This window comes from Sinocyclocheilus grahami, unplaced genomic scaffold (genome assembly GCF_001515645.1).
Source record: "Sinocyclocheilus grahami isolate Dianchi unplaced genomic scaffold, SAMN03320097.WGS_v1.1 scaffold81.1, whole genome shotgun sequence".
NCBI lineage: Eukaryota > Metazoa > Chordata > Actinopteri > Cypriniformes > Cyprinidae > Sinocyclocheilus > Sinocyclocheilus grahami.
The window spans coordinates 785,030-854,608 of NW_015505260.1; the positions used below are offsets into that span (position 1 = coordinate 785,030).

At 38.6% G+C, this 69,579-nt stretch overlaps 3 protein-coding genes across 7 annotated transcripts in view; all 3 read right to left on the bottom strand.

Moving 5' to 3' along the window:
- Positions 1-19,123: 19,123 nt before the first annotated feature.
- LOC107586395 (muellerian-inhibiting factor-like) lies at positions 19,124-24,092 on the bottom strand. Of its 2 annotated transcripts, none has more exons than XM_016273736.1 (7): positions 23,950-24,092; positions 21,737-22,036; positions 21,447-21,616; positions 21,037-21,148; positions 20,815-20,950; positions 19,941-20,371; positions 19,124-19,779 (listed from the first exon to the last, which is right to left on the bottom strand). In XM_016273736.1, the coding sequence occupies exons 1-7, from the start codon at positions 24,065-24,067 to the stop codon at positions 19,358-19,360; spliced, it is 1,689 nt and encodes a 562-aa protein (XP_016129222.1). In that variant the 5' UTR covers positions 24,068-24,092; the 3' UTR covers positions 19,124-19,357. The 2 variants fall into 2 exon arrangements, with proteins under 2 accessions (XP_016129222.1, XP_016129221.1); XM_016273735.1 differs by having other exon boundaries at positions 21,447-21,619.
- A 6,559-nt stretch (positions 24,093-30,651) lies between these two features.
- LOC107586394 (histone-lysine N-methyltransferase, H3 lysine-79 specific-like) lies at positions 30,652-55,928 on the bottom strand. 4 transcript variants are annotated; one of them, XM_016273731.1, is made up of 29 exons: positions 55,809-55,928; positions 55,634-55,728; positions 49,508-49,551; positions 49,311-49,385; positions 48,238-48,301; positions 47,919-48,147; positions 46,629-46,723; positions 46,459-46,521; positions 46,291-46,346; positions 46,065-46,144; positions 45,682-45,750; positions 45,045-45,151; positions 44,784-44,825; positions 44,602-44,685; positions 43,839-44,076; positions 41,186-41,299; positions 40,946-41,037; positions 40,101-40,202; positions 39,859-39,996; positions 39,600-39,725; positions 38,279-38,727; positions 37,959-38,205; positions 37,800-37,872; positions 36,801-37,366; positions 36,504-36,712; positions 36,335-36,399; positions 35,650-36,252; positions 31,607-32,235; positions 30,652-31,526 (listed from the first exon to the last, which is right to left on the bottom strand). In XM_016273731.1, the coding sequence occupies exons 2-28, from the start codon at positions 55,712-55,714 to the stop codon at positions 31,718-31,720; spliced, it is 4,629 nt and encodes a 1,542-aa protein (XP_016129217.1). In that variant the 5' UTR covers positions 55,715-55,728; positions 55,809-55,928; the 3' UTR covers positions 30,652-31,526; positions 31,607-31,717. The 4 variants fall into 4 exon arrangements, with proteins under 4 accessions (XP_016129217.1, XP_016129218.1, XP_016129219.1 ...); XM_016273732.1 differs by having other exon boundaries at positions 43,839-44,073; positions 55,634-55,928; XM_016273733.1 differs by lacking the exon at positions 31,607-32,235 and having other exon boundaries at positions 55,634-55,928.
- Positions 55,929-59,582: 3,654 nt separating this feature from the next.
- Positions 59,583-69,579, bottom strand: part of LOC107586435 (RNA polymerase II elongation factor ELL-like) — a 65,466-nt gene continuing 55,469 nt past the window's right edge. The window contains exons 4-11 of the mRNA XM_016273803.1: positions 69,396-69,573; positions 68,855-68,979; positions 66,448-66,538; positions 65,471-66,023; positions 63,004-63,070; positions 62,669-62,840; positions 61,829-61,873; positions 59,583-61,736 (exon numbers count right to left, since the gene is read on the bottom strand). Coding sequence (XP_016129289.1) covers positions 61,620-61,736; positions 61,829-61,873; positions 62,669-62,840; positions 63,004-63,070; positions 65,471-66,023; positions 66,448-66,538; positions 68,855-68,979; positions 69,396-69,573 — 1,348 coding nt within the window. The 3' untranslated portion in view covers positions 59,583-61,619. The remainder of the gene's footprint in view (positions 61,737-61,828; positions 61,874-62,668; positions 62,841-63,003; positions 63,071-65,470; positions 66,024-66,447; positions 66,539-68,854; positions 68,980-69,395; positions 69,574-69,579) is intronic.

A 69,579-nucleotide genomic window follows, 5' to 3' on the forward strand; every position in this document is an offset into this window, starting at 1 on the left:
CATTTCTATTTTAATGTACTTAAAGTTTAAATCACATTAAAAGCTTAATTTGTACATGAATGAATGATGGATTTATATACCGTCACTCACAGCCGCTCGCACGTGTTTTGTGCATGAGCGCACACAGCCCAAAATTAAACTGCTTAATCAACCATCGATAGCATCTCTTATCGACAATTAATCGATCATCGATTAATTGTTGGCATCCCCAATACAGACTTCATCTGCAGCCAGCACTAACTCCGCCAACAATTAAGACTTTATCAAAGAATTTGCTGATTTTCTATCGATTTTAATATCCATGTAGATAATGCAAAAGATGCATTGGTATCAGCATTTATAGACATTTTAAACTCTATTGGGGCTAGACAACACGTGTCAGGACCTACTCATTGTCAAAATCATACTTTAGATTTAATAATGTCACATGGAATTGATGTCGATGGCATTGAAATTCTGCAGCAGAGCAATGATATCTCAGATCATTATCTAGTCTTGCGTATACTCCATATAGCTAAAGCTGCAAATTCAACTTGTTACAAATATGGTATAACCATCACTTCTACAACAAAAGACTGCTTTGTAATTGAACTTCCTGACTGGTCTCAATTCCTTAGTAGTCATGAAATCAAAAATAACCCTACTTTTTAGTGCACATTACTAGTCTTGTGGTGAACAATTGAACCATGCAAGTCAATACACTGGAAAAATTTAATTGTCTGCCGTCGTAATCTTTAATCAAAAACTGAAAATTGGCTTCCGCTCTGGAAGCCAATTTTCCGAAGCTCAGTTTCGTTCTTGCTCTGACGACGTCAGTTTGACGGCTTGGGGAGAATCCTCTTGTTAAGTCATGATGCAAGGACTGCTGATACCAGGTGCATGCCTCTACTTATTTCACTTGAGAATACCATCTCAACAGCCATTTATAAGCATTTTTTAATTAAAACAAATTTAATATAAGCATTTCAAAATTTGCTGTGCACACTACAGTCTCCGTGCTCAGTGTCTCAGACACTATTTTAGCTGAATCTGGGATTTCAGTATGGAGATAAAGGTTAGGGTTATACTTTTTCAGTATTACATGACATCGTGAGTGTGTATATGCAGTTTGTTGTTCTGCATCTGGCAGAGCGTTAGGACCCAGAAGCAGTGAAGCGTGATGTCATACGTAACAAGCAGATATTCTTAACCACTAACCATGATTCTGCTAGGAGCAAGAGGTGGAGTGGAGGTGCACCACAATAAAACCCCACCCTTTATTCAATATACCGTTTGGAAATACGTCACAACACTGAAGTAAGTTGCAACTTCCGGTTCACGAGTACTTCGATATTGATATTTTTCAAGGTATTGACATTAGAAATTCCTGCATGACCACTAATTCACATACTTTGAACATAACCCACTTATCTTATTGACAAAGTAGCTATTATCCACAGATCTTTGATATGAATATTTTTTTGGTAATTCATTAAATAAATCGCAGACTAAAAAGTAACTAGTAATTAGTACGCAGAGTAGTTTGAGTAGTGTGTATATGCAGTTTGTTGTTCTGCATCTGGCAGAGCGTTAGGACCCAGAAGCAGTGAAGCGTGATGTCATACGTAACAAGCAGATATTCTTAACCACTAACCATGATTCTGCTAGGAGCAAGAGGTGGAGTGGAGGTGCACCACAATAAAACCCCACCCTTTATTCAATATACCGTTTGGAAATACGTCACAACACTGAAGTAAGTTGCAACTTCCGGTTCACGAGTACTTCGATATTGATATTTTTCAAGGTATTGACATTAGAAATTCCTGCATGACCACTAATTCACATACTTTGAACATAACCCACTTATCTTATTGACAAAGTAGCTATTATCCACAGATCTTTGATATGAATATTTTTTTGGTAATTCATTAAATAAATCGCAGACTAAAAAGTAACTAGTAATTAGTACGCAGAGTAGTTTGAGTACTTTGTACTTTTACTTAAGTACTGTTTTGACACCAGTATTTTTACTTGTAATCGAGTATTATTTCAGCAATGTAACAGTACTTGTACTCAAGTACAAAATTCAGTACTCTTTCCACTACTGACCATTACTATTAGAGGTCGACCGATAGTGGATTTTGCCGATACCGATAGCTAGGTTGGACCCCACTGGCCGATACAGATTAATTAACCGATAGTTTTAAAATTGATACTGAACAAACTAAAAGTGCTTAATTAACAAAAACAGTCCTGAACCATACTAGTAAAAATAAATAAATAATAATAGTAAATGTTGAAATTAACACTAAGAAGGAACAATACTTACACAGCTTTCATTAAAATAAGAGTCCATTTGTAGCATTAAGATTAAAGTGTTACCATTTCATTTCAACTGTCATGCTTAAAGATGCGCATCTTTAAATATATACACAAAGGCTATAGCATTAAAATTATATATATATGGATATTGTATGTATACTCTCACTCTTTAACTGCTTCCATTCTTGAACACTTGATTATCTAATCAAAATAAAAGCGCAGCGCTGTCCACTACTGACCATTACTATTAGAGGTCGACCGATAGTGGATTTTGCCGATACCGATAGCTAGGTTGGACCCCACTGGCCGATACAGATTAATTAACCGATAGTTTTAAAATTGATACTGAACAAACTAAAAGTGCTTAATTAACAAAAACCGTACTGAACCATACTAGTAAAAATAAATAAATAATAATAGTAAATGTTGAAATTAACACTAAGGAACAATACTTACACAGCTTTCATTAATCTTAATGCTACAAATGGACTCTTATTTTAAAGTGTTACCATTTCATTTCAACTGTCATGCTTAAAGATGCGCATCTTTAAATATATACACAAAGGCTATAGCATTAAAATTATATATATATGGATATTGTATGTATACTCTCACTCTTTAACTGCTTCCATTCTTGAACACTTGATTATCTAATCAAAATAAAAGCGCAGCGCTGAGTCTAGGAGAACTCACCGGTATAACCACACACTCCGGACACGTCGCATTCAATTCGAGCAGCGGTCTAAAACAGTTTATTTAAAAATCACCAAACAGACAAGTTTACCTCATGAACAATTTGGCATGGATGAGTTAAAGTTGTTTAAAAAAATAAATAAATAAATAAAAATAACAAGTAAACGGAAAGAAAGCACGACCTATATTATAGCTCTATAAATGAAGCACAGACTTTATTAGAGCCACAGAAAGACAAACGTTTTGCTGAAAATACACAATACATTAAGTACATTAACAACGATTCGGGACCAATATAATGTAATTTAAAGGAAAACTATGTGAATGGCGCAGCATGATTTTCTGTCGGCTGCATTTAAATCCGCGTCTGAAGTTTCCCACTCCGTTCAGCGTGCAGTATCACGTGTCTAAACAAATAGCATGTGCAGTCAGTGATTTCAACCACTAGAGGCCGCTTTTGCACAGTGTAATGACAGCAGACCCTTCTCAGCCGCTCCAGCAATGGACGCAACCCGGAAAACTATCGGCATGGATTTTTGTCGATAACCGATAGTTCCAGCAATCAACTATCGGTGCAGATTAATCAGCAAAACAGATACATCGGTCGACCTCTGATAACTATGTCAGCATCACTTGGCTACTGAGTGTAGTTTGGGCTCCTCCTCAATGCATCCTATAAAAGGTTGCTATATGTCCTGCACACATCCAGTCAGTTTTTCTTCATTAGTAACATGCAATTATAGGTGTTGAATTTTACCTTTAGCTCCTTGCATTTTTTCTTACGTCAACAGGTTAAGTAAAAATATGAATATGCAATAGTGCATACATTTTGCAAAATGCTACTATTTTTTTCTGGCTGACTAATGAGCTTATGGACGCCGAATGGTTATTCTGAGGTAAATGTATCGTTACGTGGCATTGTTCACAAGCTTTACGCGTTTTCCACAGTTTGAAATGCTGAATGAGCGATTACATTAGACATTTCAGTAAGATGTACTGGATCTTATAATAAACCTTTTGATGTCCATTCATGTTTATTTCGTGCTATACTAGTAAAAAGAGAAAGATATGATGGGTTCACGTGCCGCTTGAACTGAAGTGCTAAGCGATCGCTCATGTCATGCTGCATTAGAGCACCAAAACGGTATTCGTTTGAATTTCGTAATGAATTTGGCAGAATTTTAAAGCTGATACTTTGTTTATTAAAATGTAACCAAGCACAAAGCTTATTGTGATTACTGGATGGCAAGTGCCCTACAAATATGAAGTTCACACATTAACAGAACACAGCATTTAGACTAAAGTTCTTGATAACAAGAAGCCATATAGTACCGATTATAAACAAATTGTTAAGGTCCACACAGCTGACAGTTTTACCTGTTGTAGTTTATTGAAGTTATGCACGAAATATACCCTGCTTTCCTGCTCTTTTACTTCACGGGTCTCCACTCTCATGCTGCACAACTGGAGCTGCTTTCAGCAGATGTGCCGTCAGCGCTGCTGTTCGGCAGAGATGAGGACTGAGTGAAAGGCTTTTGTTTTTTTTCCCCCCTTCACTAAAACTTTGATGCACTTCGTCTAAGTTTATTACATCATCGTAACAAAAGATGTGAACGCAAAACAATCAGAAAAAAAGTCATTACATGCAACATTTTTAAATGTAAATTTCTCTAGTCGCCAGTGGAGACCTCAGCAAATACTTCACTCGTAAATGAATATTTTGTCACAAATGTGACCGTTTTAGTCGCAGTCTGGAGCCCTGCACTAAATGAAGATTTATAGATTACATTGTTACGCCAGTAAAAGGGGCTGTTAAAATGTATTTGTCTTTGAATTATACAAGAGATTCGCTCAAGAACGCGGATTCATCCAGTAATGAAACAAGTACATCTTGAGGGAGTCATTTAATCATTAATTAATAAATTACATGTGATTTTTAGTTGTCTAATATTTTTTCAGAATCATGAGAACCACAACTTCCATTGGGGAGGGGAAATTATTATTATTTTTATTTATCCAGCATCATGCAGTTCTATTTTATAATAATAATAATAATAATAACAAAATCACTTGAAGATCATGTGATCTTCGGTTAGGAGATCTTGATGCTTTTTAAAGCAAAGTTGGGGTTGATTTCGAGTTCACATACAAACAAATAGAATAGGCTAATTAAATTTGTCTATTTTAATGTAAGACAACATTTTTCGTCAGTGATAGAAATATGATTTAAGACGGTAGTGTAAGCAAGTTTAGTTTGAAAATGTTTAATAGTAAATAAGACAATATTTGACTAAAATGATAATAAAATTTGCAACAACTGATGAAGTACTGAAAGCTGCACGCACGCGCAGCATTGTCAAGGTAACATTTGGTCAGTCATTCCCTTCGCCAAGGGAGTTTCAGACGCTTATACAAGACAGTAATGCCCTGCACCCTTCAAGGGCTCTGCCCTTCGTAGGGCATAGGGATGCTCACTTCTGTCTGGAATTCGCCACATGTCTCTTGTATCACCGCAGAGGCGGCTCTCTCGTTTCATTCAAATGCAGCTTGCGTCTCAGTTTTTGATTGTATTGAAAATGAAATCAGAGGAATTTAGTATTAATAGTACTATAATTTTGCTGTAGTGATCATATTGTCCTGACGATTGTTTTGTACACTGTTCATAATGGATTTATAAACCGGTAAGATTTCGAAACATTAATCTCAATTCAATATTTCATGTCCCCAATATTTCGTATTTATATATTTTAGGTAAACAAAAAAAAAATCCATGTAATAAGTTAACTATGAATATACAATACATTATCCCTTAAATGTCAACCTGATAGTTTGAACGTTCGTTCGTCTTGGCTCAAAGCCACTTGCTGAGAACTTTTTCGCGGAAGCTTTGCATTAAACAAGTGAGATAACGAAATATTTAATCTCTAATCAATATTTTGTGTCCAATTATTTGCCCAGTTAGTTTTAGTATTGGAGGTAAAAGTTACCATGGATTCACTATATAACAGTGGGTGCTGGTCATGAAGATGACGGAGCAAATTTGATGCGTTTCCCCCTTTTGCAGCAACTTTCTTCTTGCAAGATCGGCAGACAGGGTGACCGTCCTCGATTAAATTGCCTTCAGGACTCTTGTAAAAGCCAAAATACAACCAGACCACCGATTTGGTCCTCTTAGATGGCTGAAAAATCTCCCGAGCGCTGTCACTGCCTTCCGCCATTTCGTCTCGTGCAACAAAAAAACAACAACACTGCATGCTGCTTCTGCGTCAGACTGATGCTGGCTGGACAGGATTTACCGCGAGTTTTCAAAAGCGCGATAATCAAACACGGTTTTGATGATAATTAAATTTTAAACAGTAATACTAACTATCAGGGCATTTTATCGTGATACCGGTAATCGTTACATCCCTATTCAGCTCCAATAAATGGTTTGCAAAAAAAGACAGGATAAATGTTTGATATTATTTAGGCATAATCACATTGGAATCAAAGAATCGGAACCGATAAGCAGAATCGGAATCAATCAAATTAAAAGATACCCAACCCTATGGAGTACCACAAGGTTTAGTACTAGGAAAGTTGCTTTTCACGGTTTACATGCTTCCTTTGGGAGATAGCTTGCACTGATGACACCAACTCTATATTTCGTCGCAGCCCAACGAAACATACCAATTCACAAAACTAACAGAATGCATAGCTTATATAAAAAACTGGATGACTCGCAATTTCCTACTGCTAAATTCTGAAAAAAAATTTGTTAATTATCGGACCAAAAACTTTTGCATGTAATGATCTCGAACGCTGTATAACACTTGATGGCTGTGCTAGCAATTGTTCATCATCAGTTAGGAACCCATGCGTGCTATTTGATTGCAATCTTTCCTTCGAAAGTCATGTTTCTAGCATTTGTAAAACCGCATTTTTCCATCTTAAAAAAAACCTAAACTACGACCTATGCTTTTAATGTCAAATTGCAGAAATATTTTAATTGATGCGTGCATGACCTCAAGGTTAGTTTATTGTAATGCTTTATTGGGTGGTTGCTCTGTGTGCTTAGACAAACTCCAGTTGGTCCGAAATGCAGCAGCTAGAGTTCTTACTAGAACCAGGAATTGACCAGATTAGCCCAGTTCTGTCAACACTGCACAAAATCCTTAAACAATGTTAACATTTTAAAATATTGATAATTACTTATAAAGCCCTCAATGGTTCAGCCCCTCAGTACTTGAGCAAGCTCTTATTGCATTATAGTAGGGGTGGGCGCTACACCGGTATGAAAGAAACACCGGTATTATGTTGTTGCATGATATGGATTTTGCTATACCGTGGATACGGTTATATATTCATGAATTCAAATTTTGCATTTATATACCGTATTGACCATAATATAAGATGTTTTTTTTTCTTGGAAATGCATCTGAAAAAACACGGGCGTCTTATATTCAGGGTCTAGACTGTCAATAATACACCCACAATAGGTGGCACCAAATACACATTAAACAAGTGTGCCATGAAATACGTAAATGCGTGTTGTAAAGATCGCGACCAAACTCCCCTTGTGATTTTAAAACGTAAGACAGTACCCAGATTTGAATCCTACAGTAAGATTTAACTTCTGTTAATAAGATTTTGGTAGGCTACTATTAGATGGATAACCTAAATGTTCTAATTCAGATGGGCTACCTATTTTTTTTTTTTTTTTTTTAAATGGTATATCAAAAAGTGCATATTTTTTTAAATGTGATTGTTGGTACAGTTTACACCATACTTTCAAAACAAATTAAAATAGGAAAAATATGCATTATGAAAATAATTGAAGACAAAATGGGTTTCTGAGAAAAAACAAGATTTGGTTTTTAAAAAGCCTTTTCCCAAAAGGTACATCTGGAAAAAGGGGGGTCATCTTATATTCGGGCCAATACGGTAGTTGTTCAATTTGGTATGCTTTGCAAATTTGAACACAAATGACGATAAAGAATCGAACGCTTTTGTCCTCTGTGTGCAACACCGTACTACACAGGCATTAGTAAATCAAACGGAGCATCGTAACAGACCAAATTAAGAGCACAAATCGCCTACTCCAGTGGTTCCCAAACTGAGGGATAGTGTACAGTCAGCAGATTATTTTGCAAAAGAAACCTCTGCAGGGTGATAAAGACTACACTACCTAATTTTCCCGCTTATGCGGCTACTTGTCTGATAAGTACACGATTGAGCGAAAAATATTAATTTGACATTTTAATTACCTCAACATGGCTAGCAGTACCCGCTTGAGCGCTCCATTATCAGTTGTAGCAGTTGTGGTTGTATCAATAACAGACCACTAGATGGCGCAACTGAAGAATCAGTTGTATTCAGTGCAGGGAGCCATGTAGAAAAATATAAATGTATGGTTCTGCTCCAAGCATAAAGTTACAAGTTTGTGAAATTACTTCCAGTGCCAGGTAAATGTAAAGCAAATGATGAATATACTTAAGATTCACAAATACCAAAACAACGTCTCTACGCGGCATGACAAAGCCATGACTGTAAACTGATGCCCCATTATATTTCTGACCAACTCCAGCTCTGATACAAAGGATCATTTCAAATATTCATAAGAAAATCGTGAAGTCAAGAAATAAAAAAAATAAATAAAAAAGGTTTCCTCATTAAGCAGCACAAATGTTTACAACATTGATAATCAAATGGTTACGGAGCAGCAAATCAGCATATTAGAATTATTTCTGAAGGATCATGTGACACTGAATACTGGAGTAATGATGCTGAAAATTCAGCTTTGATCACAGGAACACCATATACATGTTAAAACATTCAAATATATCATTTAAATTGACAATATTACGGTGTTTACTGTTTTTAATAGGGCTGGGAAAAAAAAAAATCAATATCTCTATTAATAGATTCTCTTTTTTTACCGAACGATAGATTCTTAAATCCCAAGAATCGATTAGTCTAGCCCGTTTTCAGTTAATGGACGGAACATTGAAGGGCACTCCCTATCCAATAAATCGCAATAAGACTTTTCAGGTCCATGTCCAATCCCTCAGTTTGTGTTATACAAGGTTAAAATATTTGGACCATTTTTTTTCTCATGTCGCAATATAATATCAATATTGCCTGGACAGTGTAAAATATCGTGATATGAATTTTAGCTCATATCACCCACCCCTACATTATAGTCCTTCACATCTGCTGCGATCTAAAAAGCAAAACAAAAACTACCTAGAATATCAACATCAACTGTGGGCAGCAGATCCTTTTCCTATTTAGCACCCAAACTCTGGAACAATCTACCTAGCATTGTTCGGGAGGCAGACACACTGTCAGTTTAAGCCTAGTTTAAATACCCATCTCTTTAACCTGGCATTCACATAACACACGATTCACTTTTCTATAATTATATTTTCTATAATTCAAAAAGGATTGTTTGGCAGCATTTATTACATCAACCGGAGCCAGCAACACTTCCCAGAATATACTAGTTACATCATAAGAATGGTGGCATCTACAATAATATTAGTCTGATTTATTCTTATTCCAAGGACACCGTAGCCACTCCGATCCAGTCCATATCCAGATCAGATGGTCACTGCAGTCAGCTGTATCCAGTCCAGATGGTGGATCAGCACCAAGAGACAACCTCTACAGCCATGAATGACAGCGAAGACCATGTCAATTAGATGAACCCTAGAGACAGATCCCCTGTAAAGACCTTGTCGGCCATCGGCACAAGGCCACAAGAACCAGACGAGTCCTTTACTCAATCAGATACGTGTTGCAGCCTGGAATTAAACCACACCTTGATGGCTTCATCTGGGCAGAGGAGAACTGGCCCCCCAACTGAGCCTGGTTTCTTCCAAGGTTCTCTCCATTTCGGTCACAGATGGCGTTTTGGTTCCTTGCAAGTTGCCACTCTCACCATTGGCTTGCTTATTTGGGGACACAATTTCTGGCAACATTGTTGACTTGACTGCACAGACACTATTGGAAGAGAACTGAACTGAGCTGGACGATGACATCACTGAATCAACAATGAACATACTCTGATAAACTGATTGTTTTCTATTGTCCTCTTACGTTTTCAGCACACGCTTTGTAAAACGTAAAGCTGCTTTGACAATCTATATTGTAAAAAGTGCTAGGCCTATATAAATAAATGTGACTTGAGTGAGGTTGTGCACCTTTGAGCGAAAAATCATTTGTGGATAATATTGGCAATGTTCACAATCACTCAAACACCTGTGCTAATTGAATTGCAAGTTGAAACCAATATTTAATAGCATAATGAGAGATTTACGAAGACATTTGTAGGCTGGTTGTTTTTGACTGGAACACCACAAGTGTAACAAGGTAGGGGAAAAAAATAAATAAATAAAAAACTTACAAAAAAAATCTGATATATATAGCTATAATGCTCTTATTTTTAGTCTTTTTCTAACCCCTAGTTAAGAAAAGATCTTAAATGGTTTGAATAAATTGTGCAATGTGCATCTGCTGAACACATTTGAAATGGGGGGGGGGGGCAGGACAACAGAACTTTGTAAAATACAGAACAGGCCTAAACGTGCCTTTGCAAATCTTTAACCTGAACAAAAATGAATGAATGCATCTTGCAAACCAGCGCAACCTCATTTCACTTCAGCAAAGCAATGTGAGGGCAGCGACAAGAACCTTTGAAGAACTTTAGTTTGCCCCATCGAAAACTGCCTAATCCCTGAAGTCCGACTAACTTCGCTCTCCGTTCACAAGGGACACAGTGAGCCTGTTACAGATACTGGGATCACATGGGAAGGGATGAACGGTAGTTACACAACAGCCTGTAGCAGGTGAATGAACAGACATCATTCAAACCTGATGAGTACAAAGGGTTACTACAAGACCAGAAAACCTCTGATGAAAGTGTAGGCAAAGTACAGGAAGCTAAAACATCCACCCATATTTTTAAGATTTGTGACACATCACTGCATGAAAGACAAATAATCTGGTGGGCAACTTCCTACCAAAAAGGAGACAAGAGGTAACTGGTGTTACTTGCCACGCATTTGCCCACATACAAGTTGAGACATGACTACATCTAAACAAATAATAATAAAAAATAAAACATGTACTAACCGAAATTTCCCTTTTAAACCTGCTATTCTCGGAGGAGAATGCATCAAAATAGACTTCCCTCAGATTATATTTTGAGACCGTTTGAATTTGAGCGGTTAACTTTTCTTTCTTCGATACAGATAAAACGGTTTAAGAAATTAATATCTTAAACCCAACACAATCATGGTACTCCATACAGTACAGCAATGGCGCATGCTTGAGGAACAAACAGAGGGGGGGGGGATGGGCGAGGCGACGTTCAGCCATTAGCACATTACAACGAATAGCACATTAACTTCAAACCGGTTTTAACAGCCATTAGTGGGGAATTACTATTTTATATGACGGTTAGTTATTCCTACAAGGTATCATTAATAACACAATCTTAACAGACACAAAAGCAATATAGCCAACTGTTCTGGCTTTATCCAGTTAGCATTAAACGTTAGCCACCTCGCAAACACGAACGTCAATCACTTGTTGAGCTGTGCGACACCTGAATAAACCCTTTAAGCATTTGTAAAACTATAAGATGATAATATCATATAATGAATAACGCCATGATAAGATGCTACATAATTTATTTAAATCATCTCATATTAGCTCAAAAGACAGACTACACAGACTTCTAAATACAGTTAAACAGACGTTGGCAATAATGACAGTTTGAATTGATTATTTTTCGAAGTGTCTAGAACGATAAGCGAACCCGACAAAACCTGTTACCTGGCAACAGGCCTGTCAATCATTCTAATCCGCGACTGATTGACAACACGGTCCCACCTGAACAGCGTGAGATTTAGCATAATTCATTCAGAAATATCTTTATTTAAGGAACTCTGACAGACGGATAGATTTAAATCTCATTTCGCAAGCTAGAAACATTAAATCGAATATACATTACGCTGCATTTCGTCATAAAATGTATAGCTCGCTAGGCTGTTCAGCTAAAACAAGGCCGCGCGCGAGCAATCTACATCAAAGTCCCACATTACCTTTCACTCTCGGGTTTATTACGGCTCATTTCGATCACTGGCATCTTGGATATATTACTCTCTTTTTCTCTGACAAAACAGTGGCTATTCAGGATCGTCTGGAGGTTGGATTTAACCATCCGGCCAGCGTCAAGGCCCGATTCTTCTCTGTCCGAGCGCCGACTGAAAGTGTTAACGGCTGCAGGCCCGCTGTATTTATACTCTGAAACACGAGTGGGCGTGGCTTCGGCGTTACGTCACGCGCTCTAGCAAACAAATAAGCCCTGAGTGGAAATAATCGAATTAAAATTGATCGTAGTCACAAAATCCGTAATGATAAGCCTAACGTTTGGTTTATTTACGAATGCTTATTTGTGCAGCACGCAAAAACTAAAACAGGATGGATTATAATTTATATCTAATAGAGTTACAAAATCTGTTAATAATTAATTATACTTCTCATTGTTACAGTATTCAACATGGTAAGCAGTGCAAGATGTAGACTACTATATCTAAGATTCATTATAATTAATGTATTTAAATTATTAACTTAAAAATAACAATATTAACTGGAAAACATCAAAAAATTACTTCTTCGTATGTATATGAACATACATAGGCTAATACCAACATTCAATTCAAGACTGCAAATCGGCCATGTAAAATCACAAGTGCTTGTATTTGTAATAATAAAGTCGCAGCTGTTGCTGTCCATCATGGCTCTGAAGAACTTGAGACTCCTCCTTGCACACAGTTTTTGCCTGACCACTCCGGCTTTGCCTGGTAAGAAGTGCTCGTTTGACTACTAACTACCACTAATGCAGTTGTTTTTGTTTGTTTATACTCAGAATTATATGCATTACATTTATCAGCCCTGTTACTCAGTAGCCAGCTCTCGTAATTTTGTACTGTTTGCAGCTGAAGCTAGACTAGATGTTTTCTGTTATATTTTTAGGAATTTTTGACACAAGTTTAAATAGGTTTAAGTTAGCATTTCAACATTAGCCACCTCGAGAACATCACTTGTTGAGCTGTGCGACACCCACATAAATGCAACAGACTCGTGTGAATCTATAAAATAAGATCATATAATAAATAACAACATGTTATAAGGGTATATTTAAGTTGAAAATGCCCTTTAATATACAAATTTAAGTGTAAGATATTTGCAAGATATTTACTTTGTTTTAATCTTCAATTCCACAGAAACTTCCAGAAAGGATCATCAGAACAAGTATGTATCTCTGACCCGTGATCTACATATGTAACACTTAAATATTTTAACTTCTCTATGTAGATAACATTTGGATTTGAGCAGTTAACGTTTCATTCTATTACAAAAACTTAGTTTAAGAAATTAATTTCCGAAAACCAAGAAAATCATCATGGTCCTCCATACAGTACAGCAATGACGCATGACAGGAACAAACAAGGGGGGGATGGGCGAGCATTAGCACATTACAATTCGCGTCACACCGGTTTTAACCACCATTTTGTGTATAATTACTCATTTATATGACAGTTCATTATTCTTACTCGACGTATTATTCATAACACAATTTTAGCAGTGACTCAAGTGCAATTTACCCAACGGTTTTCGCTTTATCCAGTTAGCATTTAAACGTTAGCCACCTCGCGAACACCCATCCGTCAATCAATTGTTGAGCTGTGCGACACCTCAATATCCACGCTAAACATTTTTAAAAATATAAAATATGATATGTAGATAACATTTGGATTTGAGCAGTTAACGTTTCATTCTATTACAAATAAACTTAGTTTAAGAAATTAATTTCCGAAAACCAAGAAAATCATCATGGTCCTCCATACAGTACAGCAATGACGCATGACAGAGGAACAAACAAGGGGGGGATGGGCGAGCATTAGCACATTACAATTCGCGTCACACCGGTTTTAACCACCATTTTGAGGATAATTACTCATTTATATGACAGTTCATTATTCTTACTCGACGTATTATTCATAACACAATTTTAGCAGTGACTCAAGTGCAATTTACCCAACGGTTTTCGCTTTATCCAGTTAGCATTTAAACGTTAGCCACCTCGCGAACACCCATCCGTCAATCAATTGTTGAGCTGTGCGACACCTCAATATCCACGCTAAACATTTTTAAAAATATAAAATATGATATAACGAATAACACGTTATGATGCTACATAACGACGTTCAAATCATCTGGTATTAGCTCAAAAGCCAAGTAGAGACTACATAGATTTCTAAAGACATTTAAACTGACGATGGCAATGACAGTTTGAATGGGTGGTTTGTAAGTTTCTCGAATGTTCAGCGAACTCCGGTTACCTGGCAACAGGCCTGTCAATCATTCTAATCCGTGCCTGATTGACAACACGATCCCAACTGAACACAGGCTTTCTCGCGTGATTTTAACATAATTCATTCAGAAATGCCTTTATTAAAGAGTTCTGACAAGTGAGTAGATTTAAATCTCATTATGTAAGCAAAGGGAAAATAAAACATGAAACCGAACATAAATTAAATTGTATTTCGTCATACAATTTATATAGCTCGCTAGGCTGAACTGCTAAAACAAGGCCGCGAGCGAACTATCTACATAAAAGTCCCACATTACCTTTCACTCTCGGGTTTATTACGGGTCATTTCGATCACTGGCATCTTGGATATATTACTCTCTTTTTCTCTGACAAAACAGTGGCTATTCAGGATCGTCTGGAGGTTGGATTTAACCATCCGGCCAACGTCAAGGCCCGATTCTTCTCTGTCCGTGCTCCGACTGAAAGTGTTAACGGTCGTAGGCCCGCTGTATTTATACTCGGAACACGAGTAGGCGTGGCTTCTGCGTGACGTCATGCGCTTTAACACAAAATTAGTGATGATAAGCCTAATGTCTGATTTATGAATGCATAATTGTGTAGTATGCAAAAACTAGAATAGGATAGATTATAATTTATATCTAATATTTAGGTGTTACTGTTAACAATAAACCATATTTCTCATTGTTACATCATTAGCGGTGCAAGATGTAGCCTACTATATCTAAGATTCATTGTAAGTAATGCATTTAAACAAATTATTAACTGTAAAATAGTAATATTAACAGGAAAATATCTATACAATGACTGCTTGACGCGATTGTATGTTTATTAGTATAAATAATACCAATAGTCCAGGTGATATGTGAAAATAATGTTCACTTTTTCATAAAAGCATGAAACTTGGTACACTTGTATAGTTTGCGGCCCTAAACATTTTCAGAAATGGAGCCATCGCAAAAACGCCTCGTGGTTGCCATGGCGACCATTTTACTTTCCAACATAACCAAATTATGTATTTTGTGTCATAGCTCCTGAACCAAACATGATAACACAGAAAAGGTGATGTCTACCCCTATATTTTGATGGTCAAGGATTACAATGATACCATATTCAGCAACATAAACGGTTCAGGTGAAGAGTTAATGGTGAAATCAGCTATGTGAGAATGAAATCACAGTATCTGAGTATCACAGTATCACAGCATTAATAGTACATATTACGGCTATTCATTTTTTATCTTTGATAATTAACTAATATTTTATTTAACAATACATTAAAAGATTGATATAAATTGATAGATTTCAGAGATATAAAAAAATCCTCTCAGGTAAGTGTATTTTTCCTTACCTCTGACCTTACGCAGAGTCAGGTAGGCGGTAGTGTGTTTCCAGTACATTCTTGTTCTCTCTCAACAATGCTCTAACATCACACGCAGACAGCAACGCGATCAGGTGAACAGTTAATGGTTAATTCAGTGACTTTATGAGAAGGATTACAATGAAATTTCAAACATATTTCATGTAAACTTAATTTACAATCACTCTCTGGGGTCAGAGTTGTCTATCATGTTGTCCACAGGGGGGAAGCCAGAGTCCTGCATGCGGACGGGTACATGCAGGTGAATCGCTAATATTTGATGTAATGGGTGGAATAATATTTATGTGTAGGGTGTGATGCGGGTACGGGCCGGATGGTGACAAGAACGGGCAGGTTGGGAGTCCAATAACCAAGACTATTTTGACTCGGTCCTGTACACACTGAGAAATGTAGCCAATCGCGCTGCAACTGATTGACAGCTGTAGTGATTATAATAGATTATATTTGATTATATAGCACTATATAGATGAGAAATGGGTGGGTGAGGGAAGAGAGGCTGACACTACAGAGGAAAGATGGAAGGGTGAAAGGGACCGTAGGTTTTGCCTAAAAGTAACTGGTAGAGGAATTGGTGGCACACAGGTAGTAATATGTAGGTTAAATGTAATAAAGAAATGATCAGAGATGTCTAGAGGTTTTACCAAATGTTGTCTGTGATACAATTGCATGTGTAAATTAAGTCAAACTGGTTGCCTGATTTGTTGTTGAGATTGAATGGAGCTAGGAGTGGAAGTAGAAGTCTGCAGTGTAAGGCTTCTCCAGATGGATTTCGAAGTTACCAAAGACTACAAGTGGACTGCCATCAACAGAGAATGAAGACAGCAGCCCATACAGCTCATCTATAAAGGTGCCCAGTTGACCAGGAAGGCTATAAATCATTACAATATGGAGTTTAACAGGAGCTGAGTATTTCCAATTATTAGAAATGAGAAGACCAGTACCCTTCCAACCTGACAGGGGTGTGAGAGAAAGGAAAGTTGTTAGAGAGAACAGCAGGGGTTGCGGTGTCTTCTGGACGAATCCATTCAGGTGTGTTTGATTAGGGTTGGAGTTGAACTCTGCAGGACTGCGGCTCTCTAGGACCGAACTTGCCTACCCCTGTGTTAGAGCATTGTTGAGAGAGAACAAGAATGTATTGGAAACATACTACTGCCAACCCGACTCTGCCTGAGAGGTAAGGAAAAATACACTAACTTGAGATGATATTTTTTTATATCTCTGATTGTATTCTTGAAAACAATCTTTTATTGTACTATTGAATAAAGTATTAGTTAAGCTGGTGTGTGGTGGGCGGTCTGGCACAATGTGGCTGCTGTCACATCATCCAGGTGGATGCTGCACATTGGTGGTTGCGGAAATTCCCCCTTCCATGTAAAGCGCTTTGAGTTCCCAGAAAAGCTCTATATAAATGTAACAAATTAATAATTAATTAATTAAAACAATCTTTTATTGTACTATTGAATAAAATATTAGTTAATTATCAAAGAAAGAAAAAATTAAGGGGTTAGTTCGCCCAAAAAGGAAAATTAGCCTGTGTTTTACTCACCCTCAAAGCATTCTAGGTGTATGTGACTTTCTTCTTTCAGACGAATACAATTGGAGTTATATTAAGAATTGTCCTGGTCCCTCCAAGCCTTACAATGGGGGTAAGCACGTGTTGGTTGTCAACAGTTCAGAAGACGTGAAATAAAGTGCGCACATCCATAATAAAACGTCCCTCACATGGCTCCGAGGGGTGAATAAAGGCCTCCTGTAGCGAATCCATGCATTTTTGTAAGATAAATATCCACATTTCAAACGTAATAAACACTTTTTTCTCACTTGTACAACCAGTCAATTATTATCGCAAAATAAACCCTGACATTGTACACTATAAAAAAAAGTCCAGTAAAAAATGGTAAATGACTGGCAGCTACGGCTGCTAAACAAAAAACGTAAAATTAAAGTAAAATATCATAATTGAAACAAGGAAAAATCTGTAAAACATATATATATTTTTTTTTTTACGGCCGTAGCTGGCAGTCATTTACGAGTTTATTTTTTTTTACAGTGTAAGGGCCTGAGGCGTCTTGTATCATCCTGAAGGGATTTATTTTGCTTACCAAATACAATATACTGCTGTTCAAATGTTTTGGGTCAATTAATATATTTATTTAGCAAGGACTTTTCATCATTAAACTGATCAAAATTTCCACAACTGAACAATCTGAATCAGTATTTATGGTGTTTTCATGTGTAACAGAGACAATAGAGCCATTGAAGCGACAGAAGATGAACCTGGATCACAGCTTCAGCTTGGTGAAGCAGAGGTAAGGCTCATTTGAATCTGCTTGAACAGTTTTCAGCTAGTTCATTGTTTCTGAATTGTCTGTTTTTGCTGTAGCCTGATTCATGGTGGGACACCTTTGCATTTTGGAACTGGGGATCTGAGGATAAACTCAAAGAGTTTAAAAAAAATAGAGAAGCGAGGCCAAAGCAGGATGGAGAGAAGGTTGGACCACGGAAGATCCGTAACAAAGATATGGCTAAATGATTACTCAGGGAGAGGGAATAGTCTGTTTTATTCCTAAAAGTGTTATTAAGATGAAATTAATGTTATATAAAAGTATACACTACCAATCAAAAATTACAGTAAAACAGAAATATTCCAAAATATTTTTTACAGTTTAAAATGTTTCCTATTTTAATATAATTTAAAGTGTAATTTATTCCTGTGATGTCAAAGCTGATTTTTTTATCACATGATCCTTCAGAAATCATTATAATATGCTGATTTGCTGCTCAAGAAACATGTCTTATCAATGTTGAAAACAGTTGAGCTGTTCAATATTTTAGTAGAAACTGTGATATACTACCATTTAAAAGTAAATATTAAGTCAGATTTGGAATTAATTAATGATATTATTCAGCAAGGAAACATTAAATCAATCAAAACTGACAATAAAGACATTCACAATGTTACAAAATATGTCCATTTCAAATAAATGCTGTTCATTGAACTTTCTATTCATTGAAGAATTCTGAAAAAAATGTATCAATGTTTCCACAAAAATATTATTCAGCCAAAACTCTTTTCAACATTTAGAATAACAACCATTTTTAATAATTGAGAATCAAATCAGCATATTAGAATGATTTCTGAAGGATAAGACTTTTCAAAAACATAAAATATCTTAATTATTCCAAACTTTTGACTGTTAGTGTAAGCAAATATAATCCTCATCTGAAATGGTTTATATAAACCACCTGTAACATTTAGAGAATTTAGCAAATTGTGTTATGGAATTATACAAATACGAATACAAAGAGAAAACATGCTTTATGAATATTTACTTTATTGTAACAGCAAAATAATTTTAATGCGCTCAGCACTGATGCAAATCTATGTTAACAGGACAACTAATTAATACAGCTAAAAGTGGTCTAAAATGTTGTTTATATTATTGAATATGCAAATGTCCCCACTAATTACCCAATTTACACTTCAAATGACAGCTTATGTTGCATGTCAGTTTGAGAATAAATGCAGATGTATGAGAGATTTTATTCATATTGCTATACGCGCATGCATAAGCGCATTTCAAAGAGCAAAGGAGGCCATCAGCGACATTCACACTTGGTCGCTACCACGTTGGTCTTGAAGAAGATGTTGGTGCCCTCGCTCTCCAGCTCAATCACACACAGGTCGTCAAAGTCGACTGGTACGCAGCAGAGAGAGCGATTAACGGGTTGGCCGTTCTGAATGTGGCTGTTCAGGAGGATGGCATGGTTGTTGGCGTTGGTCAGGGGGAATCCACACACTCCCTCACAGTTGTTGATGTTGGCTGTAGAGGGCTCAAGAAGAAACTTCCTCAAGGACACGGTCAAGCTCTGAAGCCGACACTGACTGGGCACTGATGAGCCATCTTCATCTGCTCTGGCTGCTCTCTGAGCTCTTTCCACCTCCCAGGTAAGGAGTACCACCTGCAGGGCCTTCAGCAGCAAAATGGACCGGTACTGGGCCTCTTTGCGGTCCTTATCCACTATAAATGAATCATAGCTTAAATTAATTATAGTATTTTAGATGTAATTCAATGGTAACATAGGGCAGGGTTTTGTTTGGAATATTGGTGCTTAAAAAAAAAATCATAATTATTCCAAACTTTTGACAGGTAGTGTATATGAAAAAATATTTACTGCTCACCTGCTTCATCATCCTCTCCATCTGGAGAAAGGGCACTTAGTTCACTCAGTTTCTGAAGCCTGTCAATCACCTTTTGCCCCGCCTCCTGCTGTTTCACCTGAGCCATGGCTTCATCCAGTCTCATTCTGAGCACAGACAGCAGAGGAGAATCAAGGGTCACCTCCACTCGTTGAGTCTGCAGGCCTTGCTGCCTCTCAGGGAAAACAAATACAGTCGGCGTGGAGGAATTCACCAGTCCTGATAGCAGGGACACTGTGGATGACACTCCAAGGCTGAGAGGTGGAAGGGAATGCAGCGCATCCAAAGAGACAGCGTTTGCATCTCTCTGAGGTGCCGGCCCCTCTTTCCGAGGAAGGATGTCACTCAAGAACTTCTGCAGCTCACAGAGGAAAAGATAAGTTCTGGATGGGGGTTTCTCATCGAGTGGATTTCTGAGAAAAAAAGATGTCCTGATTCATGTCCTGAATGGAATATTAGCTGACTGAAATACCATACTACGTACAAAGCACATTAAACAGTGAGGTCATGTGACAGGAAGTGGTGTCCAATTAAATGACTAATTCACATTTTTACATTTTGTGAAAATATTCTTTAATATATGTCAGATAAACAAGGATGAGAAAAGTGAAATGTAACGGCTGATATTCCAATTCAATTGTCGGAAAATGCATTGTGGGACATAGAACTACATGCAGTTTTATATGCACTGTATACTGCTGAAAGAGATGTATTGTAGTATGCTATTCCATTTTCATTTTAACAGTAAGGCGGCACAGATTTAAATGGGTCATGGCTTAACATCTGGGTCATTATCTAATAACATAACGCAGGATTAAATTGAGCAGTTTAAACCTTTAGCAAGGGAATCATTTACCTGTGATATTTTAAGTGTGGTGTTCTTTGCTCATCACGGTCAGAAAGGAAAACCAAGATCGGCCTCATTGACATATTGCTGCCATCTACCTTTCTCATCAACACTTCCTGAAGCTCAGACACACTGGGTTTCGGCTCTAAGATGTAACAGAAAGAGTTCAAATTTGCAGTGTGAATGGATTCTTTAGAGAAGTCTGTTTTTGAAGGGAAAAAACTGTCTCACCGTTTTCATCCTTCCATGTCTCAATTGTTACACTCAGCTTAAGGTGAACGTGGGCATGGCTTTGTCCTCCCGTAAGGATCAGGAACCGTGTGGCCTCAGAAAAGCAAACTGTCTGAGAGGCAAATAAACAGAAAAAAAACATATCATGGAAACTTAAAATGTGCATAAAAATCTAACTGGAGCCATGCTGTATTGGTTGGCAGCGAAGGAATGATGTCAGTATACATTATAAACCTCATTATCATGAATATGAATTAGTTAAGACTACGCAACGTAGGTGGTTGCTACACCCCTGCTTTGATATGCCAGCAATATGACATTTCACAGTCCCGTTGCCCCCTTTTCACCCCATCATTTCATGTTCTCAATAAAAGTCAATAAAGTGTCAAAAATATACAATCATTATCAACCTGTGTATTTGGATGGATGGAATGACTCTTGAATTTCACTCTCAAACCATCTCCTTTAATGGAATCGACACTGAACAGGAGCGTCACAGAGGCTGGGCTGGTCAGTTGAGAATGCCTTGGGAATGTGAGGGTTAAAGTCATCTCTCCTTCCTTCTCAGCATCCCAAATATCTACTAAAAATAACCACAACTCAATGTTGTCGACTAGTCGACAAAGATAAACATCCATCTAAAACCAGAGTTTAGCTGGAAATCCAATTACAGAAGCCAAAAAAATATATAATAATTTACCTTTTGTGGCATGTACACCCTTGAGACCACTTCGTTTTTGGTCCAAATTCTGTACTAGATGTGAAAGCTGCAAATCTGGAGTTCCGAACGAACATATTCCGAACCACTGGAACTCCATCCTCCCTAGTTCACTCTCCCGGTTCAGGGCTGACAGGAAGTCATCCATGGCACGACTGTGAGCTAGTTGCTCTTTATCACATGCCACTTCTGTGGCATGTGTTGACTGTGCAGATGGGCCGATCGGCTGTTCACTGGCACTGCGGGGTACGCGTGCCATATCCTGCTCATCTCCATTCCATCCTATTGGTCAGTTTAGACAACCATTCAAGGGCAGGACATTAAGCAATGGTTCTCAATTACAGTCCTGAGAACTACTGCTTCAGGTCAGTGGTTCTCAATCCCAGTCCTTGGGACCCCCTGCTCTGCACATTTTGCATGTCTCCCTTATTTAACACACCTGAATCAGATCTTCAGTTCGTTATAGGAGAGAGATTCTTGAACAGAACTGAGTGTGTCAGATAAGAAACATACAAAATGTGCAAATTAGATATTACATATAATTTGGTAGTAAAACAAAATGCTACACGTTTTATTGGTGCAAAGGTGAGTATATTTATTTTGTACATCATTTGCAACTGCTTGTTATCACTTAGAAGCACCAGAATTTTAATTGTGTCATCTCTGTTTTAGGGACTACTGAACAGACATTTAGAAGTTTATTTTAAAATGCAAAGTATTGAAAATAAAAATTAAAACTCTGTAAACACTTGCGTTTTTACAACACTAAGTATGTCCCATCAGGTAATGAAAAGTTGTACACACACTTGTGGTCTTCATCCTCACTTGAACACTTGGGCCAGATACAGGAAATACGCCATAGAAGTAGTCAAGTGATCAAGTGCAAAGACCGCAAGTGTGGGTGGATATTTGGACAAGGCACAAGTCTTGCAGTCTTTACTAATAAGCTGATGAGTTGCATCAGGTGTGTTAGATAAGTTTGAAAAGGACGGACCTAAAGTTGCTTTCACATTTTGGGAGAAAAGCAACACCCATGCCTTAATGCAGGGATGTCTAAATGTACTAAATGTGTATGTAGACTGTACGATGATGACACCTATTGACTCGTAGGCTACGACGCACGTTTCTATAGAAGAATAAAATGTCATTAGCATGCGCTAGTGGTAAACAAAAAGAGCATAATTAATCACACTTTGACAGTTGTAGTTTTTATGTGTGCTGAAAAAAAGCGGGAGCGGCGAAAGAGGAAGGAATAAGAGCTTGAGGTAAGCAGTTTTATGTTTTAGCGCCATGTGTGTTGATTTCATGTCGCATTTTTACTGGTTGGTCAGGAAACGTGGTCGTAACGGCAAACATGCGATGATCATGCTGAATTTCTGACACTGCCAGAAAACTATCGTAGGCTATCTTTGGTCGCAAGACCGGGAAAACGCCCGTCTTTGAACCTCTCTCACTGTACGACATAGGACCAGCGATTAAGAGTCACGATTGCTTCAGGATGGCAATCTTTTGTCTGGGACAGCCAAAAATTGTGCAGTGTATCCCGGGCTTAAGGCTACATTTACACGACAATGATGTAGTCAAAAACGAAAAAGTTTTTCCCTTGCGTTTTTAAAATGTTTCATGTATACGCGACAACGTTTTCAAAATGATTCACGTTTACACATATCTGCGAAAATGGCCAAAACCGCTGCATTATGTATATGCCAGGCCAGTAGTTGGCGTGTAAACGAACAGGCAAAATGCATAAAGTTTTTTGCTGAAAACATCGTGTAAATGGCCCCTAATCCTGCTCCTGGAGGGCAACCTTCCCTACAGAGTTTCGCTCTAGCTCCAATTAAACACACCTGAACCAGCTAATTAAGGTTTTCAGGATCACTAAAAACTTCCAGTCAAATGTGTTTGATCTAAACTCTGAAAGAAAGTGGCCTTCCAGGAGCAGGATTGGACACCCCTGCTTTAACATGTTCCCTGAAGCTTATCAAATGGTTCCTAAACCCCTGCAACTACTTCAGGGAACTACATCCAAAAAAATATAATCAAGAAAATATCAAACAACTATCATAATCACACAAAAACATACAATCTATTGCTTTAGCAGGTTCATTGATCTGTGAGATGTAAAAATGCTAAAAAGTTCCATTAATGCATCAGCGTACACCAGACACAGATGCGGGACAAATGGAAGATCTGACCTGATATTGGGGTGACCTTCGGGCTGTTATCCTGCTCTTTGTGTCCTATTTTGGCTCCACACGACCCAGTCGCCACAGTCAGCAACAGTCTCAGCCAAAATCGTGCGTAGAAAAGCATCTTCTCTGATTCAATCACAGAGAAATCCAGCACTTGTTTTGGGGTGGGTCAACAGAGGGGATGCGTTTTATATGCACCCCCTCCTGCACTCCTGAGCAGAGCCAGCCTGCCAAGAAAGTTCGTCCTTGGAGTAACAGTGGGTATTCAAGGCATGCAGTGGACGTGTGAATTTTGAGGGATAGTGAATGGACATCACATGCCTTTGAGCTTTGATAAGGTGAGGAGGAACTCATCCAGACAATGGAATACTCTGTAGGCCCCAGACACACAGCTGTAGTAGTGCATAACAATTTGATCCTGCTTGCTGGCAAATTGCAACAAAGTTCTATTTTTAAATTTGTACACAATTTCATCATTTCATTCCCATGAGACACAGACCATGGGTGCAGCAGGCGCAATGATATTACGCAGCGCCTGAAAATAGTCCCCAGCACGCTCCCTGTGCTAGCAGGTTGTCACCCATGGTACGGCAGCAAGGTTGCTTGATTATTACGCCGGAATGAGAGTATAGTTCCTAGCCATATCGGCCTAGAAAATCGCAACTTTTCATTTTCCGTCGGTCTTGGTACATAATGTAACTACAGAAGAGTCAAGTTTTAAATAGGAAAAATATAGAAACTCTTTGGTCATTTTTGAGCGAGATGCTAACTGTCTAATCAGATTGAATGATCTATGCTAAGCTACAGCTAAAAGTGCTACCGCCAGACCCGGAGATCAGCTGAATGGATTCGAAAACGGTAAAACTCAACTGTTTAACTCTAGGGGAGTTGGAAAATGAGCCTATTTTCAAAAATAGTGGAGAGTTCCTTTGAATAAAAAGCACCCATCCTTAATAAAAAGTCCTCCTGTAGCGAATCGATGTTTTTGTAAGAAAAATAACCATATTTAAAACAATAATCGATTTAATCTAGCTTGCGCTCACTGTTGTACGTGACGTGACGTGAGGTCAGCTTTGCATGCCCCGCTCATAAGTGACGCACGCGGAAGCACAGCGGAGAGATCAAAACAAAACTACGGTCATTAATTTGAAGTACAAAACGAGGATTTGTAAGGAAGAATGTCAGAGGATTTCGATATAAGCCAAGAGGAGACTGGTTTTCCTTTGCTAATGTAAGGAAACTTTGCTTCCTTTGCTCCTGTTAACAAACATTGGTTTTCATGAGACTCACTGGCGCATGCGCAAGGCTGAACTCATACGCCATCCTCCGTGTAGGACTGTTGGTGCAAGCTACATTAAAGTGATTATTACGTTTTGAATATGGCTTTTTCTTACAAAAACGCATCGTTTTGCTACAGGAGGCCTTCGTTCACCTCCCGGAGTCGTGTGAGACACTTTTTTTTTAATGGATGGGCGCTTTTTATTTCACTTCTTTTGGACTGATGCACTGCAACACCCGCTGAGTGGCATTAAACAGCTTGAAAGATCAAAGACAAATTTTCTGATATAACTCCAACTGGATTCGTCTGAAAGAAGAAAGTCATATAGACCTAGGATGACTTGAGGGTGAGTAATTTATGGACTAATTTTCATTTTTGGGTGAACTAACCCTTTAAACATATTGCATGGTAAAAGGGCATATCTGGGTCAGGAAACAAAAAGGTGTAGGTTCAAACCCTGCAAGGAGCTGATCCATAAACAATGAACAAGGGGCACAGTTGTGTTTATATAGCAAGCCTTGTACTGCAAAACTCTTCAAAATGTCTTTTCAAAGTGGCAAGACTTTTTGCAGAACATGGCATGGTATGCCATCTAGACATGACAGTGCCATGACTCCTTTTAGTTCTCTTTTAGCAACTTTTAGTTCTCGTATTGTTAGCAAGGTCTCTCTAAAGCAACCGGAGTTTATGTGCCTTGATATTCATGAATCACTGTATATATATATATATGCACGTGTGACTGCAACACGTAGGAGCCGTAGTGCTCAAGGGGACCTAGGTTTGAATATGACAAAGGCAAAAGGCCCTTCAATTAAATTAATGCTAAAGGTTGATTTGGGTGAATTGCTGACTCCTCTCATTACTCCTAGCCCTGATTTCTGGAAGACACACAGCTGCGCATGTTTTCCAGACTTTCAAGGTCCTTCTAGCACTAGTGTGCTAGATGTTTGACCAATCCCAAAAGATAAGGCAGGTATCTTTTAGCCAAAATAATGGCTGAGAACAGGAACAAATCATGGAGAACAAAATGCTAGATTATTTACCATATCTGGAATTCCTGATGAAAGGAAAAGGGGTATTTCTTGAATGCTAACAAGCTTACTTTAGTTTTATGAGGAGTAGTATGTGATGCATTTTTACAAAATGTAAACACTTTAATATTTTAAAAGTTGTTAATTAAGGTTAGTATATATTGGTACATCAAACTACAAGTGTTCTCTTACATCTGTTTTGCATAATCTTTTTTTTGGCCTGTTTGCTGCAAGGGAATGATCTTCATCATGTATCAATAACATGTTCTTTTTAAATTACATTCAGCAAGTGTTATTGTCATTTATCAGCAGCCCCCAGGGAAAATGCGGCTACAGAACCCAGGATGTTAATAAAAGTGTAGTGACCTTCACAAAAGGTCACCTGCATTGCCTATGATTTTTGTGATTGTTTTATTCCTAAATGGTTGAGCTATTACCTTTCCCAGCTGGACATTAATCTTTGTACATTATGCTAGTAAGGCAATAAAAAAAAAAAAACAATCAAAACGAGCTTTCTTTAGAAACACTTTATTAAAAGCTGAGATTTAAAAAACTTAACTGAATTAGGCTGTCATTATAAGTCTTTAAGTTAAAAGCACCAAACAGTGACACAAATCTGACAACTCTTAGAAGTTTGCTGCTGTTGCACAATTATCCTGTGATATTTCTGCTGAACCATGAAAAAGCACAAGAATTTTTGCATGTATTACAAATTCATTCTAATAACTTAAAAGGGATTACAACAGACAAACTTTAAGTTGGTGACTTCAAAATAGTATACGCCATTCAGTGGAACTTTCTACCACAGGTAAATAATGCACAGTAAAGCAATCTCATTCTCATTTTTAGCCGTCATCTAGGAAGACAGCCAATATTTTCAACATTCTCTTTCAATATGCAAAACTATATGCAAAACAAAGCCAGAACTGATGTTCCTGAGACACTAGACAAAGCCTATATGAATTTACATATTTTGACATATCTAAATTTACATATTCAGAACATATTCTTTAATCTATTTATAACATGCGAAAGGATTTGAGTTGCCTTTTGCAATGCAACCTCATACATGTACCTGACCACTAGACAAAGCCTATATGAATTTACATATTTTGACATATCTAAATTTACATATTCTTTAATCTATTTATAACATGCGAAAGGATTTGAGTTGCCTTTTGCAATGCAACCTCATACATGTACCTGAGAAAACGCAACATCAAGAATTATGATCGGTTTACCTTTTAAATAGCTTAACATCAATTTCAACAAGAGTTTAACTTCCACTCCAACAGGAAACAGCGTCGATGGACAAAAGAGTTCAAATGAGACGTCACAATGAAGTAAAACAAGCAATGCTTGCATTGACGTTTAATAAATGCTTACCCTCTTCGCAATGCAAGAGGTGCATGAATTTCATAGCTGCATTTTCATAGTTTAAAGTGTAGGAGAGCACCTTACTGTTCTAAAGAGTATCCAAATGGTCAGGATTATGAAATCATAATAAAATCATCATTGATAAACAGTCGCAAAGATATCAAAACACAAATTGGCCATTAAAACAGGTAACATTAACAATGACTATTAATTACTACCAATAATAAAAAAAAATTAAAAAAACTCCGTGCTGGTAACAATGTACTCATGTACTGGTCAACATACCATTTCATCAAAATGTACTCATATTAACTGGACAGAAAGACCATTTACAAGTTTTTTTTATTTGTATTATTATTATTATTATACACCATAGTCTATTAAACAGCATCTCACTAAAGCTTAGGTGAGGTTGATTTTTCCTTGAGCACATACTTGAGCAACAAAAACACAAAAGGAAATAAGGATGCAAAACAATGAGGAAATCCACTCCTGCTTTGTCTTCAAGTTGGCGATGTTGCACGCCAATGTTACACGCCAGTTAGTGATAGACCGATATATCGGGCAAGTGGGAATCTCCCAAATTTTGTCCATACAATCAAAGTCAATGGGGTCCAAAATTTGGACCCCATTGACTGTCATTGTGTGGACAAAAACAGTTTCCCGCTTTTTTCTAAATATTTTCTTTTTTGTGTTCCGCAGAATAAAGTCGTACAGGTTTGGAACGACATGAGGGTGAGTAAATAATAACAGGTCTTTTTTTTGGGGGGGGGGGTGAACTACCCATTTTATTGTCCAAATATTTCATATATGTTATTATATTAGCCTATTCTCTATATATGCTATTGATTATTGACCAACAGTCATTGGAAAACCCATATCGGTCAACCACTAGTACTAGCCAACTGACAGAACACTAGCCAAATCTACGATCGGTCACATCAGAACAACTTCACATCACCACAATATGCAATAGGCTCAAACTCTAGGTTACATGACACACTCTAGGACAGGCTTTGATAGTGGATTGTACGGTTTTGGTACGGGCTCACTGGTATTTTCGACATCCTTGTGAACAGCAGCACCAGTTTGTGTAAGATGATTTGTTTGCGTTACATTTGCGAAGACGATGACGATTTTAAGAAACAGCACCGAGCCGTATGGGCCCAAGATGGTAGGCAAACAGGCTTAGCAAATTTTCTCCTTATGAGAAATCAAAAAGGTTAAGAAACAAAATGCCATATGACACCAGTTTCAACATGTATAATTCAAAGCATTCACTACCTGTCACACAGGTCGATTTTGGAGCACCATTGAAGTAAACACTTCAAAAAAAGAAAGTTATCCTATAAAGTTCAGCAATGTACTTTCATGCTTCTTTAAATTCGATTAAGACCAAAAGGTGTTTCTTCTAGATAAAAACGCCACTGATCCAAACAGGCAGGGGCTGCTTGTTGCTGGGCGCCAAATAATACATTATAAATATTGGAAAAATAAATGCCGCGAGGCTTGAAAACATCCCTGTGTAAAAGCACCACCAAAAATCTTTATTAATTTCTTCTTTTTGTTGTCATTGTTGATGATCTTAATATAAATAAGCACAGTTTAAAGTTGTACAGATTGTAGCACCATTTTTTTTAGACTGCGAGTCAAGTACATACACTTTGCACACGTTGTGCTCTGCTCAAATACAAAATAAGAGCAAACACAAACCAAAAGAAATTACAAAAAGATAGAAAATTAAAATGATAAATAACCCAAATTATATACACAATTATACAGTCCAAGAGAGACTACCATTCACAGTACAGAGAAGAAAAAAAACATATACAAAGGAATAAAAGAGAAAAGTTGAAGTTGCCCAGTAGTTCTTTGTCGTTTTGTGATCTTACATTTTCCCAGTGTGTGCACATCTTTTAATCAGTATGTTTGTATGTACAAGCATGTGCTGGTTTTCCAGGTTGCGAAGAGCACCACGACAACATCGGATTTGGGAATCCGAAGGAAAACACCTATGAAATCTGCACCAAATCTGCATGAGGAATATGGTTCAGCACCAGATTCACCTGAATAAGCCTGTATCGTGTAAGACACCGCGACCCCATTGAACAAAATATGTGCATTGTATTAAAGTTTCAGCAGTAACTGTTAGGAACATGGAAGCTTGAGAATTAAAACGGGGCCCTAAACCAAACGGTAAACCTAGTGATTCAATAAGATCTGGTAGTTAAAGTAACTAACCTGATTAAATATCTCCTTTACAGGCTTTCACTCATTCTGTGGCTCGAACTGCTTCTCTCCCTGCAGATTGTGTTCTAATTGTGTATTCCTGGAAGGTGCATTTGTTTGTTTCATATCTTTTTTTTAAAATTATAATTGATTTTACATGCATGTAAAATTAAATTTTTTCCCTTTGATTCATAAAAGCTTACATTTTAAAAATGACATGCCGTTTTAATACGTTTGTCATTAACAGCTCCACAGGTAAATGATCCAGTGTAAAAAAATAAAATAAAATAATGAAATTACTTAATTATCGGTGCATCTCATGAAGCCCATCAAGAACATGCCCATGTCATATTTCACCCCCCCCCCCCCCCCCCCAAAATAATGTAAAAAATAAATAAAAAATACTAATAATGAAAAAAGCAGCACATTTAAAGACCATTGTTTTGTTTTTTTGTAGTGACTTGATTTTCATGACAATCCTTTTTTAACTTCCAACACCGTAATGCAAGAAAAAAAAAGTTATAGATGTACTGCAAAACATAACAAACAATAAGCATTTTTAGTACTGCAATGCAAAATAGAATCACAATTTAACTCAATTATAATTAATTGACATATTTGCTAAGCATTTATAAAGTTGTATTTGTTGAACTGAATTGCATTTGCACTGATATTTGAGTAGCATTATATATATATATATATATATGTATATATATATATATATAAATAATCATAAAAAAATTATAATTAAAAAAAACTATTCAGATTCATGCTTTTTTTTCCATTATTGTAATGACAATTTTGGGAATATGTGCTTAACAGTCATGAAAAATTTTCACAATTACAAAAAAATAATTGGTTTTAATATTATGCAATAATTTCAAATAGTCTTCCTGCTGAGGTAAAATATCACTTGGAAATTCCCCCTTATACAGCTGGAGCTTGTGGTTTCCTACATATTTCACCTTATAAGGCAAACACAATTAATATGATGAGATGTTAACATTCCAAAGCCAAGGTAACTACTACACTATTTGTTAACATCAATTTCACTAAAATAGTAAGTTCACAGCACAAGCTCAGGCTGTAAGGGTGATGTCCCAGCATGGGAATTGTATCAGGCTCCAGGGGCTTCATGGAGTCCATCCGAATAGGAGTTGTAAATCACAAAAAGCCACATTTCTTTCCACTGATAACAGCAGCAAGGTTACAGAGATTCACAAGTCCTTTTTTTGTGTACGGCCTATTGAGACCGTACTGACTGAAATAATATTCCTGACATTTAAACCACTTCCTGTGGCATTGATTGTGAATCAACCAGAAGATGGCTGTACATTTAGTAAACCACCCATCTGTAAGGCCGTGTTAAACTCGCAATTATTGATAAATGGCTGTTAGCATCAGCCCAACATGGTGCCACCTTAAAACACTCTGAAAACAAGGAAGCTGCATACTGTGTTAATCTGAATCTGATTCAGGGGCCGTGTGTGTGTGTGTGTGTGTGTGTGTGTTAAGCTGCACCTGTGATAAGTTCTGATACCCATATCAGGTTTACAGTGGCGGCTTTAGCAAATGTTTGAGCACCGGCGAGCGAGTCGAGTCCATTGGTCCACACCTGTCCATTGCATAGGTTATGCTGGGTTGAGGTAGATTTCTTCAGTTACCTGTAACCAGTCGGGGGTAAAATCCAGGAATAAGAAAAGCAGCAAAGCGTGTTGCTTATTTCCATGCCAACACCACATACCTTGTTGTGATCATAGCTGGTAGAGCGCAGTAGCTTCCCTGTATCCGTCTAGTAATAGTCTATTTCCATGTCAAACCCCCCTTCCCCCACCCTCCTGTGCCCGGACGTGTGCTATCTGGGGCGATTGCTGGGGATCTGCGAGGTTGTGTAGGACGCCTGCATACCCAGAGTCCTCCAAGACGCCCCAGCCCCACCTGAACCTGCACTGCCGGGAGGGTGCGGAGGAGGCAGATGCGGGGGATAGTGCACAGTGAAGGGCCGGGAGGAAGCGGAGGTGGTGGCGGAAGCAGATGTGGTGGCCAGAGACGGGGAGGAGGTGGAAGCGGGGAGGAACGACTGCGGCCTTGAGGACTGGTGGCACTCGGGACATGGGGAGGAAGGTTGGGACGGGACAGCGGAGGACGCGTTCAGTAGGGGAGGAGGCGGAGGGAAGGCGAGGGCGGGTGGGGAGGGCGCGTGTAGGACTGTCTGTGTGCGGCTGTGCTGCGAGGGGCCGGAGGCCAAAAACAAGGCCCCCGGTTTGGGGTTCGTGTCCAGATGCCTCTGCTGGGAACTGAGGGCCCCAGGGCCTGGGAGATTGGCCCCAGACTGCTGTGAGGAGACTGAAGGCACCATGTGGTGAAAAATCCCTGCAGACATACAGCACAGAGAGGGAGCAAAAAACAGAGACACAGAAAATGGGGGCTCAGCCAGCAGCAAGCCAGTCCAACAAACAAGCACAGATAAAGCGACGAGGCACTGCACTGATGGACCAGAACCACCTCACACCAAACCTGCGAGCTGCACACCTCTTCTATAGCAGGGGTTCTCAAACCTGTCCTGGAGGACCCCTAGCCCCGCACATTTTGTATGTCTTCCTTATCTGACACACTCAATTCATGTCTTGTAGTCTACTAACGAGCTGATGAGTTGAATCAGGTGTGTTAGATAAGGAAGACATACAAAATGTGCAGGGCAGGGGGTCCTCCAGGACAGGTTCTAGAACACCTGTTCTATATGGTACATAAAGGCTAATTAATCATTTGCACTTAATGCTTGGGTTTTTCAAGTGTATGCATACATTTATAGCTGTCATGGAGATTACAGCTACAAATAATATAGTTTAATTTCTACACTTATCTATCCATCTATATACCCAACTATCTATATCTGTCTCTCCATACATAACCAACTATCCATCCATATCATCTATCCATTTCTCTATTCATATCCACCAGTCTATAACTATAATCTATTTATATCCATCCATATCTACATATCTATATCTTTATATAAATCTCTCTACCCATGTCTCTTTCCATCTGTGCATCTACCTATATCTATATCAATCTATTTATATCTATTTATCCATCCATTCATCTATATCCATCTACACCAAACCTATCTATCAATCCATATCTAACATAACCAACTATCCATCCATATCATCTATCCATTTCTCTATTCATATCCACCAGTCTATAACTATAATCCATTTATATCCATCCATATCTACATATCTATATCTTTATATAAATCTCTCTACCCATGTCTCTTTCCATCTATGTGCATCTACCTATATCTATATCAATCTATTCATATCTATTTATCCATCCATTCATCTATATCCATCTACACCAAACCTATCTATCAATCCATATCTCTATTCATCATCTCTCTGTCCATCTATTTATATTGATCTATATCCAATGACTTGAATCTATCTCCGACTATCTCCATCCATCCATTTTTCCATCTAAATCCATATCTATCTATCAATGTCTATCCATCCATCTCCCCTCTCTCTAGCCATATTTCTATATTCATCTATATCCAACTCCGTATATATATATAGTCATGGCCAAAAATATTGGCACCCTTGGTAAATATGATCAAAGAAGGCTGTGAAAATGAATTAATTCACAAAAAAAAACCTTTCATTGGATAATAAGAATTTAAAATGGGGGGGAAATATCATAATGAAATAAATGTTTTTCTCAAATACACGTTGGACAATTATTGGCACCCCTAGAAATTCTTATGAGTGAAATATCTCTGAAGTATATTCTCATTCATATTCACAATTTTGAGCACTCCAGGGTGATTATGAACATGAAATTATCCAGCCATGGCTTCCTGTTTCACAGAAATATAAATGGGAGGGAAAACAAAGCCCAAATTCCCTTAATCATCCATCACAATGAGAAAAACCAAAGAATATATTTCTGATGTGTAGCAAAAGATAATAGAGCTTCACAAATTAGTGAAGAGGATTTAAGAAAAGAGCTAGAGCAGTGAAAATTCCCATTTCCACCATCAGGGCAATAATTAAGAATTTCCAATCAACAGAAAATGTTTTAAATCTGCCTGGAAGAGGACGTGTGTCTATATCGTCCTAATGCACGGTGAGAAGGAGAGGTTGAGTGGCTAAAGACTCTCCAATGACCACAGCTGGAGAATTGCAGTAAATAGTCGAGTCTCAGCGTCAGAAAACCTTTAAAAATAATAATAATTCAAACAGCACCTACACCACATGTTGTTTGGGAGGGTTTCAAGCTATGGCCATTCAAGTTCCCTGACCTGAACCCTATAGAAAATGAGTGCGGTAAACTGAAGAGAAGTAGTACCAACATGGAGCTGGGAATCTAAAGGGTCTGGAGTGATTCTGGATGAAGGAATGGTCTCTGATCTCGTCAGGTGACCTCATCAGGCACTATAGGAGAAAATTTAGAGCTGTTAAACTGGCAAATGGAGGTTTCAAAAAGTATTGAATAAAAGGGTGCCGTTAATTGTGGCCAATGTGTATTAGAGAAAAACATTTATTTCATAATGATATTTCCCCCCATTTTAAATTCTTATTATCCAATGAAAGGTTCGATTTTTGTGAATTTTTAAAATAAAATATCAAAAGGATTAACAATGCAAATTAATTTTCACAGCTTCTTTGATCATATTGATCATATTTACCAAGGGTGCCGATATTTTTGCCCATGACTGTATATATTTCCAACTATATATATATATATATATATATATCTCTATATATCCACCTATCCATCATGTCTCTCTCTAGCCATCCATCCATCTATATCCATCTTTATCCGTCCATCTATATCCAACTACCTATATCTATATCGAACTACATCTATCCATCCATCTCCTTATCTAGCCATCCATTTATATCCATCTTTATCAGTTTATCTATATTCATATCCAACCATCTCTATCTACATATCTATATATCTGCATGTATCTTTATAAACGTCTCTATCTAGATTTATATATATATAGATACATCTCTCTCTCTCTCTCTCTTTATCCATCTCTCTATCTATCTATAGAGAAGTGACATTATTCAAGTAGGCTAACTAATTTCATCTTTGTGGACTGCGAGGTGTTGGTACATAGTGAAATGCCTCAACACCCAAAAACAAGACCTGCAATTAAGACAAACACCCAGAGAAAATGTGAAGGCTTGAAATACAGCCATAAAAGTAGAGCAGTCTCTCGCCAATCTCATAAACTACAGAGAGCTTAACAGCTCTAACATATTTTCACATGCCTTTAAATCAGTTTACACCATCAAGGCCAGTGAAAATTATTTAAATGGCCTGAGCTTTTTAAGTTTTGTATTAAAATAGTAAATGTTTTATTGGGTGAATCCCACAAAACATGTCAAGAACATGCCCGGGTTATATTTCACCACAAAATCAAAAGAAAAAAAAAGTCAGCAAAATAAATAAATTAATTAAAGTGGAAATTTTTTTAATGATATATATATATTTATACACACACACACACACACACTTTCTTTTCCTTTCGATTCTGAGGTGAAACATATGTTGGACATGTATTTGTGAAATTCGCCTTATTACAACCTGTTGTCATTTCCTCTAGGTGTGTAGCTGTAGCACAGTCAGCACAGCAAGCAGTGTGGGAGAGCCAGGCAAGTTGGCAGCGCTGGGCCTTAACTTACCTTTTCTCTACACCCGAGCGACTGTTCTGACCATAAGCTCAGTATTCACAGGAAAACAGAAAAACAAGACAGAAAATATTCAACTCACCTCCTGCAGCGCCCCCTGCCAGCCCGGCACTGGAGAAACTGCTGAGCGCCGACTGTCCGTTGACCAACCGAGGGGCTCCGCTGGTGGTTGGTCCAGGTGTCTGAGCTCCAAATAAGGACTGGAGAACTGAAGCCCCACCCAGGGGGAAGTACTGTCCCATTGAGGAGGCGGATGAAACTGTGGAGGCCCCACCCACTTTCCCACTCAAGATGCCTCCACTGGCCGTAGCGGATATAAAGAGGTTCTGGCTGGCCAGTCCACTTATAGATTTCAGGTCCCACTCCCGCGATTTCTGTTTCTGCAACGGCCGCTCCAACGTGTTGACGACCGAGCGACCACTGCCATCTTGACTGAGGAAGAGGTTTGAGTTCCCGTAAGGCTCACGCTCACGTTCCCCTCTCCTCTGCGATTTCTGGTCCGAGTCGGAGTCCGTACCGCATCGGGAAGCCCCCACACCAAATGGCGAACCACCCTGGCGGCTATCCGGAGGAGTTGGCTTGGAGTCAGAGATTGGGGAGAAGGTGGATTTCCACTTGCTGGCTCCGGAGGAAGATGATACCTCACTGCTCACGCTACTGGCACCTGATTTACGTCCTTGCATGCCTGTAAAATGCCACGTTCCATGACAAATAGCTATTGGAGTAAGAACGTGAAATGTCCATAAGCCAAAATCCAACGCACTTACCCCTTTCCACATCTCTGATAGGTCCGTCTCGATCTAAGGAAATGGTGGCGATTTTCAGTTCAATTCTGAAAGAGAAAACAGTCAATTCATCAAAACAATCAACCATATTTTCGATGATCTGCAAAGTTTAAACACCAATGAACTGGATTTGAAAGAAAAGAGCTACTACCGGCTTGAACTAGAGGTGTCCGGGGCATAATTGGTGCCCTCTTCATCTGAACTAGGTGTGGAGGAATAGCGACCTGTGTTGTTGAGCTCCAGGGGACGCTCTCTTTTAAGCACGGGAGGCTGATCTAGATCTGTCCCGCACGGGCTTCGTCCTGACTGCTCCGGGGAAGAGATGGCGGAGATCTCCAAAGGCTGGTTTATGTTGTTCACCTGGTTAATGAACAAACATTTTGGGTCTGATTTCAGGTCAATCGTAAGTTTGAGCAATACTAACAGCCGCCATTTTTAGTCTGCTCACCATTGAATTAATATTGAGCGGTGATCCAGAAGAATGGCTTGAGCAGCCAAGTCCCGGAAATGCCCTTCTTTTGGGGGATCCACTAATGGGAACGGCCCCAGATGAGCTGCGCTTCCGCCGCCCTCGTTTCCGCCCCTCTTGGCTGTGGGAGCTCGGAGAGTGATGATGATGATGGTGGTGGTGGTGGTGATGGTGCTTACTGTGATTATGGTGACCCTGCTTTAACGACCCGTGGTGGAGCCTTGAGTCTCCCGTGGAGGACGAAGATGAGGAAGAAGAAGAGGATGAAGAGAAAAAGATACGCCGACGAGCCTCGCTGTCCAAGGGCTCAGTGTCGGATTCGGGGCCCTGGCGATCATGGCCGTCCTCGGGGGGAAGCCTTGGTGGGCCATCGGCGTACTGCAGCACGCCTCCAGTGCCCAGCGCAGGACTGAGGCCAGAGCCGCGAGGCTGGAGGCCCATGATGGGAGTGCTGTAAGGGGGAGGGGATGCAGCGTCACAGTCTTGGTCCTCGGTCAGCATGGCGGAGTGAGAGCCATTCACCAAACCTGAGCTGGAGGAGTACCCTAAGAGGAAGCAGATTTTGGATTTAGTATAGTACTCGTGTAAACAACACGGATGGATGATTTTAGATTAGAGGTTCTCAACTCTTTCTGGCTCAAAGGCCCCCCAATGTCTACAACAATATGCAAAAGTTTTTTAACGTATGGACACTGGCTGGTTCTGTGAATTAAATTTCAGAATTCCAGATGTTTTAAGAGTGGATGGTTCTTTTTTTTTAACCAATGAATTTACAAGCCTTTTCCTTTTGCTCACAATTTTTACCTGATAAAAAACTGACACTTTTCAGGATTTTTGAAAAGGCTTGATTAAATTGTGGTCACTTTTAAACAGAATTATTTATTTCTAAAAAGGAACAATAATAATTTTATTAACATGCATTTAGAAAATAAATAGCTTCATCTATGACAAACAAAGCAGGCCAAAGTAGGACTGTACCCGAGGTAGGCGTGAGAGGTGGTTTGCCGTTGCTCTGTCCTGCTGGATTCGAAACTGGACTAGGAGTGCTCCTCTGCCAAAAGAAAACCACAACTTGAATAATTGCAGAAAACACCCACAAGACTGTATACCATGACTGCTGCTTACACAGATTCATACCAGTCTTTCTGCACGGTTTGGCAGCACCACGCTGGCCAGTGGGATGCTGACAGGAAGTTTGCTTGGATGCACAGTGCTGAGGGGGATGCTGATTGGTAGACTAGTTATAGTGTCGCCGGGGGCAGTCAGGCTCTTTTCCTTATCTGTGCTCTTGGGTGTGGTGGTTGCTAGAATATCAGTTGAACTGGGTGAGGAGTAAGACTGTTTTAATCCCAGAGTTGGAGATGAAACAGCCCCAGTGTCTCCCCTGAAAAGAGCCGTGAGTGATCAGTGACCAATCAACAAGCATTTAGTCAACTAAATGTGTTAATATTACTCACCGGTGGATGTTGCCAAGGGCTCTAAACTGATTGGCAGCCGAATCTTGGTTGAGGTGCCTGCGGAGGGCGATCTTGGCAGGAGAAAAACGGGTGTAGTCAGGCAGGGGTTGCCCTAGCTGCCTGGTTCTTGAGTCTGGGGTGGGCGGCACAATTTCGTGGTCAGGGGATATGGGCAGGTAGCGGGTGAGGAGCTCGTTTTTTCCCATTCCGCTGCCACTGCCTCTCTCGTAACCCATCGAGGCTGTACCATTGATGGATAGCTCAGGGCTGAGGCCATTGAGCCCCACAGAAGCTTGTGGGTTGAGTTTGGGTGTGTCAGAATCCAGTGTGGGCCGGGGCTCTGGGCCAGGGAGGGCCTTTTGGTAGGGGGACTCCTCACACGGATTGTAAGACTTCAGCTGCAGGAGCTCTTGCTGCCTCTGGCTCTTCTCTAGTTCAACGATACTGATCTGCAAAGAAACACCAGGGGGAGCCATTGATGTAAACATAGACCGAGCCAACCCACACTGCTCAAGGTAAAAATATCCCTGTAGGAGCTGGTTCAGTTTTCTGTAATCAAGCTTTTGTCAGAACATTTACAAACAAGACAATGACAAGAAAAATAAAAGATAAAGAAAGGGGGGAAAACTACTTAAAATAATCTATAACACAACTTTTTTTTTAAAAACCTGATAAACCTGAAAATAATTCAAATAAAATAATTACATACATTTTTTTTATTATTAATTTATGAATACTACTATCATTAATAATTACATTGTATATAAAAATACACATTTTGCTGGGATGCAGGCTGTACATGATAAATATTATAAAAAATAAATATATAATTATTAACAATTATTATCTATAAATAACATTTATAATATATCAACAGATCTGAGTTTTTTTTTAAGTGCAATTGAAATAACTGAAATCTACTCAATCTAAGAAATAAAAATGATTAACTGTGATGATTAAGTAATATGTTTATAATAAAGTATAAATAGATCTGGATTAAAAAACAACTTAGTCAAGGTTATTTGCTAATATGGACACATGTACAGATTTTGTTAAAGCTTTAACCAATCCGACATATAATTGGTTATAAAATGATAAGTACACATGCAAGATAATTTCCAACTATGACAGCGTTACAACAACAAAATCTGTGTGGCTGTCATCCTAGTGCATCTTGGTAGGGTTTACCTTCTGTTATTAGTAGTGGAGAAACAGGAAATTATTAAAGGCCAGGATTAGCATGCCACAGAATCAGATATAAAACAAGTCTGCAATGCCATATTAGCTCTGAGATGACTGAGAAAAATGTGCGTGCAGGTACCTGGAGCTCCAGACAGTGGCGCTGTTTCTCTGAGATTTGTCTTCGCAGAGCCGCTTTCTCTTTCAAAAGAGTCTCCAAACACAGAGATCCCCAGTCCAGCTTGAGCTCCTCACACCGAGCCTTCAGCTGACAAACACACAAACATATGTGCAATGGGCGTTCAGTTCCACTTCTGCCAAACAAACCTTTCCTTTCTGAATCATAAGTGTCCTTCTGCTCTGTTGAGGCATGCTATGATGGTTTATTGTGGAACACTTACCAGCACCAGGCTCTGATCTCGGAGCTCCGCCATGTCCCTCTCCAGCTGTTTGGTCTGCTCCCTCAGCTGTATGTTGTGGGCTGTGATCTCCTTCTGAGCTTGTACTAGGTCCTCCACAGTCACCGCCTTCAAGCCCAGCTGTAAGAGAGGCAGCAGAGGGTTTACATTCAGCACGATGCCTACATATCACTGATCTGAAAGTGTTGTCTAGGTAGCTCACTAGGTTGTGAAACAAGTCTTACCTCCTCCAGTTTGGACTGGAAAAGGTCTCTGATCCTCTCCTTATGAGCATGACAAGCGTTGAGTAGCTGCTGTGCTTGACCAGACAGTTCTGTGTGTCTCAGCTGTCACAAAAAACAGGGGGAGAGAAAAGTTAAGCAATGTTATGACAAAACCAATAAAATGTCGTTAATTACTTAAGTTACAATATATTTTACATTTATATTTATAGAATGAAAATTCACAAATAAAAAGTTTAGTTTTTCTTTTTATTAGTAATATATTAAATATTATATATGATAAAGTAAAATATATGTTTAAAATGTATAAATAATTATATATTTAAATATATACAAATATTTTGTTTTCTCAATGTATTATTAATTCTACTATTAGCAGTATTATTATTAAACAAGTATTTTAAAACAATTAAATAAAAATGTAATAAAATTAAAAATATTTTTTAAACTAAATACACAATTTTTTACAATAACTTATAAATCATATTTAAATATCTAAAATATTTTTATTATTATTTCTACTATTATTATTATTAAACATGCATATATAATCAATAAATATTATAACAATATTAGCAAATGAGTAAAACAAAATTGTGTATAATTTGATTTTATTCATTTTTATTAATAATAATAATTAATTCAGTTATAATATATATATATATATATACACACACACACACACACACACATATATACACACATACATACATATATACACACACACACTACTTGTTTTATATTATATATTACTTGCTTAATTCATTTATAATACTTGTTTTAGTTTACTGTTATAAATAATGTTTATCATTATTAATAATATACACACACTAGGAGACAAGATTCACCTTTTCCTGCTCAAGGGCTTGCTGCAGGCTGGTACGGTACTGTGGTGTCTTCATGTAGGCCATGAACTGCAGGTACTGGACTTTCACGTTATCTAGAGCACAAGCAAGGAGGTTTACGTTAACTGGGTGACTGACTATGAAACTAGAGCAGATACATTAGCATGTCTGTGGGACTGAAATGGATCTCCTCATGCTAAATATGGAAGGAGAGCAGGCGTAAGTGAGGCTGAGTGAACTTACCGAGAAGAGCCTGCAGCCCTGGTGGAGTGCTGCCCATGAGAAGCTGGCTTGATGTATAATGCTGCACTTTGGGAGGTAGCTGATAGAACGGACTCTGTGGTGACCTGTATGCATCTGTGGATTGATCCAAACCACAAAAGTCAATGTCAAAGGTACCGATGCTGTTAAATAGCCAGCAAAGACGTGATGGTTTTAAGTAGTGCTGGGCAATGATACATTTTTTTAAACCGCAATTAACCGCATGATTTTTCTGCGATTAATCGCATTACGCGCAAAATTCAATAATGAATTGTAAATCTCAACTTTAACATTAATGTAATCAAATTAAAATCTCCTTTTCATACAACTCGTGTATTCTTCTTGTGATGGGGCGTTTTGAGGGAGGCTCATTTGTTGTGATCATAAGAACGTTCGCCTATTTTTGACGGACCCCGCATCCAAGCCGCACAGTAGAAACAAAATAAAAGTCCAAAAATCCTGTCAATGTCAAAATAAACAGCGAGGACTCCCGATCATATTTCACATCACTATATCCTTGCCAGGAGGCCAAAAATGGTATGTGAAATGTAGATACAAGATAATTGAGGATGTGTTTTAGACGACTATACGGAGCTACAAATCTTTTATCCTTGTCGTTCATAACTGGACTTTTAAATTGTATCAACTTTGTAGTCTGCAGCACAACAAAATAGGACATAGCAATAAATACAACTATAAACAGAATTAAACTGGACAAAACTAGGGATGCATCGATCCGATACTCAGGATCGGTATCGGCTCCGATAATGGCATTTTCTGCCGGATCGAGTATCGGTCACACGAACCGATCCAAATCCGATATTGTGCTTATACTATTCTGTGTTATTGTTAAGCCCCACGAAAGCACAAACACATTATAAAGCACCATAAAGTCAAAGTTCAAGTGTTCTGAAGCTGCTCCATAGTTCAGTGTGAGGTACAGATGAATATTCAAGTTGACGTAAACTCTTCTCCCCGCTGAGGCTGTCTGTCATCCTCCTTTCAGCATTCAAACGGCGTGTCGCATTTAGTTACGACAGTCAAGACGATGAAACTCTCTCCAAGAGCGCACAATAACTGAGATTTAAAACTGTCAAAAGAAAAGGCTCAATATACTATCGCACAGATTTAATAAACTACGCATCAATATCTCTTTCCTTTCCAACATGGAGTCACTGCGCGCTGTGACTCTGTGTTGCTTCAAGCGCATCATTCTGCACACGGGATGCGCATAAGTGCTTTGTGCCGCTCTGTATTGGAGCTTTTCGTATTATATAATACTTCTGTGCAATGAAAGATTATTTATAGCATTTCTTGTTCTGTCCTATAAGGCTATTAATAATCTAATGTATAGCACAGTAATGGAGGCAGCAACATATGATAGATAGGACTCCTCTATCTATCATATGTTGCGGTCTTCATTACTGTGCTATACATTTAAAAGAAATGTCTTTTAATTTTATAGTATATATATAAATACATTGACTTGTTTTCAGTAATGTATTTTGCAACAATACGGAGAGCAATGTGTAACATTTTACCAGATTTAGTCCTACACTTATTCACTTTTATTTGTTCCCCACTAAATAATGTTATTTCACTAAATGTTTAGATTTTATAAAATTGTGCTTTTTCATGATTTTTCTAGAATAAATTTGCTGCTAAATTATCCACTAAACTAGTTTAATAGTATTTTTGTCATAGATTATTATATATTTTTTTTATTTGTTATTTTTTATTAAAATTACGTCTATATTTAGTAGACTGTGTTTAACACACAATGAGTGACGATCAGGTCAACACAGAAGTATAGGAATTCTACACTGATTAAAAAAATAAAAAAATAAAAAAATAAAAAAAAAACTGCGCTGCTATCGGATCGGATCGGAATTGGCCGATACTCAGAATTCTCTGAATCGGATCGGAAAAAATGGAATCGTAGAATCCCTAGACAAAACACAAACATTTAGCCAACTTAGCCATGATAGAACACGAATAATCAAGACAAACAACGTCAGACAGGAAAATCACATGGTCTCGTGAATCCTGTCGCTTTGCTTCCGAAATGCTCCTGGTGTGAGTTGGCAACGCGTGGAGGACGGAACAAAACCTCGCCGGAGCTGTAACACGCCAGACGCGTGCAGTATAAATAAGGGGTTGCACCATGTCCACACCGGATGTGACAGTTGTCGCCCGCAACAGCTAAAGTCTGTCTACACTGGATTTTGTGTCAGCACATCATAAATAGAAAGACGCAGCAGTTTACTGTCGGGGATTTGTCGTGTCGCGTCGCGCCGCATCCAGTGTAGACAGCATCACTGATTATAATGAGTTCTATAGTAGGCTATTTTGTTGCGTCGCGCCACTCGCTTCCGGTGTACGCGGTGTTAGAACCCACCCCAAATGCTATCATTGGTTGAGACGCATGATGATGCCCATCCCAAACCAGTACTGATCAACATCCCACCCCTCCTGTGAACCATGCTTTGTCTGTATGTGTATTCAGAGCCAGTGTGCAATGGACTTTCAAAATAATAATAAAAACTGCGTTAACGCGTGACAAAATAATTGTCGATGTTAATTAATGCGTTAACGCAATAACTTGTCCAGCCCTAGTTTTAAATAATTGTCTCACCCTGATGGGGGGTCGCTGAGAGGGTCTTAGCGTGCAACAGATCAAGGGCGCTCTGGCTCTTCTTGTTCTTGCGCTCGGCTGCAGTGGCAGCAGCAGCCTTCTTAGGCCGCCCACGCTTCCTGTTACCTAGCTTGCGGCCCCTGGGCAGCAGTTTGGCCCGGCGGGGTTTCGGTGGCGGTTTCACTGGCACGAGCGAGTTTGAGCGCTTCTCCTCACCACCAAAATCATGCCGTGTCTGCTGCACAAGGATAATGAGATATTTCATTAATATGATAAAAAAATTAAATAAACTGAATGTTAAATAATTTAATGTCAATTTAAAATAAATGTAAAATGTATAAACTTATAATACATAAATGAATAAACATAATATGAGTGATTCCATATATGATTAATAATTTAAAACAAATAAATGTATTCATATGTAAATTTTAAACAAATTTATAAATAAATGTAAAATGAATAAAAATGAAAAAAATAAATAATTTAAAATGAAATAAATTGACATACACACGTGTGTGTGTATATATGTATGTATATTATATATACACACACACATACACAGAGAGAGAGAGAGAGAGAGACACAGAAAATAAACTTTAAAATAGATCAAATTTGAAAATAAATTCATAAATGTTCAAATAAATAAGTTTGAAATAAATGTATAAAATGCATTAATATATACAATTAAATAATTAACTAATAATAAAAACGAGTGAAAAATACAATTAATTAATTAAATGAGCGATTCCTGTAGGTCTACCTTGTGCTTGGTCGGGGTGGTGGTGTTGCTCTTATTCTCCTTACTGTCCTTCTGCTGGCGCCTTCTGGCTGCCTCTTGCTCCTCCTGGAAACAAAAACAAGCCGCATGTGTTGCGGGAAGAGATATAACTTTATATTTTGTCCAAAAACCCATAGACAACATGAGGATCAAACAAGTCTTACCCTGAGTTTAGGATTTTTGAGACTAGAAAAATAGTTTTCAAGCTGCAAAAAGAAAAAGTGTTTGGTTAGATAAATATGTAATAAATCTACATACATGTGAAAGTCACTGCTCAAAGAAGTCTCTTTTTGGACGACTGCGTGACATGAGAAAGCCACACTCAATGTCTTTTGCCTAACAGTGAAGGTTAATGCAAATCAGAGACCCATTGTACACAGAGAGGAACGGCAAAACCCATGTGACACAAATGAAAGGGCACTTACTATGGTGCGGTCTATTGTATGCAGATAGTACGACACTGGCTTCCCCGTCCATGACACCGATCCCCTCAGAGGGGACAGCTCAACTACTCTCATTATTGTGCCAATATCTTAAAAAAAAGAAACACAAAGACCATTAAACATTGGAAAGGTGTGGTCATTTTTACCTTTGCTCTGCAAAATTTCGAAACCCAGTCTTTTCAGTACGAATCTGAATAATTGGGAATTTCGTGTAAGGGCGAAACTCCTCTCTACGCAGATTTTGCATAGGGTTCAGGTTTTTCACACAAATGGCCAACAGAAAGCTGCTTGGTTTGACTTTTGAGAGAGCAGTGCTTCATACATTACTACAGTAATGACAATTTTTTCCGCCAAAATTTTCGCGCATTAGTGAAGTTTCACACGAAAAGTCAATAGCTTTGAGATGTATGACCAACTTTTTCACACTATCAGAACGGCTGGATTTAGTCTGTGAAATTTCACAGAGCAATGTTAAATGTGACCGCACCTTAATGCTTACTATTATCATGACATTACCGTGGTACCAAAGTAATATATCTTAGAGTTAAGAAGACTACCATGACAGTTATTGTATGGTTCCATGTTTTTGTAAGAGAAACCTACAAAGTTTTATACTTACCACTCAAGTTTCGGCTGTTTATTCTGAAGTTAAGAGGTGCAAAAGGTTTTGAGGATACAATTTTTCCACCTACAAGAGACGAAATGGAGTCAAAACACTCCATAGTAACATAGAGAGAAAACCTAAGCACATATCATCCCAACATCTGCAGATCAATGCGAATAAAAAAACAAGACTGACTGGGGTCAAAGGTCAAGAATAACATTGACACAGGTGCCTACAAGCTACACTGACACTAATCACAAAACATTAGCAGCTAAGTGCTATTTACTTCATGTTAGGGCTGCACAAAATGGTCAAATGTGATTATTTAGACAAATTTTGTGATTTGAATCGATTAAAAATATTTAACGCAAATAAAATTACATGGAAACACCACGTACCTTCCTTCATGTTGGCGAATCGTTCCTTCAGCTGGTGGTCCACCTCAGGACCAAAGGCAAAGTTATTCACAAAAATAACACTGCAAAAGAGCACATCACACTACAGACTTATACAAGACATATAAGCAACATGCAAACAGTTGAAGAAATTATGATAAAAATAAAAATGTAAATTGGAAAATGCTAACTGGTTATGTGCATCTAAACAGTCTGTATGTGATCATACCTTGTGTTGGCAATTCGTTCCCTCCATTCTTCTGAAAGGAAATCTCCCCTTTCCAGCTGCCACACAAGACCAAACAACATCAGTATGCACAGATTTCATCCCTTCAGTCACAATAATGAGGTTTTCATAAGTGATGACATCTGCTGTGATAAACGAACACACACTTACCGTGTACTCGCCATGTTTTTTGCCATACCACTTCATCCATCTCTTAAACTCCCTGTCCATTGACTGTAAACACATTCAGACATAAATATTAGTGCAAAACGTACACTTTGATGCAGACACGAGAAGTTGGCGTATATAAAGAGCATTTAATGTTGGCTTCCTGTTGGTACCTCTGCATAGGTTGCTGGAGTGTCTGCTTTCTCCACGCCGTAGTAGTGTTTACAGCTGGTGGCTGCAGCGACTTGCAGGACTACCTGACCAACTCCTGTAAATCAAGCAAAGACGACACTGTATGTCATATAAAGATCTTTCAGTCTTAAATTGGTAATTAAGATCTGTTTACATGGCGGTGAATTTTCTGAGTTGTGTTTTCTGATTAGCTCTTGCATTTTATTGGACTTTCACTCTTAAAACTCCCACTCAGAGCCTGTTAAGACGAATAGTCGCAGTTGCATTTTCTGATTCCCAGTTGCGTTTTCCAATGCGCTCTTCTATTTTTATTATCTTAAAGTCAGGGTAGGCAATTTCTGAGAGGTTGGCAATAGCAAGCTAGCTTTGAAAGCATAAGATCCCACCCTCCCTGCAAATCACTCTCCAAAGCCACACCTCCTCCAAAACAATAATAACCCTTCCATTCTCACTCAGTCTGCAATAGCGTAATGGAACGAGCTGATGACGTATCATGTCTGCGCGAACAGGGTGGGCAGAGGTATGCAAATATATATGTTGACAGGCAGGTAAGGACAGCCTATCATAGTCCTTGGACCGAGGAATATGATTAGACGAACATTTTACGGTCCTACGCCTTCCACAGACGATATAAATAAATTTAGACCACTTAACTTGTGATTGCTATCAGGATGTGAAGGGACTTTCAACCAGCATAACAAATGTTTTTGATCCAAATCACCTACCCTGTCTTTAAACTGCAACTCAAGGGCTGTTTATACTTGTGGTACTGAATTCGCCGTTGCATTTTGCAGTTTCCGATTAGCCCTCGCGTTTTATTGGACTTTTAGTCTTAAACTGCATCTCAAGTCCCATTTATACCAATTATGGCACTGAATTCGCTACTGCATTTTCTGACTCGCGGTTGCATTTTTATTGGACTTTCAATGTTAAACTGCTACTTTATACCAATAATAGTATTGAATTTGCTTTTGTGTCTTCCAGTTCGCATTTGCGTTTTCCAAATTGCTGTGGTGTTTTATTGGAAATTCACTCTTAAACTGATAGTGAAGATCTGTTTATATCAACTATAGTCATGAATTTTCGAGTTTTCCGATTAGCTGTGCATTTTTGATGAACTTTCAATCTTATATCACTAATCAAGACTTGTTTAAACCAATTATGGCAGCAAATTTGCAGTGTTTTTTCAATTTACGGTTGAGTTTTCTGATTTGTGAAATTCACTTGCACTTCAGAGCCACCATTGAAAAGGCCTTCAATAACATACTGACCACTGCCCAGATCCACAAAGGTGTCCTCTTCCATCATCTCCATCTCATTAATGATCTGAGCCACCAGGTCGAAAGAGGTCTCTCCGTACACCTCAGGAGAGAACGGCTCGTAGTTGTTGAGTTTCTCTGGGTCGGTGACGGAGTGGTTGTAGACCTGCTGCAGGATGTGACGCAGCAGGCCTTTGGAAGGCCGCTTGTTCAGTTTCATGGGTTGGGTGGTCCCTTTCCACTGCAACACACAAACACAAAATTTTACACGTTGTTTGAGGTAAAAAAAAAATAAAAAAAATCTGTTGTCCACAAGAAAGACTTGACGTACCAGTTGGTGAATGCTGTCAATGGCTCTGTTGTACTTATCACACAGTCTCTGCATACTCTCAAAGCTGCAAGAAAACACAAAAATAAATGATTATCTATGAAATTATTATCATCTCATCATAAACCATGAGGCTTGTGCTCAGATACAAGAAAAGCAAAAAAGCAGCAATATATCCAGGCTAATATATCCTATTTGTACTGCATATAATAAAAACAATGATTCATCACGCTTCCATTAAATATTTATTATATTTTAAATTAAGTAGAAATAAGTTAGAAATATTTAACTTGTAATATTTTGTGAAACTTTTGTAATTTCATCATTTCAACTTTTACAAAATTAGTAAACAAACTACAAATAAATCATTCATGATCATTCTATTAAACAGTATATAATAAAATTATTAAACCGTAATAAATAATAATTTAATTTGTAATATTCTGTGAAGCTTGTTATTTCATAATATCTACTTTCATAAAACTAGTAATCAAACTACAACTAATAAATTGATGCGTGATACTTATTAAATATTCAAATTTTGAAATTAAGAGTGTAATTACAAATATTTAATTCGTAATATTCTGTGAAGCTTGTCATTTCATAATACCGACTTTCACAAAACTAGTATCCAAAAGTACAAATAAATACATGATCAATCATAATACAATTAATCCTATATAATTTAAAAATACATTATTAAACCAGTTATTATTATATTAATACAATAAAATATTTAGTTTAATTTATTCTGTGAAGCTTTTTTCATTTAATATCTTTCACAAAAATAGCATTGCATTACATAATTTTATTAGCATGTACAAATGCCACTTTTAATAACAATAATAATACATAATTAATAAATTTATATTTAAATAAAAACATATATAATTAATAATAATTATTAAAAACAACAATAAATTATTATTATAATTAAGCAATTAAATACATTCTTAATAATAATAATATTAGTAGTAGTAGTATTAATATTATGATTAATTTATTTTTAGGCTTTATTTGTCAATGATACCTAATCAACCCTATCTTATGAGACCATTTTGCGACAATTTCCTCACCTCTTGGTGTCGTAGTCAATAAGAACGTAGTTCTCCATGGCCAGCTTAAGATCTGGGATCTCTTCACACACCCAGCTGGACAAAGAGAAGAGAGAGGTCAAGTTTTAAATTGATAATATACCTATTATGCACATAAAACTCACAGAGCAGTCAAACATAACAGCAAAATCAAACCAAAAGACTTGTCACAGACTTACCGAATGGTTTCGATGATTTCATGTGCAGCATCATGATGTTTATCCTGGGGAGAAGGAAAGTAATGCTGTGTATAAGCAAAGTCCACAATTAATGTTTTACTTACTCGCCAGACCACTCATTCGGGAAGTGACATGTAGTTATCTATCCAGTCGGGCTGCGACGATAAATCGATGCAGAATCGATTCGTGGCTCGATTCGGAGATCTTCCAAAAGCATCGCGATTCTCTCTGGAATCAATTCTGAGCTTAGATTTTAACAGAAGATGGCGCTCTAGTCTAGTTTTAATCCACACACTGAAATGCTCCTGAAGAAGTGCACTGAAGAGTTTGGCTAAGTCTGTAATTTCACCGCGGCTCAGAATGCTTTTATGACACCAGATTAATGTAAACACAGCCCACTGTGAACACCCTTGTAATTCGCTTCAACCTTTTCAAATTTTATGAATGATTATTTTAGTGTGTGTAAGGATTTGGAAACAAGCAGAGTACGGCTGTTTCTAAAGCCTGCAGCGCCATCTACTGTTCAAAACTAAGCTCAGAATCGACTCGATAAAGAATCGCGATGCATTCGGGAAATCTCGATGCGGAATCATTTCTCGATTCGCGATGCATCGATTTATTTTCCCAGCCCTACTATCCAGTGTTAATTGTTAATATTTTAGACATCTGAATTATTTTAGTCAACTAAATATCATAAGATTTTAGTCGACTAAAGGCTCGGTTATACTCCAGTTTGGACACGTACACGGACAGCTGCGGACTACTTATATTTATACTACTGAAAGTGTATGCTGGGGTCCGCTGTTCGACACATGCACATTAGACCGGCTTGAACAGTTAACAAACAAGGGCAATTTCCCTCCACGAGTTATTGCACATCTGGCGGTCTTTGTATTGTTTCATCAACAGTAGGGATGCACCAATATGAAAATTTTGGCCGATACCGATAACAGAAAAAATTAGCATTTATCGGCCGATACCGATATGGTGGCCGATATATCGTGCATTCCTAATCAACGGGAATGTAGAGGTGCGGGTATCGACAGACTTCTTCACACAGCCTTTCTTCAAATTCGACATCCATGCTGTTTTTCCAGCACATGGGCAGTTGGTTCTTTTGTAGCATAGTGACCGAGCGTACTAGTCCACGCAGTCACATAAAATGGGAGGCACGCAGATGTCCGCAAAGACCCTCTGCGTACACCCTCCGATGACGATTTTTATGTCACGCGGACCATTGCGCACTCGTGCACGCAAAGTATAACACTAGCTTCAATCTACAGTAGATTTAGTTGGCTAAAATCTAATGGGTTTAGTTAGCATAACGCATTTATTAAGCATTTCTCTAAAATGTCCAAACTCATACTGTATAGGTTTGATATTAAGGTTTTATCATGTAATATAGACACAGATTTAACTGCTGTGACACACAACATGCCTTTATATTGAAATTAAATAAAACCACTTCTCATAAAGAAACAAGAACATGGTCCTCCTTTCAATGAAATTCTTTATTATAACTTTATCTGCATGAAACAAGTTTCTACGACTACAACAGAAACTTGACCTTTCCAGTTTGTGACGGGTCACGGATCACAACTGTAGCACATTCCTGCACACACAGCAGCCAGTGTGCCTTCAAGCAGGTGAACAAGTTTATCATGCACACATGGCCGGATAAGTACATTATGGCACTATAAGCCATCACTGATCCTGTGCGTTACAGTATACGAATGCACAGTATAATCTACAGTATTTTAGAATAAACATCGGGTGTGCAAAAGAAAATGGGCCCTATTGACAAAACACAAGTAAAAAGAAGTGTGATTCATATGTTACAGAGTTATTTTGGTATAATTTATATACTATTGTAGTATTTATATTTATATTTTTAATCAGTTTGTGTTTCTTTTCCCCGTGTTCATTTTATGTGCTTTTGTTAGTTGTATTATTTTTCTGTATTTTTATTATTAATTACCAGTGTTGGGGAAAGTTACTTTTAAAAGTAATGCATTACAATATTGCGTTACTCCATAAAAAAGTAACTAATTACGTTACTTAGTTACTTTTTATGGAAAGTAATGCGTTACTTTACTAGTTCCTTGAAAAAAGTAATCTGATTACGTAACTCGCGTTACTTGTAATGCGTTACCCCCAACACTGTTAATTACTAATATTTATATACAATTTATTTTAATTTTAGTGTTAGTAATTTTAGTACTTCAACTTAAACAAAAAATACAAATGTTGCAACTAATTGGCATAAGTTTTTTTTTTTAAGTTCAAGTTTTTCATTCTTGAATTATTTTATTTCATTTACCAAAATTGGTATGTTAAACATTAACAAGGATTTATTTTGCATTAAACATTTATTTCAGTTTTAGTAACTTATTTCAGTTAGTAGAAACATTTGTACTTTTCGTCTAATATTTACATTTTATTTTAATGATCAAAACTGCTTTAAACAAACAAGGCTCAGAGGTCAATATGTATAATTATCGAGGCTAATTAACCCTGGATTGTGTCTAATGTGTATGTGACCCCGCCGAACTCTATCCATCCTGCCGCTGGAGCTCTGCTGCTGCCTGACCCAGTGACCCACTTTCCGTCAACAGAGTCCTGAGAAGCCCTCTGCCTGCCTGAGTGTGCCGCTGCTGGGCTCCTCTGCCTTGCTAAGCTCCTCCTAGCTGTTTTCCCGCTCAGCTGCACATACGGCGAATCTCGTGTTCTTCCACCCACCCCTGCAGCACCAAGGCAGCGTCACAGCACTGGGAAATAATGCAGCCATAGTCTGAGGCAAACAAGGGCACTTATTTAAAGCAGGGATGCAGCGTTATTTCAATATTGCGTTAAATGCAAACGCTAAGACAGATGGCGGAGTGTGTACGTGCACAAGCAGACACTTCAGCGCATCGTGAATCACGAGAGAAGGGGGGGCAGCGGCGCGTGTGTACGGGGTGTTCCGGCGCACAGCAACACCACAGCTAAAAATATCCAGAGGAAAGGAGGGGAGGATGACAGAGAGCAAAAAATAAAGAACGACAGCCCTCGGTCACGAGCAGGCTTGTCTCACAAGCACAAAAACGGACTCTTCGCTCACCTCATGCACCCTTGACGTGACTCACGGAGAGAGGTGGAAAGAAATCACGCCTCGTGAACACTCATCCTCACTGCACAACTGTTGGTTTTGGCTAGGGCGGCGAAATGCCACACCTTTGTGTATTAACGGGTTTAACCGGGTCATAGCATTCAAACTGTTAAGTTGGTTTGATTATAATTCCTTAGTCTAAACGAATCATTTTGTAGCCAAGTTTAAGGAAATGACACTTTCATATGGAAGCAATTACAGGCCATCTAAGTTTCCAGATATAGGATGTAAATGTGGCAGGATACGTAGGTTACAAGAGCGTAGGGAAGGAAGAAAACAGTTAAGCTCAGTGTTCGATTAAAAACCCTCTCCTTCCTCCCACCCCAGGTGAGTGGGATGCTTTTGTCTGGAGCACAATGTGAAGCCATGAGGCAAAATGGCACGCTAGTGGACGAGGAGCGGCAACAGCCAATACGACAGCGGGAGAGGAAATATCCCTCGGCTGTGTCTCTGAAAAACACGATTTGAATGAATGGAGGGCATTTGGGCCTTTGTAAAACACTGTCACCTCGAATAAAAGCAAGAAATATTTTAAAGCAGGGAGAGGAAAACACAGCACTTTACTTTCTCACCCATCTCCTTTTTTTCCACGTCTGGGGTGTTTAAAAGGGTTAACTCGCCCAAGAAATAAGCTTTTTGTCATCAATTATTCACTTGCATGATGTTTGCAACTCCTATGACTTTATTTGTTCGGGGAAGCACAAAAGGAGAAGTTTTGTAGAATGTGTACGCTGCTCTTTTCCATACAATGAACGTGAATGAAGACTAGGTTAAGGTATTCACAAGCTCTTGATTCAATTTGGTACAGTTCAGCTATAATGTCCATTCTGATAACATATGAAAGAAATTATCTTTCTCCAAATGCTGTAAATTATATAGGGTAGATTCAAATCATCTTCTTGTGACCTGTTTATTAATAAAACCTGGCTGTATGTTCTTGACTCACTAAAAAGAAATAGCTCATTCGAGTCATTCTTTTCGGGAATCAGACTACAATGGCTGCGCTGTACATTTTTGATTCACTAATAAGAATCGGCTCATAAGAGGCATTTGTTTCAGTAATCAGACTATACTGGTCGTACTGAATATGTTTGAATTAGCAACAAGAAACAGCTCATAAGAATCATTTCTTTCGAGAATCAGGCTACACTGGTCATTCTGTATATTTCTGATTCACTGGCTCATAAGAGGCTCATTTAAAAAGAAAACCTCCATTCACTTGCACTGTACAGAAAAAAAGCAGCGTGAAAATTCTGCCAAATATCTCTTTTTGTGATCTTTAGAAGAAAGCTAGTCATATAAGCTTTGAAGAGCATGATGCAAATGAACTTTTCCTTTAAGGGAAGTCTAAATCACCAGTGCATGTGGATAACCACCGCCCAGACTCCTAATTAACAGAATCCGCCCCTCCCTAAACAAAAATTTGCAAGGCAAGTCTAAAGCTTGCCAAATGCGTGCGCTCTGTAATTCTGTTCACCCAACAGCAGGTCAGAAATATGGCTCTCAGTAGGTGGGGCATCCATCCCTTATCAGCCAAAGTCAACGACGGAAGTCGTCTGAGGCCAAGCGAGACAGTAAAACCACTGAGGCCACGACTACTACTGTAACCTGAATGACATAAATGAAAGAGACTGGAGTTTTCAGTGATGCAGCAGCTCTGAAAACCTATACTTCTGAGAAACCCACATTCTCGGTTTGTGTAAAAAGAACATGAATCGTAGTATATTAAACATTGGGAAGGACAAATGAGACAGCCGTTTCTGTGGAAACCACAGGCTTTGATCAGCACCCCCCTATTTCCGTCTATGACCGAAACAGAGTTGGCAACTCTGGTGGCGTGAGAAATGTGAACTTTCGGATTACGTGAGGACTTACCGAACACATTCTCGTAATAAAATATTAAAATAAAATACCCCGTCTTGTTTTTTTGTTACACTGAAAATGAAGCAATTTCCTCATCTTTTAGACCATAAATACTACTCAAACTGCCTGCTATAACAGGGTAAATAGCAGTGCATATGTGTGTTTTATGGGGGGTCTCGGCCCACTGTCAACCGGTTCAGCAGCTCAGCATCACTGGAGTTAATCACAGCATGGAATCTGTGTGTTGTGATTACTGTACATGTGCAATGACTGTACAATGCTTTCAGAAACAACACAGACAGAAGAACGGTGTCTGACTCAGAGCGGATGATACGACACCAAACAAGCCTTTTTGACAGCATCTTGGGCTCAATAATAGTAGAAACTAGATGAATACATTTTCAAAAGAAAATGTAAGCGGAAAACAGCTAGTCACCAAAATGCTAGGGCATTCTGGGTGGTTGCCAGGGCATTGCTACAGTGTTTAAGAGTCCCCTACCATCAAGTGTCCATGACATTTGCAACTCTAGAATCCGTTTCTCAATCTAATTGCTTTTTTTTTTTTTTACAGTTTTATCTTCTACCGGTTGAAGACCACAAGCCTGATCATAAAAGTCCAAGGTTTTCACATGTACCCAACACGTAACGTAATTTCGCATCAGCATAGTCTGCAATTTTTCAGAAGGTGCTCACAAGTAAGCCAATGGGCGGGGCTTGATGTACACACTATGTATTTCCTGCGATTCAAATGTTAATATTAGCTAAGGTTAGAATACATTTTATATATTTTTTAAACAAAACGGACTATGTCGTTTCAAGTCTATCTAATGTTTAGTGGTCTTCCGAACACTTTTATGAAGATATATACGTTCAGGGTATATTCAACACTTTTAGGATGTATTGACACTCTCGTGTCCCAATTGTAAGCGGCTCTTGGTTCTTAAAACACTAATATTGAAATAAACACACTACAAAAACACAAGATATTCACATATTATGCACTCGTACTAATACACGTTTTTTTCTAACGTTACATGACCCACTTCGCTTTATCGCAAGGGAATCCCGGTGCTGGATTCGGTTTATATTAAAACAATAAGATGGATAGTACTTACATATACAGGTAAGGGCCACGGGTAGCCTGCAGCTTCGGCTCCGACCGGCGACTTCAGTTTTAACTCCAGCTTTTCTCCCATTCTCCCCAACACAGCTAATGGACGCGACACATAAACTAGAGTAAGAGCATTTTCCGTGAAAAAAACCCCCGGGTTTAACGCGACAGGATCTCACGTTGGATATCGCAGGCTGCAGGCTGCGCTGCACGATTTGAGTCCGATCTGCCCCGGTGAATTAGAGAAAATGATCGGTTAAGCCGAGCGGCTGCTCCGTCTCGGCAGTGCCGCCGCCATCTTGACCGGCTCACGATGAAAAAAAAAATGCGCCCGAGTGTGTATATTGGTCATGGGAAGTTCGAATCATTTCTGCGAATCGGTTCTTTTGAACAATTCTTGTGAAAAACAGCTCAAACGCGTCTTTTATGTCATTACGGTCACTGGCGTCCAAAACGTTCCTTAGGCTCGTTTATTACGAAATGTTTATTGTAATTAATGTTTCCCAGTTTAGAAACATACACAAATGTATGTTTATATAGGTTCCTTACCATAGAAACCTACACAAAACGTGTATAGAAATAAACGTCCAAACCGGGATAGTGCCCTCATAAATGAAAAGGTTTCATTAAAAATATCTTAATTTGTGTTTCGCAGATTAAACAAAGGCGACGAGCGTGAGTAAATGAAGACCATTTTCATTTTTGGGTGAACTGTCCCTTTAACGAATCGCTCACATCGGTTTTGGCAAGCGGTTCAACTGATTCATTGAAAAGATCCGACTCGTGTTAAAGATTCGTTCGTGCTCGTAGTCCGCAGGTCGTACCATCAAAACCGAAACGAAAGGGAGAGTGGAAATCGGTATGTATAAAACGAGAGGGGCGAGGCGTCTGTTCTCTGACACACACACGGCGGGCATTTCTCCTCGACAACTCTCTTACATTGGCTGGGTAACGATGACACGGATCGACAATTAACCGGGCAGTTTGAATCAGGATGCCGGTGCCAATAACCGTTGAATGGGCGGGCCGTACCATTTTTTCCCCCCAGCACATGTGCAGACTGTGAAAGACCCATGTTTACTATCAGGATCAGTTTAGTGGGCCGTTACTGTCAACTTAAAATGCAGAGTGAAAACGTGAAGTGAAACTAATATATTAGCTTTCTTTTTAGATAGCATTTTTATTAATTTTCTTGGAAAGATTTGAGAAATTATTCAAAATGATGGTGGCATAAAGACACTTTTTATACAGAGCCTGTAATCCTCAGATAGATAGCATTGCATACTGTAATACTCTATGTAATGTATGTTTATAAATATTTCAAATACAGTTCAAGAATAGTTTATGCAATTGTATATGATTTATTTGAAAGAATTAAAACAGAATTCATTTGAAATTAATTTGGAAAAATTAAAAGCAGTTTCATGTTTATACTTGATTGTTCAACTGGTTGAGGTTGATATAGGATTTAGAAAGTTTGCTAATTAGTAATGCAATACTTTTTTTAGACAGTAATTAGTACAGTAATTGCACTTTTGAAGATGTAATTAGTAGCTTGTAATTCATTCATATTTTTAAAGAGTAACTTACCCAGCACTGCAACCAATGTTTTGGTTTTGTAATAGTGGAAAAATCATGCAGTGACGAGCAAGCAAAGCGGATTCACTTTGTAATTTGGAAGTAAATATGTTACCAAAGCAATTATTTATTGTACATTATGTATTATCATCTTAGTATTAGAATCTAAATGATTAATTTTTTTATGATAGTTGTAGTTAAAACAATGACCATAGTTTTATTATGACTGTGGTAACCATACATTTTGTTGAGTGAAATAATCTGTTAATATTATTTCATGCTATATAATGTTCTAATATAAGCATATTGGCACATATTACTGGTTTTCTATTAATAATGGTTTGTCATTTCTCGTGTCCCACCTTTAGAACCTAAATATAGTTTGTATTTACACAACACTAAAACCTCATATAACGAATACCAGGAACAAATCTGAAGTACATCTGTGAGCTGTGGCATGTGTTTTAGGTTAAGATATGTTGAAAAAGCACCGATCATAACAAGCAGCTGTTTCATTCTAAATGTGCACTAAACTGGTTTAGATGACATCAAGACTTTAAATATTTTGCCACTACTGAAATGTCAAGTTCCTTCTTGCTGAAGTCTAAAGAAACATGACAGGATTATATATATATATACAGTGGGGGAAAAAAGTATTTAGTCAGCCACCAATTGTGCAAGTTCTCCCACTTAAAAAGATGAGAGAGGCCTGTAATTTTCATCATAGGTATACCTCAACTATGAGAGACAAAATGAGAAAAAAAAATCCAGAAAATCACATTGTAGGATTTTTAAAGAATTTATTTGCAAATTATGGTGGAAAATAAGTATTTTGGTCAGCAGTGGCTGACTCTCCCATGGATGCCTTGGAACTCTCCCATGGATGCTGTTTTTGCCCAGTCTCTTTCTTATTGCTGAATCATGATCACTGACCTTAATTGAGGCAAGTGAGGCCTGCAGTTCTTTAAATGTTGTTCTGGGTTTTTTTATGACCTCCTGGATGAGTCGTCGTTGTGCTCTTGGAGTAATTTTGGTTGGCCGGCAACTCCTGGGAAGGTTCACCATTGTTCCAAGTTTTCTCAATTTGTGGATAATGGCTCTGACCATGGTTCGCTGGAGTCCCAAAGCCTTAGAAATGGCTTTATAATCCTTTCCAGACTGATACATGTCAACTGTTTTGATTCTCATCTGTTCTTGAATTTCTTTAGATCGCGGCATAATGTGTTGCTCTTTAAGCATGCTTCACTTTGTCAGACAGCTTCTATTTAAGTGATTTCTTGATTCAACAGGTCTGGCAGTAATCAGGCCTGGGTGTGGCTAGTGAAATTTAACTCAGCTTTCTAAAATAATGTGGACAAACAGCATGTATATGAATAGCAAACCCATCCAAACCACGGACGCAGAGCTATATTAAAACCACATTCCCACAACCTTGAGGGAAACGTAAATGCGGACATTAAGAGCGTAATTTGCGGGCCTAGGCAAACAGGAAGGACAGCCTTAAATCTTGAGGGCGTCTTCCAGCTGTCAGGGGGCTCCGTGTGTTGTAACGGGATGAACGAGGACAGGGATAGACGCAAATGAGCCAGGAACGAGAGGCTGGCGCGGGCCCAGACTGAACTCGCTGACTCTCCTCGAGCTCCCCTAAAAGTGAGGCCAACGTAGCGGCGTCAAGCCAAAGTACTGACACGTGACATTTCCCTTCCATGCGTCTTCCACTCAAGACTTTAGTATTTGTCACGGGTGCTTATAAAAACGCGAGGGTTTCGAGTACCAGAAAGCCACTGGGGAAAGTAGAGCACACGGTATGATATTTAGGAACAGATATAGAGTCCTATTTATCCAGATAAAACTGTCCAAATAAGAAAACTACGACAGCTTAATAAAACCTGTGCTGCCATCTAGCAGCCATTGATTGAACTGAGGCATCTTTACACTGCCAAGTTATGGCTACACTACGCAATGCTGCATTATGGCAAGGCTAAATTATGCCTGCTCGAACCCACCTCAGCCCCTAGCATCTCACCATTGTATAAAAGGTGTAATTGCTATGTAAATGCATTTATGCCACCTCTGAGCAGCATTAAACGGTTTGTGTAATGACACCAAAATGCCCTTTCAGAAGTGCTTCTGTGCCACCTTTGCAGTATAAATTTGGTGTGGTGATGCATTCGTTAACAGCAAAAAGAGCATGAGGTAAAGAAACATCATTAGAACACACAAGACGCAAAACATTGGAATAAAACGCAAGTTTTCCAAGAGTTTTATTGAAATACCAAGATAAATTTCAGTCTCAGTCCCTTGCTGCTTCAAAAAGCGCTTTGGGTTTTAGCATTGACATCTCAAAGCCTTCCTCCCAAAGCTCCTCCCACTCCCTTTATTTTGCTAAAACAGCAACATATTTCATCCGATGCAAACCTATACAACAGGTCATTTGGCACACTCCCCCCCCCAGGTGTCTCATCATTTTTCAAAGTATCGTAGCAGTTTCAAATCCAAACATCAATCATATTCGTTGAATTTGTGCATCATTTTCAGACTCTTTCTTCAAGTAACGCAAAAGACCATAAAGCAGATCATGATAAGTGTTGAAAAATAATAATAAATAAAAATCATTCTTGGAGCTAAAAGTTTGTGGCTGACCTGGTACATTTGTGAATGAGAATTATTATTCTCAGTTGATTCACGAGTCAAATTCACTTTATTTCAATTTTTGTAATTCCGCTCCTAAAATTGTAACACTGAACCGATTCTAGCCAGGTAAATTCAGGGCAATTTGAGAAATATTTGGCTTCTGAACATTAAACAGCAGTGTAAAGCCACTGTAAACACTGGCCTTTAACCTTTTTTAGGTCTTCAACAGTCAGAAAGCATGCATACACAGACAGAGACAAGGCAAGTGTCTCCTTGCAACAAAACCCAGGTAAGAGTAACAGCAAGAAGCTGAGCAAAGTGCTGAATTGTAATATTTAAACATAAGAGTTCAGATATCAGAAGTACAATTGATGCTTCAACAGGACCCGACAGATGAACAACTTGTGGTTGAGCGTCCACGAAGGCAGATGCCACGGTAACGTGAGGAGCACGTCAGAGGTTTGTAATGGATCCTCCACGATGAGATGCCTTAATGGAATTTAACAGTCATCTGGTAATGAAAATACTGTCAGAAATGGCCAACCCCCCACAAATACTCAGTATTTAAGCAAGCATTGAATTGCTAAAGGGTTCAGACAGTGAGCCAAGGTTGCGTTTCTACCATTTTTTTTGTTGTCTTCACCAACCAGCCCCTCGGAAATACCTCAAGGCTGCGTTAAAGGGATACAATCACTATTTTCTGGAAGAATACCAAGAAAGTTTGGCCGCAAACACGATGTTACCGTCACACTCATAACTAGCAATACTGGATTACTGTAGATACCTGAGGGACGACAAACGGCTCATATGAGGCACAATTTTATAAGATTTGTCACGTTTTTGTACAACCACATCTGATTCATGATTCGGGTTGTGATAAAGTAATATTTTTTAAGTTAAAAGCATGAAATATTGTAAAAACGTGCCAAAACAGAAGCGCTCCCTCATCTCTGGAATGGCAAGTTCCTCTATATGGAGCTCTACCATATTAATACTGATACTGTCCAAGCCTCTAAACAGACGGTTATCTTCTCCCATGGGCATCCGATTCATGTCCATTTCACATGGTCTAGCGCATTGCACAAAATAAGGAGCCAAATAGTGCTATTTCAGACACTACAGCACTCTAAAAATAAGAAAACAAGGGGGGAAAAAAGGTGTACTGCAATCGGGATCTCTCGAAATCCAAGGCAGCTTTTGCATAAAATACTGACAGATTAAAGACAGACAGACCAAAGGGATGGGACGAGAGGTTTAGCTGTGTGAAATCATAACCGGACGGATGTATACCTATGGAAGACGAAAATAAATATAGTTTAGCATTAGGGCCTTCCATTTTAGTACATACAGCAAAAAAAAAAAAACATCCATTAAATTTTTCTCTAAACCTTAAATTCTCATTCTGGGAATGGGTGTTAGTTATCCCCGTTCGGAAAGATCTCCCAAAGAACCGTTTTTCCTTTCACACTCTGAGACCTTTGAGAAGGGAAGGGAGCTGGCAACCAATCCCATAATGCATTAGGCTACACAGGTAAGCATGGCTGAGTAGTACACCCATGTCCCTATAGTCCCATAAAAAAATGAAAATAATGGGTATGCATTGTCCTTACTAGAGCACTTGGCCCACTACGAGGAAAAAAGAAAAAAGAAATCCGTTTTGTGGCATTTTACATTAGAGCAACTTGTTTTTAGAGCAAGCCAAAAAAACAAAACAAATAATCCAGACATTCTCTCCCTCTCAAAAGAGACCGAAAGATTAAGGAGAAAATAAAATCTTGTTAGTGGCAGTTCTGCAGTTGCTGTTGATCATATTCTGCGATCAGTTTTTTTAAATGTGCCAGTTTGTGGTGTAGGTATTCACAGCGGTTCTTCTCTTGGCTATAGTTGGGATTAGTCTGGGAGAAAAAAAAAAAATGCAATCAGCAATTTGAACTAGAAGCATTTTGGATGTTAAGTAACAAAAAAGTGGAAGAGACTGTCCGCTTACCTTTTTGATTTTGCGATACTCTTGAAGTATCTGATTGTGGATTGTCTGTGAAAAGAACAAACAGATCATTACAATGAAGTTCCTGCTCGAATATAGTAGTTTTAAATGTGTAATGAGATCTAAGACATGCAGAGTAGTCTGATATTTTTACATGAGCTCTTCAAATTGCGTTCGGTCTCTTCCTACAGGTTTATGGAAAGCTATAGGATCAATTTACCTCCTCAAATCATATAATAGAAAATGTAAATACATTTTATTTCTGCTGGCTCAGTTAGGATTTTTTCCAAGATCTCCATTGCTCCCAATGAACATATTTATGCACACTGCATACATTTCCTCCCGTGTTTCGCCCTCTTTAATGGTTTTGTTAGACCAGGTTGCTTTTTTTTTTAAGCCAGATCTGGCGACAGTTTTACAGCTATAATACAAGTAGCAGTTCTGTCAGCTGACGCCAGTGGGCCATCCTCATTATTGAGCCCGATTATGACTGTGTGTAGAAGAAATAAATGATCCTCATGACATTATGCTCCGGTTATTTAACATCATTGCCTCTAATCAGTCGGTTGATTGTGTTGTTTTTATTCATTATGCTCCAAGACTAGTTGTTTTTCTTCTCTTACCTCTCTCATAGTAACATTTTCCAATTTATCAAAAAAAAGAAAACAACGCTAGGACCCTGGATGAGTCAACTACATTCTTTAATTTCTCATTTTCCAGAGGAAGACAACTACTGGGACCAGGCTGGCGTCGACAGCATATTAATAAAAAATTAGGAAGTTGTAATCAAATGCATGGGTGGATGTACTGTATTTTTCGGTGTGGGCTTTTCAGCAAAGATACCTTATACTTATCGGTGCCTTGCTGGAGTTGTTTGAGCTCGGAGTCGAGTATAGTGAACTGTCGGGTGATGCTCTCTATCCGTGCGTGGAGGCCCCGGTACTCACTGTACTCTGCGTTGAAGTCATTTTTGTAACTCTGACGTTGCTCTTGTGAGCTTATCACGGTGTACTTTCTGTTGAGGAAACCAAGCGGAAAAAACAAACAAACATTGTTTTATAAACGTCATAAAAGTTTAATGTTATTTTCTTTCAGTTATATAACACTTTAAAATATATCTGATGCAAAAGGTAAGAGCAGAAAACTTGGCAATGTATAATGTACAGAGAGGTGCTTACAATAAATAGTCTGCTGTCTCTGACGAAGATGCAGGAATACTGGAGCTGTGGCACGTTCCGTTCAGACCTGAAAAGAAATAAGGTGAATTCAAGGACAGAGTTTTATCCTGCAGACTGAGGGACAAGGATAGTGTGCAATGATGTCAGTCCAGAGATATACACCTGCTAGAAACAGAAGCTGAATGGGGGTTTTCCAAAATGTCACATTTTCAAAAAGATACTAGTTGAAAATTGACTAGTTGGTGGGTTGTTTGAACTAAGTGACCACACTGGCTGACTAGGTCAGTTGTTGAAGTAATAATTGACTGGTTGGTGGGCCGTCTAAATGACTATTCAGCTTAATTACCTCACTGAGTCGGTCACCAGTTGGACAACTAGTCCACTAGTTGGAGGGATGTCCAAATGCTGGGCTGCCTAAATGACTATTCATCTAAATGATCTCACAAACCAAGTGTGTCAACTGTTGGACCACTATTCAAATAGTTGGAGGGTTGTCCAAATACCTATTCAACTAATCGACCTCACTAACACAATAGGTTGGCTGTCTGAACGACTATTCAACTAACTGACCTTACTAACAGTCTAGTCCAGCTGTTGGACTGCTAAATTGGTAGTTGTTGTGGTGGGCTGTCTAAACCAGTGTTTCCCAACCTTTTTTTAGTTGCGGCACCCTTTGGAAATTTTAACAAATTTGTGGCACCCTACAAAATTAATTGTCACAATACTTGAATTTCTAACTTCGATATGATACTTTGAAAAGTATGGATATTCGGTACAGCAGGGAAGAACTGCAGAATATGGTCATACAGATATATTTAATATTATTAAAAAAAATTGTCCATTGGTGGCAATCAGTAGGCTAATTTCTAATGAAGAGACCAATTTATATGACAAATTTTAATGTAGGCTTTTATTCATATGTAAATGTTGTTCAATTACCATTATAACTCTCACAAATGTTTGCTCACTCAGTGCATTTTTGATTTTATAGTGGGGTAATTTTGTTGCAGTGGCACGCGATAGCTTGATTTCAAACTTTGTTTTTATTACTGACTGCTTGTCATTTTTTATTCAATTCAAAAGAAATTACTAATGATAGCACAAATAAAAATAACGATAGGCCTACAAATTAAATAAATTGCTTTTTAGTTTTTCAGGTAGGTTTAACAGTAGGGTTATTAAGAGATTTTTTTTTTACCAATTATCCAAATAATGTTTAGTCCTAGAAAGCTATTATTATCAGAACACGTGAGCATAACATGGCGGTTAGCAGATCAATGAATGAGAGGGCAGCGTTAACAGATTTGCCCATATACCACACCTTGTTACAACACAGTAAGGCTATTGCAAACAGAAACAATACTGTACTACATCGATGTTTCCTGTCGGCTCGATTTTTGAGTGGACTTTGCGGTTTCGATGAGCATGAACGATATATGAGTGGTGCGAGCGGAGCGCACATGCATAGAGCGGGATAGTACGCAGAGCGTCACACCACGTGAAAGTGAAACCTGAGAGGTGAACTAATCTTCGGCAGCCGGAATTTCAGTGCATCTTGGCGACATCAGAAATTGATATTATATAACAGATGATTTTTTTAACATTTTAGCAAATAAAAAAAAAAAAAAAAAAAAAAAAAATTATATATATATATATATATTTTTTTTTTTTTACACGGCACCCCTGCTCTCAACAGACGACATCCCGGTTGGGAAACGCTGGTCTATACTACTATTCAAGTATTAGTCCAACACCTAACCTAGTCATTGAGGATGAATCAACTAGTTAGTGGGTTGTCTGAACAATTATATTCCGCTAGCTAACTGTGTTGGTTTTGGACTACTAATTGGTGGGGTGGGCTGTCTGAACTGCTATTCAAGTAATCATCCTCATCAATGACTAGGCTGGTTGTTGGACTATTCAACAAGTTAGTGGGTTGTCTGAATGATTACTCCACTAATGACTTCACTAACCAAATGTGTCAGTCATTGGACTACATATCTGATTTGTGGACTGCCTGAACAACCATTTAATAAAACCTCAATTAGCAACCAAGTTGGTTGTTTACATAATGACTTGTTTCTAGCTGTTAACTAAACAACAAATGAAATGTAAAAACACTTTTGAACACTTTTCCTTCACAGATCTAATCGAGACGATAAACTAGATTTCAAGTGTGTCAAAAGTTCATCCGTTCACTACAGAGGTAGTTTCTGACCCCATAATCCAGAGGTGTCCAAACTCGGTCCTGGAGGGCCGATGTCCTGTAGAGTTTTGCTCCAACTTGCCTCAACACACCTGCCTGGAAGTTTCTAGTATGCCTAGTAAGACCTTGATTAGCTGGTTCAGGTGTGTTTGATTAGGGTTAGAGCTAAACTCTGCAGGACACCGGCCCTCCAGGACCGAGTTTGGGCACCCCTGCCATAACCCTTGACATCATAAATGACTCAGAGAAACCAATCCGCACCTGGGCTCCTATCGCTGGTTGTGACGTCACAGGGTTTCCTCTGATCCAAGCCACGGTCTTCATCAACTCTCCTCTCCTTCTTCATGTCCCGCTCTCGGTCCCTGTCTTTCTCCTTGGACTTGTCTTTGTCCTTGTGTTTTTTGGACTTCTTCTTTGACTTGCCATGCAGGGAGGGTTGAGCGCTCTGGGTCTGAGACCAGTCCAAGCTGCTGTGGGCCGGGGATGTGGAGCCTAGGCCATCCTCTTGCGTTGTGGAGCTAGGGGCGAACGAAGGGGGCTGACTCAGTCTCTCCGCCACCGCCGCCTCCTGACTTTCACAGTCTCGGCCATTGGAGTCGTTGCTGACATCCGAAAGGGGGTCGAAGGGTCGGGGGATCTCCAGCAGAGGGAAGTGGGAGCTCGACGACGTCTCTGCTGATTGAGAACTAGATGAGTCCTTCCCATTGGATGAACTCAGTTTGCCATTGATGAGCCCTGTAGACTTACTGGCTAGATGTGATATTCTGGGTTTCTTATTGGCCAAAGGATCGATGAACTCTGCTGCAGGTCGTTTCTGTTGGACACAATCAATGATGGTTCGTAAAATTGGGATGTTTAAACAGTCAAATATTAATTAGCAATTAATAGTTTTAATTAGTTAACGTTGGTTAATTCCAGCATTTTAGAGGCAGAGAAAGTTCAATTTAACATAAGTATCATTATACTTTGGTCAAAGATGAAGTAAAACTTCAGAATAACAACATGCACTAATGAATCGTGCACACTAAAATTATTTGATTTGTCAGCAAAACAATGTGTTAGTATGTGAGCGAGGGCTTCATCACGTCCGCCAAAAAGAAAAGTCAGAGGCGGAGGATTTTGATGAAATATGAAGAAATATGGGAGCAGTTAAGGATTAACCCTCAATATTTCCCCATTATCCAAGCAGATCCATCATAACCAGCTTTGACGGGTCTAAAACGGGGCAAAAGGCTGACCTGAGAGGGCGAGCTGCTGGCTGGTTCTTTATGCGGGCTGACCGGACTCTCCCCAGGCACAGGGCCACTGCTCTGAGGCTTACACAGTTTTCTGTGGAGAACGAAAGACGGAGAATCATCAGTTTAAAAAGAACCAAGGAACTGCTTCAGTGAGATCCCAAAAAACCTGACTAATCTAGAAAAGTGCTGTGGATTGTGCTGCAAATGTAGGCCCGTTAATTGGTTTGCAAGTGTAACAGAAATATATTTCAAACCTGTTAAATTCAGTAAGGAAATTCAAGACAATATTTGACATTCACTAGCCCCATCTGAACTTGCCAAAGACGTCTTTTTGAGACATTTGATTGCTAATAATGAAATGTTGGTTACACAAATATTGTCCATAACTTGTCAGCAGCATTTTTGACTGTTCTGACTAGTATTCATGAAGACCGAACCAGATGAAGCAGTTTGGAAATCGATATACCACTTAAAACAATACATACACACCAAAATATGTCGAGCACAAATACAAATTGTCAAGTGGTATAAATGGTGTCATTTTTCGCTATTAAGTGAAACACCACCACATGTTAGAGGATGGGCACTCCAATCACTTTAGGCAGTTTATTTTTCCATAATGTCAAATATGGTAAACGCATTAAGTGCACTTAAAAGGGATAGTTCAGCTGAAAATAAAAATAGTTCTGTTATCATTTACTCACCTTCAAGTCATTCCAAACCTGTATGAGTTTCTTTCAGCCATTTATTTTTGAATAAACAAATTTTGAAGAATGTTGGTAACCAAACAGTTGACTTCTACAGTACGGAAAAAAAAATAAATAAAAAAATACTAGTATGGAAGTCAAATGGTGCCGTCAACTGTTCAGTTACCAACATTCTTCAAAATGTTATCTTTTGTGTTCAGCAGAAGAAAGCAACTTATACAGGTTTAGAACAACCTGTGGGTGAGTAAATGAGGTCAGAACTTTCAATTTTGGCAGAACTATCAACTTTAATACATTTAATGCCATCAAGTTTATAATGCTGCTTGAGGTTTGTATGTCAACAGGGGGCAGTATGACATGGGCAAATGCATCCTTATAGCAGGCCCCACCTCCATCAAGGGTACACGGACCAGGGACTATGCCTGAGAGTAGGAGGCATGAGTCGCTACGGTCTCTATCGAACTGTGTGCCCCCATGCACGGCTGGACCTTGGACCTGTGCCACCCACACACATGGATCAGCATGTGCTGGAATAAGGTTGCATCACTAACTTCCCGACTACACACAGCCACGGCTCTTCCGTGACAGCCTGGAGTCCGCGACCAGATGGGAAAGTGGGTGGGTGTGAGGGGGGGGTGGGGGTGTAAAAAGGCCTGTCGGCTGATAAGCGTTGCCACCGGGTTTCAAAGTGCAAGAGTGTGGAATGTGTTCCACCTGAGTGTTGGGTTTGTTTCCGCCAAATATTTCCATTTTGTTTTGAACTGATATCACAACACCATGTTCTCGCCAGTCTAGCACGCAGCATGGCCTCTCTAAATTTAGCTTCCAGGGTCCAGTCTTCCTCCCCCAGAGTTCATGGGAACCCAGACTTCTCCATGTAGAGCCAAAGAAGAGATCGGAGATCAAGGGTGAATGCAGCTGTACAACTACAACACCTGGCAGATAAAGGTTTTTGGACATATTGTGAACCAACTGGTGTGTAATATACCAGCATCAAATGGTAGAAATTTGGTTATGCAATACACTACTGCATGGCAGAGAATGAATACTACCGTTTTTAAAAAAATGACATTTCCATAGAAGTGTAAATATTGGTGTATAATATATACCTACCATTGGTGCAATTTAAGCGTGAAGAACCACCTTCATTTGAGAATACGCCAAATATTGAAATACGCAAAGAATTATTTAATTACCCTATAATATAATATTATATAAAGTCAAAATAAAATGAAATATTTAAACACTTAAAAACCACTTAAATACAACTTGGTTTAATAAAATGAATACCAGCGGAAATACATCAGTAGGAACCGAAATAAAATAAAACCATAAAATAAAATTAAAAAAAATCACTTAAAAATACACCACCTAGTTACATAAAATTAATACCCAGGAGAAAAGAATACATCAGCAGTAGGAGTCAAAATAAAATAAAAATGTAAATAAAAATCACTTAAACACCACCTAGAAAACCGCAAAAAAAAAAAAAAAAGGGCACATGTATACAGACATCAGTACTGGAAGTCGAAATAAAAAAAAAACAAATAAAATCACAGAAAATAAAGTAATAATTTAAAATAAAATAATTAAAATAACTTAAAATAATAATTATAAAAAAACACTATTAAATAAATTCCAAAGAGAGAAAAAAAAAAAAGGAAAAAGAAAAAAGAATTCACTGTAAAAATGAAGCTTACCGTACAAGAATTCTCTTCAGAATCTGCTGGTCCACCTCAGTATAACCAGGCCAGTCCTTCTGAACTTCCTTAAACAAGCAATTCTTCAATGTGAAGGTGTTGTCCTTACTATTCAGGTTAGCCACCTACACCCCACCAAATAAAACACAAAATAAAACAACAGGCTTAAGTCTTTGGCTTTCTAAAAATAAGAGTACAAGCGCTGCATTTCAACACCAGACAAACACTACAACGGCACGCTGACAGCCTGTGTGTTATATGCACTGGCTTTACGCAGGGCTAAGCTTGTTTATCATCTATGTAATGACAAATGTGTCTAGGTTGAGCCATAATGTCTAAGTAGAGTTCAAAAACATGATTTTGAATGGGTCAAAAACTAAATGAGTCATAAACCAAACTCTGAAAGAGGTTTTTGGTTACATTGGCTATGCTCAGAATAGTATACTTGTGCTATATTTACAGTATGCAGTATGTATATCGTGTGTGTCTGTATGTAACTGTATAAAGTAATCACACAGTATTATTAGCACTGGTTATGAACCTGTTGCAGGAGGCAGTCCAGCGTCTCCTTGTCCTGAGGAGACAGGCCGTCCTTCGTGAGCCGCACCAGGAGTTCGGGTTTGCGGTAGGGTTTCAGGGCCAGTAAATGCACCAGCCGTACCCTCAGCGGCCGCGGCGGGCTCTTCTTCTGACTGCTGGAGATGACCGGCCGCGAGAAGTTTCGT

Excerpts from the sequence above, each read along its gene's own strand:
- LOC107586394 (XM_016273731.1), bottom strand. The coding sequence starts at position 55,714 with ATGGGAGAAAAGCTGGAGTTAAAACTGAAGTCGCCGGTCGGAGCCGAA. Across the intron at positions 44,077-44,601 it reads CCACCCCGACCAAGCACAAG|CAGACACGGCATGATTTTGG; the intron begins GTAGACCTACAG and ends ATCCTTGTGCAG. Across the intron at positions 40,203-40,945 it reads AAGCCCTTGAGCAGGAAAAG|CTGAGACACACAGAACTGTC; the intron begins GTGAATCTTGTC and ends TTTTTGTGACAG.
- LOC107586395 (XM_016273735.1), bottom strand. The coding sequence starts at position 24,067 with ATGCTTTTCTACGCACGATTTTGGCTGAGACTGTTGCTGACTGTGGCG. Across the intron at positions 21,149-21,446 it reads CCATCCATCCAAATACACAG|ACAGTTTGCTTTTCTGAGGC; the intron begins GTTGATAATGAT and ends TTTGCCTCTCAG. Across the intron at positions 20,951-21,036 it reads GACATGGAAGGATGAAAACG|AGCCGAAACCCAGTGTGTCT; the intron begins GTGAGACAGTTT and ends GTTACATCTTAG.